Here is a 72,089-nt window from a genome sequence, read left to right on the forward strand (position 1 = left end):
TCAGCAGGGGTTTCACCTGGGATGGAGTCAAATGACAAGAAATGATGTCACTCTGTAAGCTATCCCAGCAGTACTATTTGAGATATTAATTTGAGATGTCTGTTAGAAAGACATAGCATTCTGTATTATCTATTGGACCTGACAACAGGAATTATTCACCACACATCTGCCTTGCTCTGATGAAGTAAGCTACTAGGGAATAGTATAATTTTCTTAGATATAGTCAGGAATATAGCAAAGCTTAGTTTAGATACCTTTCTTTATTCATTTGAGACTGTCCTGCAATGTTGTTTTAAATATTTCCTGTGATTTTGAACTCTGATGTCACTGTGATTATATACTGAGTATTTTCTTGCTCTTTTATTGTTTATTATTAAATATATTTAAACCTTTCATTGTGGCTGATCTGTCTGGAGATATTTAAGTTTTGAGAGTACTTGGATATTTATTTGGTGACACTGTGTGGGCCACTCCTAATAGCCTTTCTCTTGGGCAAACTACTATTTGTATTAGTATTAATATTACACGGTCAGATTGGATACCTTTCTTAAGGGCCTTAAAGTAGCTGATAAGGAGTTGGTTGGTAGCAGTGATAAATACCTTATAATTTGAGCAAAAGGGAGCATAGCTAATAAAGTGTGTGTGTGTGTGTGTGTGTGTGTGTGTGTGTGTGTGTGTGTGTGTGTGTGTGTGTGTGTGTGTGTGTGTGTGTCAGCTACATGGCAGGGACACAAAGCACTGGTTGGACAGAGAAGGTGCTGGAAGTCTTGGCTTGTCCACTCAGCTAATATCTCAACTCCATAGGTGTGCCAGTGGGGAATCTTATTTTGAATCTGAAGAAAGAGGGAGAAACCAGCCCAAGACTGACTGCGGTCTCTGTGTGCTCATAAGGGAAATTACACTTGATGCAGAGAGCTGCACTTGGAAATACTGTGTGCATACCTGTTATCATCTTAATGTACATCCCCCACTGTTGGCAGTGGTGAGGATTGAGGCTCCTTGATTACTGGACCAATGGTCGGTCATTACACTCATAAAAAAATAATTTAAAGTCATATTTAGATATACTACCAATACATCTAACTCTGTATGAATTGCAGAAGGAATCAGTTTCGGGCACATTATGGGTGCTGCAAAGACCACTTCTGGCTAACATCAAAGACTGCAACAATACTAATTTCATGAACAGTAGTCATACCCTTTCTTAAGAATGGGGTTCATTCCCATCATGGTATTATAAACCCAAATGATTTGGAGAAATGAAACTGAGTGATACCATCTTATTTGATCAAGAGTCATACAGATGATCTACCCACAGTTTATAAATCCTGGTTGGATAGCTTGCCTAGTTAAATCTGTCATTTGACTCTAAAATGTATATGACTTTGCTTTGTGGCATATCTAGAACTCATTAAGGGATAAAGTCCTTATCTGTGTGAAACCCTGTGTGAAACTCTTAGTTGCTTATACTAATTGTGCCAACCATGTTCTATAAATGTTTGTAACCTTACTGAAGACTGTATTTGTAAATGTTACTAATGTAAGCTGCTAACTTGGAGATTTTCTCCTCGGGTCTCCGCTGAAAATGGACATATATCCAGTTGGACCATCCTGGTAAACAAATGTAAAATAAATAAACAAATATAAAATAAATAATGTGGTGAGAGAGAACATGCAGGTGGTTGGCGTGACAGAGCAAGATCTAGAGGACAAAAAGAAATGGAAACAGCTGATCTGCTGTGGCGACCCCTAACAGGAGCAGCCGAAAGAACAAGAAAAAGAAGAAAATAAATAAATAAATAAATAAAATAAAAAATAAATAAATGGTTCGTTGTAGCAGTGCCATTGAAGGCATTTTACTAAAAACAATGCTCCAAAATCACCAAAAAAAGGGTAAGCACTATTTCCCTGAAAGGCGACAGTCTCATTTTTTTAACTATGAATATATAAGTGAAACAATGATCTGCATGGAAAATGCAGTAGACTTGCAGATCAGAGTAATAACTACTTCTTCTATCAGTGATGTTTTTTGACATCTAGAGTGGTGAATTGGGATATAAGAAATCATACCCGAATCTTATTGCAAGTTATCTTGCTGCATATCTAAAGATGGACTTTTACGGACCTCATATGTCACTGCTGGTGAAACTAAAGTGAAATAGATTACTGATTCAGCAATTACACTTTTCAAGCTCATGTCTTGGTGGTATGTTTAATCTGCACTGCTCTGTTCAGATCTGTGGCATACCCCACACTATTTCATTTATTGACATGAATATATATATATATATATATATATATATATATATATATATATATATAAAATATATGCATATATATATATAAAATATATGCATATATATATATATATATATATATATATATATATATATATATATATATATATATATATATATATATAGATAATTTCCATCTTCTGCATAACAGTTTCTTAGCTGTAATTTTAGATGATAATTTAAACTACTTGATTACTTAGCATATTTGTCTGCCAAATGCTATTTAAATAATGCTACATAAATTCATTATACGCAACAATGCTTATTTTAGCTGCTCCTTAAGCTTTCCAGTGACATCCTCTTAGAGCTAACTTGTTAGGAATTTTCATGCAGTTCATTTCTCAAAAAAAAATATGCCCTGATTCATGTCCGCTAGTGTGAAGTTAATAAGATCAGTTGTTTTCATTCATAAATGTTTTTCTAGTATCAGGGAAGGCTGTCTGCCCACTGTGTGAAAGACGTCATGAACAATTTTTCCCAAACAGCAGCAGCTTTCTTTCCTTATCTACAAACTTGATGAGAAAACACAGCCTCTTAGTGACTTCCTGCTATACAGTAATGCTTTCACAAAAACTGATAACCACTTATGGAAGCAGAAATGACATAAACAGGTCTACTTGGACTTAAAGGGGAAGGCTTCAAGCAGATATACACCAATCATGCACATGACAGAGTACTCCATGAGCAAATGATCAGAAACATAGAAACTTAGAGCTAGAGTTAATCTTGTAGCAATCAAAAATAAATAAAGAAATAACATACAAAAATTAGGTGATGCAGTGAGTGTTTCATTAAACATAAAGTGCAGTGACTGACATAAACTTATATAAACTATTTGAAATTAAATGAATAATAACCAAACCATGTAGATCAAAACTGCTTTTTTGTGTGTCTTCAGCCTGGTACACAACAAGCTTTTTAATACTTCTAATTAGTTACTCATACATGGATTGCAATATATTTTATAGAAAATACATTGTCTGGAGCTGAAATAAATTCAGGTTTGTATCATGTCTCTGAATTTTGTTGTGACAAAAGGCAACCACACAAAAAGTAAATAAAACTGCCCTACATCCATGCTTTATACCAGAAAAAAGTTCATCAGTTATGTACTGTATCTTTAAAATTATGAAGAATGACTAATGACAGAAAACAGACCACCATCACTATCACTTTAGGGGGCAGTCACTTAATTAGGCAAAATAATCTGTTTTATTTGAACTGCTGAGAGCATTGTGAAATGCTAAAGTCTAACATAATTTCATTCATAGGAATTAATGCAAATAGTTTCTTTTTTTTCAGAATGTGTACCTTCTGTCCTAAAGTGGGTCTGCTTTAATACAGTGTTTTTATTTTGAAAGTATGTTATTACACAGCTGTAACAGCTTTTACCAGATCATGAGATCCTCTACCCCTACTGGATCAGTGCACTAAAGGTTGTTCTATATGAGGATTTTTTCTCTTTTTTGGTCTCGAACCCAAGGGTTACTTTTTGGTTTTAGTTTTTACAGTAATAACACATGATAATTTGCCTTTCACTGCACTGCCAGTGAACATTATTCCTTCTTTATGCTCTGTAATATAATAGACTGACCAAGTTAAACAGTAGCTGTCATCTCTTAATTCAACCTGAATGCCTGCTTTTGATGACTGCCGTCTGCAAACATTTCTACCATTTTTGGAACAAGTTAAATACTTTTGGAATGTGGTTAAAAGGGAGGTAGATTTTTTACAGTGCAAACAAGTGTGCTTCTCCTTCAGAAGGGGGAGAAGCTTAAAAGATTTCTTAGTACACAAGTTTAAAATTCCAATAATAACAATTAATAAACAAATAGATAAGCAGGGAACTTTGATATGTGGAAGGTGCAGTGTGTGTAAATATGTAGTTAAGGAATTTGGAAGTATAAATGGAATAGTATTTCAAAGCAGTGGAACATTTAACTGCAGTACAGAAAGGGTTATATATGTTTTAAAATGCCCATGTGATAAATTTTATGTAGGAGAAACTAAAAGACAATTTTCTTGCAGGTTAAAAGAGCACATTAGAGATATAAAAAAAAAAAAAAAAACAGACAAGCCCTATAGCAGTGCATCTTAACAAGTGTCATAATGGTAACCCATTGGGGTTGCAAGCCACAGTGCTAGATAGGGTAGAGATTAATTTATATATGAATGAACAGCAAGTTAAATGTTTATTAAGAAAAAAAGAAACTACAATGATTTTAAAGTTTAAAACAATGAGCCCTTTGGGTTTAAATCAGGAATGTTATGTGGAAAAGTGTGCTGTGAAGCAGCAATGAATGTTTTAATGACTGATTGATTATTTTTTTAATTGTTTAATTATGTAGTTGGGTAGCAAATTTAGTATAAAATGGGGGAATGTAAGAACATGATTGTATACTCTGATAAAGGCGAATTCAGCCGAGGTGCTAGACATTGTAAAGACCTATTTTTGCCACAATCCAGACTGCTATAATAGCTGTAAGGCCAACACAAATATTAAGGCAAAGCACAGGAAAAATCAATTAGCATTATACATTTGAAAAACACATATAAAGGATGTGTACTCAGAAATATAAAACATTTTAAATAGTTATATCAGTTAAGTCCTTTTCTGCATTTCACACCATGTCGCTTTCACTATGCTGTTTACCACCAATGTATTAGACCATCATCTTCACATTGTTTGTTATTTAAATAGCACCCTTATCAGATCCATATTCCTTCTATTGCCTTCATTTTGTACTGCCATCAGATGATGCAGTTTCAAAGCTGTCCCACAGAAATGCTGTTATACCTTTTTATAATATCTGTTCATTTATTTCCTCTCTTCTTGCTTCTCAAACCAGTTGAAAGTATGTAGAAGTCTTCTCCATAAAAGGGGTCTGAATGGGTGGGTGGGAATTTCAATATGTTCAAAATCCTAACATAGATCCTTGTTTCCTCCATCATCCACTGGTCATCCGTTAACTAAGTCCTCTCTCTCTCCCTACCTACAGCACACTTTTGGTCCATATCCTTTTGCATATCAACATCCCCCAGATGTCCAAAACTCTGCCTGGCCAGGAGTGAACAAAGGCAGTCATCCAATCCTGCCACCACTATGATAGCTGCCCATTTATCCCTCCACCCCTGGATATAATCCATGCATTCTGATGTAACTACTCATCATTTGTACAAGTGAACCTGTCTTTACTATCTCCATTCTCACTACCGCCAATGAAGTAAAAAAAAACTGCAATATATAGTGTCTTTTTCCTCATATAGTATCAGAATCAGTCACAGCTAAAACGCATGCATATTGTTATTTCAGTGCCATTTTAGTCATCTTTAAAAAACTTGTTCATTTTCCCTCTGATGACACAGCAACCATATATCATTATTCATACATACATCCAGTTTGCTTTTAGCTCATTCACTACTAGGCATATTCAGTTTTCATATTACAGATTGATGTACAATGCTCCTGAAATGGAGGTGGAAGATACACTTGATCATTGATCTAAAAAGAAGAGTACATACAACTCAACTCATCATCCACTCAACCCCACCAAAGATGAACAATCTCTGTTACACAAACTTTGAGACAATCCTGATATAAGGATCAAGAAGCCAGATAAGGGTGGGAGTATAGAGGTCTTATCAGTTCGTCGAAAGACATTTCAATCAAACACCTCTCTGTTGACACAAATCCATGGAAATTTACTTTTGTGATTCATGGAATTTTTCCCATTGCAATGAAACATTTGTCCCATAGCACAACAGAACACACAATGCACTAAATCAAACCCACCCAAGTGCGGGGCTTCACCCCACATACACCTCCTAACTATATATACCAACTCCAATATCACACTACAGTGGGGAATAGGGGAAGGTTGTGGAGATGACCAACTACTTCCTCACCCTGGGAAAAATTCTGTGATTTGCAGAAGTGAATTTCAATGGTTTCCATGTCAATGGAGAGGTGTTCAATGGAGATGTCTTCGACGAACTAATATAGACTCAGGGTATAGTTATAGTTAACAAGTTGAACTATGTCAACCAGATTTCCAGTATGCTCTATGACACAAATAAATATACAAATGCATCTATTAACAAAATCAACATCCCGTATCATAAAATTGATTTATTGTTAGAAGATTCCCTTTTATAGGGTGTAATCTCTCTAGAACTGTTTAATTTCCTATATAATGTGCATCTCACTATTCCTTTGGTATTTGGAATTCCTGAAGTCCACAAGGACATTATTTCCCCTCCTTATAGGTTAATTGTTATCTGCACCGAATGCTAAGACACAAACATTGGCTGTGTTTGTGGACTGAATCCTTAGGGGGTTACTAAACAATGCTCCACACATCTTAATTGATCCTGGGATTTCCTTAGGAAAATTAAACCAAGTTTTTTTGACACTTATGTGAGCTTTTTGACTATAGACATGGTCCACTTATTCAATTGTATTCCTCACAAGTAAGGACTTGACCTTTTCCACACTGCTATTGTTGAACTCACTAGACTGAATGACAGTCTAATCAACTTTTAATTGATGTTATGGACTTGGTTTTATCCAACAATTTTGTTATTTTTGAAGGTGAGCTCTTCAGACAGACCAAAGGTGTCAGCATGGGGGCCAACCGTGCTCCTATCTATGCAAACTTGGTCATGTATAGACGGGAAAAGAAGCATGTTATGAATTCTAATTATTAGAATTATAGTCATATGTATTGTCCTTTTTTGAGATGACATTTTAATTCTTTGGAAAGATGCAAACTCCATCCCTGATGAATTTGTTACACACATCAACAATACCACAACCTTTTTGAAATTCACACACATGTATTCATCAGATAAGGTGGATTTTTTGGATGTCACCATTTCTAAGAATTTGGCAAAAGGCTGTTTTGACACTAAAATAGATAGGAAACCCTCTTTTTCAAACAGCTATTTGGACGTCCACAGCTACCACGCACATTTTTGTAAGAAAAATATTTTCACGGGTCAACTATTTAGGGCAGCCAGGATGTGTTCAGATTACAAATGCTTACTGGTAGACGTCAGTAATACATACAACATATTGCTGGATACGAACTTCCCACAGTCATTGCTAAATAATATTAAGACCTCTGTGGTAAAAGGTTGGGATGCCATGTGCAAACCCATTTTGGTTGCCGAACAACCATTGATTAATGTATTGGATACTCATGATATAGTTAATTATACAATTTTTTTTTTGTGTTGACTTTCAGTAATTGTTCGAATAAAATTAAGGATATAATCTTTAATAACTGGAACATTTTGAAAGTCAGTGATGAAATCTTTAAAACATTTAGTGGGAAACCTAATTTTGAATACAAAGCAGCCAAGAACTGTAAATACCTACTTGAACATCCTTTAACTGTTAAAAACAGTAACAACAAAGGTACTCGTAGATGTGGGATGTGTAAGCAGTGCCTTTTTATACTGAAATAATCTATTATTACCTTTACCTGTTTTCCGCACAAGGTACACTTGACATCCGGTAACTGTGCCACCAAGGGGGTGGTTTATATAGCTATATGTAAACTGTGTTCCAGATTCTACATAGGGAAAACAGAAAGGCAATTTAGGAAAAGAATATATGAATATGCATACACAATCTTGAAAAGTAACCAAAATAATGTCCTATACAAACATGCTTTACTTTGTGAAAATTCTAAATTTCATGTTTGCACTCTTGGAAATAATTTCCCCTGACATAAGGGGTGACTCATGGGAGACAAAGTTGGAGCATAGGGAGTCAATATGGCAATTGAAGCTAAGTACAACACATGGTCTGAAACTTAATGACAAGGTCTATATAGCTCCAATATTAAAACTGAGGGCCAGTGCCATTTAAAGTCTCTTCTAAACAAACTTTCTTATATTGATTTTAAAGTGACTATAACAACAAGATTGCTATTACTGATTTTGTATGTCTTGAAAAATGTTTTGATATTTTATAGTCATTACAACACCATCTTTATTTTAATCAATGAATTTTAATTAATGTTTTTAATTAATGGCTTTAGTTTTGTGATTGGATAAAGGTTAACGTAATTGTTTGAAAAGGATATTTTTTTGAAAATCTCTTTATTGTATTTTATTTTATTTTTCAGAACTTAAAACACACAATGATGTCAACATCACAATAGAAACAGCTATACAAAAAACATGAAAAAGTAGTAACATATATAGCATATAGCTATATACAGTGCCATTTGTCCATAGAAGAAAAGTATAATATGTACATTACTGTAAAATGTGGTCAAATAACATATCCTAAAATTCAATAAAGTGTGAATGCAGTTTTTGACTGTAGATTAAGTATTTATGAGCTAATAGGTATTTAACAGCTATCTGTTTAAAACCAGTCCATGAAAGTAGTGATCTATCTTTCCAGTTTGTGTAATACAGAACTTAATTAGGGTAAAGAGTATTATTAAAATATGTGTCTGTAGTTTTGATAACCTGAGAAGGGGAATGTACAGTAAAGTAAATTTCCAAGATAGGGTTGTTTTCTCATATCTCATGTTTTCAAGCTGAACTCTTACTGAACGCCAAACTTAATAGGAGCATTTGCAGCTTCAAAAGATATGTATGAGATCAACCTTTTGGTCATCACAATAAGGGCATAGTGGAGAGGTTGTAGGATATAATTTGTTTAGTAAGCTTGGGGTAAGGTATTTAGCAACATAAGTTGAGTATAGTTAAGTTTTTTAAAGAGGATAAATTTTGAAGTTATTTGGATAGAGTGGGTTATTTGATTGGTTGAGATTGATGGATCTAACTCTTTCCATTATTTCGAGAAGATCACATCATTTTGGGATTTGATTGATAAGATAAGTTTCTATGCATTTGAGGTAATTTTTTTCCTCAATAAAAATAAGTTCCAAATAGTTTTGCAAGTATCTATGTCTCTCGGCACTAAGGTGGGGTCTTTTAAGGTATTAAAACAAAGTTAAGCAAAACAAGAAGCCTTCAGATCACCAGACCGATACAACTATTTATTAAAACAACAGTAACACAGTATCACAAATTGAGCGCTTTCGGGTTGAAACCCTTCATTAGATAACTCACACACTGTTAAAATCACATTTAAAAGCAAAGGACAACCAATAATAATTCAGTACTGAACTCTCCACCATTTTAAGGCTGGTTTAAGAAGTACCACCCCATTTAAACCAGGGACTCTATCAGCCTCTAGTTAAATAATCCATTTGGTTTCATTAAATTCAGTAACGTTCACTATGTTACCACCCGTAGTTTTCAATCTCACAACTTGTAGTACCATAAAAACAAATGTATGCCCTACATTCCTTACTATATACTGATACAAAGCATAATGTACATTGCCTAAACGTATTGCTAAAAGATGTTTTAAAATTCTTTCTTTTAATCTACAATTAGTCTTGCCCATGTAAAATGAGCTACAATCCCTGCACTGGGCCAAATATATAGCATTCCTTGTTTTACAATCTGCATATTTATTTAAAGAATATCTCTTGCCAGTTATGGGATGAACAAATACGTTTTCTTTCATAATATAGGGACATGCCTTACAGTGACTACAGGCAAAAGTGTCTTTACGCTGAGATATAATTATATTTTTATCAGACATGTTATGTTCCTGGCAGAGTAAATCCTTCAATTTTTTGTTCTGCTTAAAACTAAAAGATGGTGCCTCCCCCACTATATTCTTATGCTTCTCATCAGTTAACACTGCTTTCCAATTTTGTCTTATTATATCGCATACACGCCTTACATCGTTGCTGTATCTTAAGACCAGATGCAGTTTGTCAGCACTAGCACCATCAATGTTGTTAAAACCCTGATGACTAATACTTTGTATTCCTAAATCAGAAAACCGGGTTTAGCTCTTTCCAACCTATCTTGTTCCCTGGTATCAATGGCATGTCCTATAATCTCTCTTTTATAACCCCTCTTTCTGAAATTCATCCCTAAATTTCTTACCTCCTTATCAAATTGTTCTTCTTCAGTGCAAAGCCTACAGGTGCTATGGATTTGCCTCTTAACTATGTTCTTGAATAAATGTCTAGGATGCATGCTGTTGAAAGCCAGAAGACTGCTCTTCCACCAACTTTTCTTATATAGGAAGGTTTGTATGCATCCCTGCTGTCCCTTGCTCAGACGTACATCTAAATAGTCAGTCATCGTCTCAGATCAAATTACACTAAATCTTAGAAAATCTGTGATAGATTCTAGATATGTTATGAAAGAATGTAACTCATCATGTTTACCTTTCCATATCAGGAGCACATCATCCACGGATCGCACATAATAATCAAGGTGTTTGTCCCATCTATACTTGGTATTAAAAATCATCTTATCTTCCCAGTAAGATAAGACCAGGTTCACATATGAGTTAGCACATGGCATTCTGTCATTCCTACTTACCGGAACCCCTATCTTTTCTTCCCCACCATTACTCTGTTGACATCTATATGCTACATTGCCCCACTGGTTACATTTAAAACATTTAACCCCTGATCCTGACCATGTACCTGAACTAGTGGCTTCCCCTGTTACTGGCTGACTCTACTAGAGTGGTGTAGGCTGACCACCATGGGATCCCTTAGACCCATGTGCAGCACTTGGTATCCCTTTCCTGTGCAGTGATGCCCTGCTTGTTAAGTGTAGGTCTCCTTTTTTTCCCCAACTCGTCTGCATTATTGCATTGCCTATCTGCTAACCAGATTCTCATGTCCTCAGGCAAAGTGCTAAGGGCTTGTTCCCTCACCAAAAGGTCTGCCAGCCCTTCAAAAGTGGTTACCTAATACCCACTCACCCGTCTAGAAAAATAAGTGCTTAACTCAGCAGTATATTCACATACATTGCCTTGCATCTATGCTCACAGAACTTTTTCCTTTAAGCTTCAGGTGTCAATTTAAAACACTCTAATAAACACTTTTGATAGTATTATAATTTAAGCAATCAGTATCAGACAATTTAGAAACAGCAGTTACAGCTTTACCATAGAGTAGGGGGATCAGGAATCATATCCAGAGCACTTGGTCAGCATTATACTGTTTACGAACCCATTCAAACATATGAATAAAACTATCAGTTATCATTCTCTGTAAATTGTGGAAGAAATTTACTGACCTTTATTGGTTCTGGGGTTTGGTTATTCCCTTTCCTATTAACTACATGAAGTCAGCATCTCCTTTTCATGTTGCCTCTGCCTGTCATTTTCTTCAGCTTCCAGACATCACAGTCTCTCTGCTGATTCTGCTTCAACCTCCAAGAACCGCAGTCACTTTGCTGATTCTAGTTCTAAATGTTTGGTCTCCAGTTCAAGTCTTGTTAACTCCAGACAGACTTTTAAGTCCTCTGAAGCAAAGTCAAACTGTCCATTTTCTGAGAGTTGTACATCCCCAAGTCTAGTTTGGTTGTCTTCCTGGTTGCTGGCCTGTGAGGCAGCTGTGACTAAGGCTACAATCATTTCCACTTTAGTCAGGTTGGCATGCACCAGTCCTTTGACTTGGCACATCTCAGCCAACTGGCTCCATGTTCACTTGCCATTATCCTCTGCTGACTCCTTGACTGCTCTCCCTGAATAACTAAGCTAACAAAAAATAAATAAAACTATTGTGATATGAAACTCTGAATGTACACTGTGTGGCTGCTTGAGAGTGCAAACACCTTCTTTAGTGATCACTGTTTACAGGCTACAGGAGTTCAATATCCACACCACTGGATCCCAATATGTGATGTGGAGATCCCACCACTGCCAGCCAATATGTGATGACCCACCACTGGAAGGATGACAGGTACACACAAAGTACTTCCAGAAGCAGCTCTAGGAATCAAGTGTAATTTCCCTTAAGAGCACACGTAGACCACAGTCAGTCTGGGGCTGGTTCCTCTACCTTTCTCCAAATCCCCAATAAGACTCCCCATTGGCACAGTTGAGACCTCAGATGAGTGACCAAGCCAAGACCTCCAGCAGTCTCTCTGTCCAACCAGTGCTTCATGTCCTTGCCCAAGTAGCTGACACACACACAACACACACACTCTTTGAGGTTTGAGTCATACACACAAACACACATGGAAAAGGTTGGCACAGGTTTACTAGCTATGCTCCCTTCTGCCTAGACTATAAGGTAGTTATTACTGCCACCAGTTGCTCCTTATCAGCTACTTTAAGGTCCTTAACAAAGGTTGTCTAGTATTACCATGTAATATTAATATTAACACAAATGGTAGTTTGACCAAGAGTAAGACTGTTAGGAGTGGCCCACACAATGTCACCAAAAAATATGCAAGTACTCTCAACATTTAATTATCTCTAAACAGATCAACCACAATGAAAGGTTTAAATATATTTAATAAAAAAATAATAAAAGAACAAGACAATACGAAACATATATTTACAGTGATACCAGAGATCAAAACAACAGGAAATATTTAAAATAAGAATGCAGGACAGTCTCAAATAAATAAAGAAAAATATCTAAACTAAGCTTCACTATATTCCTGACTATATCTAAGAGAATTACTATAACCTAAGAAGCTACTAGTAGAGCAAGGTAGATGTGATGGATAGATCTTCTAGTTGTCAGGTCCAGAATGCAGAATGCTCTGTCTCACTGAGAGACTTCTCAAATTAATATCTAAAATATTACATCTGTGATCACTGACTGCTAGCTCCCAGGCCAAACAACCATTGATGAAGCTGGCAGTATTTAGCATCTACCTGTAAAAATATACAGACAAGGCCTTCTCCTCAGATCTCTGGCAGATGCTTGAAGTCATAAAACAATTTAATTCCTTCATGCTTTCAAGACTAGTAGTTAATTCACCCTAAAGACAATACAGAATGTTTCCTAGTACAGACATCATGCCTCTTGCTGCATTGAAAACTGAAAGATACCATATTTTATGGTCTAGCCATAAAGTAATTTAATTTCAGTTGTTTTTCTAAAATTTACTAGACTGGGGTTAACCTCCTGTGTCCCAGTTTCCACTGTTAAAATATATACATTTAAAGAGTTACAATAGTGCATGTACATTTCTGTTTTTTTTTCCAATAGGGCACACTGTGGTTACATTTCAAACAGCACTTTACAAATACCTTTTTAACACACGAGTCTGTGCAAGCAGTTTGGTATACACATGACATACAGTTCTAATACATTTGTAACACAAGCATCTTTTATAAATCATTTTGATATTTATCAATGACATACAATTATTTACAAAATTCCAGCTAGCTGTGGTGGTAGTATATCCTTTCGTCACACTGAGTTATACACTAAGGCTTTATACAAGCACCTGTACAGCTCTGTTGTAGGCTTATAAGTGTCTCCGGGCCAGTAGCCTACTATTGTCCTATGAACCTATGACTCTGCTATACATGATAGAACCAAAGCAAGATCTTCATGGAAAAACAAACCTGCCTGGTGGACAACTGCCATTAATAGGTTATACAACAGGAGAAAGAAATTGCTGTCTAAAAGCAGAAAGGAATGATCTCAAAACTGAAAACACTCCCTCAAGTTAAAAACCAAATAATACTCATAGTGAAGTCCTACAAAGCTAACTATGAATCCAAATTAACTTCCCCAACTAAAGATAACCACAAGGCTTTTTTTAATTACATCTGTAACCTGAAAGGTAAGGCCCAGATTTGTGCTGAACTCATAGTTAATGGTACTGCATATATAGAAACTGTGGATATAGCAAACCTGTTGGCTGACAGGTTCAGTGAAAACTTCACTCCTCTGTTCCCACCACATATCCACCAAAGTATCCCAAACACCTGTCCCCCACCTAGTATCTCTGAGAAGCAGGTCTTAAATGCCCTCTTCAAGGCCAAAAACACAGCCTCTATAGGACCAGACAACATCCCAGGCTGTGTTCTACATGGGTTAAAACAGGAATTAGCATCACCATTAAGCATGCTTTTCAATCACAGCCTAAGCACTGGCTTTGTCCCAGTAGAATAGAAAGCAGCTACTGTCATCCCTTTGCACAAATGGGGTGCATCCATGGACCCTGGAAAGTATAGACCTGTTAGCCTGACCAGCCTTATCTGTAGGGTCTATATTACTAGAACGAACACTTAAATGTTCGAATCTGTAAAGGTCGACCTTTACAGATCGAACACTTAACCATTCGAAATACTAAAAAACTATGTAAAAAAACAAACAAACATGTAGAAAGGGTTTAGACAGGGGGGCAATCCCCCTGCACCCCCCCACGTGGGGGGTTGTGCATCCCACATCCACTGCTACTTAAATATAGCAACTCCGAGATCCCACTTCAGTGAACTACAGTGCAGAAATGGGAAATTTCCCATTCCCTACACTGTAGCACAATCTTGGAGCTGGTATATTAAAGTAGGGGGTGTGGGGGTGCAGTGGGCTTGCCCCCCTGCTAAAACCATTTAGTTTTTTTTTTCCATTGTGTATTTTGTTTTTTAATTTTTATAAAATTTCAATTGCTTAACTGTTCAATCTCTAAAGGTCGACCTTTAAAGATTCGAACATTTAAGTGGTTGAGCATCTAATATAGACCCTATCTGCAAGGCCATGGAATGAATCATAATGGACCTTATTAACAAAGATATAGGAAACCTCCAAATGCTCGCCCCATCCAGTTTGGCTTTGTCAAGGGGAGATCATGCCTGTTAAACTCAATGGACTTCTTCGAGACAGTCGCCAAAGCCCTAGATGAGGGCAAATCTGTGCATATGGCCTACCTAGACTTAGCCAAGGCCTATGACACAATCCCCCTCTTAGGTGTCATTGATAAACTCACCCAGCTGGTTATCAACCCATATATTTTCAGGTGGGTTGCAAACTGGCTCACTGATAAAACTCATATGGTCAAAATAGGGACTCCACCCCTCCAGCAGACATGTAACCAGTGGTATTCCACAGAGATCAGTTCTGGGACCCCTACTGTTTGGAATCTACTTCCCCAAAGTGCAGGCTAAAACTAAAGGATTGTAGCTGACAAAGTTTGCTGATGATTGTAAACTGGGAGCAATCACTGAAACCTCTAGTGATCTAAACATCCTGCAAGAAGATCTTACACAGACTAATGACTAGTGCCAAAGTCATAAACTTAATGCAAAAAATTCATTATCAGACCCATCAGCAAGGGTGATGTTCCTACAAACTGCCACATCAATAGCAATACCTTAGGCAAACAGTCAGTGATGAGAGATCTGGGCACACAGATTGACAGCAGCCTTAACTTCGATCGCCATGTCTCTACACTAGTAAGAAGGGCATTTTATATTGCTTTTCTCATAAGTAAGAGCATTGCCTCCAGAAAAAAAGTGGTTATAAACCCTCTGTAATATTCCCTCATCAGGCCAATAATAGTGTACAACACTCCCTTTGGTATGTTCCTTTCCAAGCACCTGCAGCAATTGGAGAGACCACAAAGGTTCCTTATGAATTAAATTCAGGGTCTTCGAGATCTGTCTTATGTGGACAGACTGAAATCATTGTCAGTTTACTCTGTGTCATACAGACTGCTCAGAGGTGACCTGTGCCTTGCATATAGAGCAATCTCTGATTCAGCTTTGATGGAAATGCTGCACATTCGCAAGTCAAATGACACATGGGGTCACTCACTCATAGGACCTTAACCTGGTATGTGACATCAACAGAACTTGCTGATGAGACAGATTTGTCTCACAGAGGTTTCCCTACCCACACTCTTGTTGGCCCTATTTAAGCGCAATTTGGAGAATTGGATGGGTGATCGGAAATTCACCCTGAGAGTTCCACCTGTGTCTCTCTTGGACAGGAGCAATAGGTGCTGATTTTAGTGTCTGCTTGAACAAGACACCCTTGGAAAGATGGGTTGAGCTTGGCTAAGCTTGTAAGGGCCCTGAGGCCATTAGTCTAGTAACCTCCTATGATTTTACGCTCCTACAATTAGTAAGGCATGCTAACAAAGTACTCAAGAGAATGGTGACTGCCAAATAAATTTTGGGGAAATAGACAACCTGATATCAGGCAACCAGAATGCAACTACCTGGGTATAAACTCATGACTTTCTACAAAGATACATTCAAACAGGTAGGATATTAGCAAGGCATGCTAACAGAGTACTCAAGACAGAAGTGATGCCAAACACATTTCAAGGGTATCAAAACCCTCCACTTGCGTAAGTCTTACCCCTGAGTAGAACTGCAAACCTCACATCTGTTGAGTAAACCAGTACAGCCTGCTACCAGTTGCATTTTCTTACACACTCAGAAACACAAATCCACAGAAAGAGGAGCCAGAACGTGGAGACGTTTCAAAACCTTTTAATCTCGTACAATGGTTGACACAGAATTAAATCAAGTGCTTTAAAGAGCTCCTTTGGCAGCTCAAGTTAGACGCTGGCAGTAGTCCAGGTTTGAATGATAACATCAATATAAGTAGTGTTTTGAAATTAAGGACGGCTAGATTATGAACAAGAAGTGTTCACAGTGTGCATATTATAGTTATGTGTTGATATAAACACCTGTTGAAATGTAATTTCCAAGGGTGTTATCATTGTTATTTTTCCACATATTGTTGTAAACATGTGCCAATTGGAATATATATTTTTTATATATTTTTTATTTTATATTTTTGACATATGAAAAGTTTTGATACAAAAGCAAATTGTTAGAAAAGTGAATGATTTTTTGCAATAAGTATTTTAACACAGTCTGTATAATATGTTATTTAGAAATATTTATATGTTCTAATTTCCACATACATTATTAAGGGTTATTATAACTAACATTTTAGTACAGTTTGGTCACAATGGAATAGTCAGTATTTTTTAATCTGGTTTTTAGACTGGATTTGGTTTTACGGCAGCAATATTTTCAAAGTGATTGTAGCTTTAAGATTTTATTATGTGTTAGGTCATATGACTGTTTGACAGCTGTATATAAATGGATTCAATTCATTTTATATTTTATCTTGACAAAGCCTGGTACTGAGCCAAGCGAAAGCACTTGATTTAATTCTGTGTCAACCATTGTACGAGATTAAAAGGTTTTGAAACGTCTCCACGTTCTGGCTCCTCTTTCCGTGGATTTGTGTTTCTAAGTATACTTGACTGTCCTGTTCGTTTCTTACACACTCATACTAAGTATATACTGCTGGATTGAAACACCTGTCTAGCAAACTCAGCATACTCTAGATGTGCATGCTAACTGCTGGTGTCACAGGAAATGTCATATAAGACTGGTTAGAATGCAGACAGTTAAAGGGAGCATGACTCATATGAAAGCAGGAGCAGTGTGTGCTTTGTGAAGCAGACATCGACAATGTGTGGATTAAAATGCACACCCTACTCTACTCATAATTTCAACATCACATTAGGAGTAAATTAAACCATCAAACCTGTAATAATAATAACTGTCTCCTCATAGGGATATCAGTATTGCTTTCTGTTGTGTAGTGGGGCTAAGTATATTAGTGGGAGAAACAGTGTATGAATGCAGCTGAAGGCAAATTCCGATCAGTTTTTTTTCCATGGGACGTGAAGTATCAGTTACCACATTCTAACTTTTGTTAGTGGAGCTGTTTGATACTAAGTATCTTGCACTGGGGACAGAAGTCATGTCCATGTCTGGGAAGTGATACATGTCATGCTTCACATTAATTGTCATGTTAGGGATTGACATATGTATGCAACACTGATGCTAAGTACACATGACTGAAATGGATGTATAACAGGTGAAGTCACAATGCAACTTGGACTGTTGTGTATCATACAAGTCTCAGGTGAAGTAAGTGGGCAAACTGGAAATCATAAAGGTGATGTTAGAGGGACTGAACAGGCTGGCATTGGATAATAGTGACAACTGTTACATAGTGAAGTGCAACCCATGCATTGTTAATATGCATATCACTGCATGATTCATTATTGCAAGAAAGTATTGCATTTGTGTGTGCATCACGTAAATCTCACTGTTAATTGTATACAATGTGCAGGATAATAACAAGGCATACAAACAACTAATATGTACAAATTCAGTGTATCAAGCTGTGACACTGGGAAGGAATAGGTGAGAAAATCCAACCCGCAGTCCCATATAGCAGTGCACAGAGTGTAGTGTAATGGACTACTCATGACAGGTATGCAATAAGCCATTAAAGTATGCACAAGTAACAGTGGCCTCTGACATTAGTGTCATCATTAGTGTCATTCTGTCACAATCGCTCTCCAAACAGCAATGTCGCCAGGCTTACTTGCATGACTGATGGCAAAGTTTTAGCACATGCTTAATTATGTTTTTGAGTTTTTGCCAAAGGACAAGAACTAGCAGTAAGTTTTGATATTCAATGCCAAGTGTTGTGCAAATGCTGAGAACAGACATAGATTTCTGTTTATAAGCCATTTATGGCCATGTGTATAATGTGCGCATCTATTTCTGACCAGATTAAAGGTATGAAATTGGGTTGATACACAGACATGAAAATGGAGAGAAAGCAGAGAGTAGGACAATACAATAGTAATTAAGAAATGAGCAGTGGAATTAGGACCATATCTGGCTAAGCTTTTATATGTACAACGAATTTGGCAAATTTTAATAATCACATCATAAATGACATGCTGCAACAACTTAATAATGTTGTGTGACCAGTTTGACTAAATTAGGTATGTAATACACACGTGTAATGTGGTGTAATTCTTTTTGTGGGACAAATGCCCCCTTTTTTAAAGAGATAGAAAAAGAAGAACATTGGGGAAGGTAATTAGGAACAATATGAGTGGGTAGGTAGGTAGCGGTGCATACTTAAATGAAATACATGACAAACAGGGATGGTAATGGACAAAACAGGGAGAGGAACACCATGATTGCTAACACATCGGGAATTTATTCCTCACCCTCAGAACTGTTATGACTGTCTCCTGTTGAAGAAAACTGAGGCAGTGCCAGATGGTGTAAACATTTTGCAATCTGCTCCATACAGCCAGTGTAGGCATGAAGGCCCTTTTACATGATCTCCCCACTAGCCCTGTCAACTCCTATTGGGTGACATAATCACCACCTCCATTGGCACTATTCCCAATGAGTACCAATGCAGTAGTACTCAAGGCAGAGCTACCTGGTGCAGGTGGTGAAGGCAATGCTGGTGCTGAGCAGGCAGCACTGCCAAGTTTTGACCCAGATGTGCTGGGTACTTCTGCTGCTAGGGGTGGTGCTGCTGTAGCCACCTATGGAGGGATGGTGGCCCAAGACACTGTGGCCAGTCTAGCTGCCTGTGCTAAAGGTCATGATGATGCAGTAATTAATGTTGCAATGCAGTGAAAGCTAAAAATAATTACAAATAAAAATTATAGCAAGAAAGAGGATATAGAGAGGGACATAACAAAAAAAATATTATAAATATTTCTTTAATGTTAATGTCATAGTCATTATATATTCCACATACATTTTTAAGATTATTTATATCCAGATAAAATGTCTGAGGCCACAAATTACTATTACAGTAATGTCATGATATCTCTCACTCTCATAATTAAAAAGGTTGTACAAAAAGTGTAATTATTTATACAAATGGTTTATAGATAAAAGTTAATTAACCGTATATTGGGTCTGACTACATGTGATTCTAAGGTATGACTATAGATGATCGATTTTGAAATGTAAAATACATATTACACATATGTTCTGCTGTTTGGAAGTGGACCCATATCCATCTGTACCTAGCTAACAATTGACTAGTTCAAACCTTCATAAACTAATTATACAGCTCAGGACAGTATGGAGATGCAGAATATGCATTCTCAAATAGTTGTCTGACAACTGCTTATGGCCTGACATTCACATAAATCATTGTTAGTCTGATGTTGCACTCAGTTATACCTAAATACATTCTTACGGTATGCCTCTCTGGGGCACTGTAGTCTCATCTAATGTGCCTCCCCTTTTCCTTCAGTCTCTACAGGGGCTACACATAAGAAAAGTCAGTAGGGAAGACTTGTGTGTTGCCATGTTATAATGCTGCATTGCATGTTTATGGGGATATATGCACAGTACCAAAGTGGCTAAGGAGGTCATTATTTTGCCTTTTTAGGTCACTGCAATGGTGACAGCACTGTTCTTCTATGAGTGAGATGCCGGTAGCACACACAACAGCCTTGGATAAACTATTCCAAACTTCATCTTTGCACTGAGACCTAGTATAGCCCCCCTCCAGTAGTCTCTGGCTGGTTTTACTTACAAGGAGGTGTACAAGTATGCATAACTCGTCCTCACAGCCAGTTCAAATAAGTTTAAGATGGCACCACTGCTCTAAAAGGAGCACTATCATCGCCTGCCATGTCTTCCCTTCACATACCTCAGGTAAGGGGCAGTTAATTGGTGCCCAAATCACCTCTCACATGTACCAGCATATGTGCAAAATTGGACACTGTTGAGAGCTGCATTTGTGCAAGAAATGGCACTGAAATGGCCTATAGTTAACTGTATTTATTATTTCTTCACTGTCCATTTTAGGTGGGAAACATAGCAAGTAACACTTGGCTATGGGTGGTGATCAGTATATATATATATATATATATACACATATATATGTGTGTGTGTATGTGTGTGTGTGTGTGTGTGTGTGTGTGTGTGTGTGTGTGTGTGTGTGTGTGTGTGTGTGTGTGTGTGTGTGTGTGTATATGTATATGGGTCTACTTTTAAAGCTCGAAGTTTCAAAACTTTGAATTTCTGATGATCAAGACCATAAGATTGAAATTTTGAAACTTTGAAACACCGAAAAACACCCCTGATAATTAAATATACCAAATCCAACATCACACTACAATGAGGAAAATGATAAATTTCCTGTTCCTTGCTGTAAGGTGATCTTAATTTAAACAGTTCAAAGTTTCCAAACTTTGTATGGTCTCAACCATAAGAAATTCAAAGTTTTCAATCTTCAAGGTTTAAAAGTAGATCCATGTGAGTATATATATATATATACATATATATATATATATATATATATATATATATATATATATATATACATATGAACTGCAGCGACTCCACCTCATGCTGGTTACTGGTGCTATCTCAGTTACATTTCAAGTGACATTTTTCCAGTTCTGTGTGCTTAAGGAAGTTTTACTATATTCATAAGGTTAACAGTCTTACCCACAAATATGTAATTACATGAGTGACTTTGTTGTGCCTCTGTACTATACTTATGTATGTTTGGCAATACTGCTACAGGATGCATTGCTGTGAAATAAAACATGTTTTGTGATTGATTGTATACCACATAGGAATTGAACCCATGGCAAAATAGGACATGAACATCTGAGCTTTATGTATTAGCTAGCAAGTCCATGGTGGAACTGACATTCAAAATGTGTAAGATGAGGACTACAAATGTATACATGACTGCAAATAAACATACATATCACAGCCAACATCTATGTGTGCATCAGAACAGATACATTATATTTTATAATAATGTGCATATGTCATTATGTCAACCATGCCTTCATATTTTACCTTCAAGGTTCTGTGATGCTATCATGTGCTAACATTCTACATCTGCAAACTGATGTAATAGTCAAATGAAGACTGTTCAGTGTATTACAACACATGAAATGTTTCACTATATGGTGCTCTTTCACTGCATTTATATTTTCAGGCACAAATGGATTTACATGGTATACATTCTCTTTGCATTAATTATGCTTACTTCTTGTGTTTATTCTCACTGATGCCAGGTTCAGGTGTGCAATGAAAAGTAAAGTATTAGTACTTTTTACAGTTATTTTTTTTTATTTTTTGCCATAGGACAAGAACTATCATTTTTATATGGTAAACACTGACCAGTGATGCTGCTCTATGCCAACCATCATGCAAAGAATGACCTCATAAATGGCAGTAGTAGTTAATAATACTATTGTAGATGTGCATGATGTTCTTGTGTATATCTGACATCATTTTTATTTTAGGGAAGTCTACATATATAGACCAGGGCCATACAGACAGCACATGAGGGATTGTGAGCTCAAGCACATCTGATGCATATTTACACATGACCATTATTCAGATATGCAACTGAATCAGTTAATATTTACATGTTTTCAGTGCTGTTCTGATATCCCTATATCATTGCTTTCTAGAAGCAGTTATGTGAGCTGCCATTAGGCTGGGTGAGTAAGAGTGGCACTGAACACCTGTACAAAGTCATGCTGTAGTTATATGATACATGCCCACTATGTGTAGACAGTGAGCCATGCAAGGGAGTCATTTTAATGGAAGGCAATTGCTTAGCTGTAGGGTACATTATGATATATGAATTAAAATGTTTCACACTTCTGATGCCACCAAACAGATTAGATCTAGAATATTCCTTATGTGGATTCAAACACTGCACCTATTACACTGTAGTTAAATTGACTGGCAACATCAATAACATAATGAGCCATTACGTGAATTAAAGGAAAGGTATTTTTCTGACTTCACTAATGTCCAATGCTGAGTGGAGTGCACCAACAGTATTTTTGTTTACATAACACTACATAATTATTTATTTTGACTTTTTCATATAGGATGGGAATTATGATTTCCTAAGGGGCATTGATGACCAGTACTGTTGCACAATGGTAAACATTGCACAACTTATGACGATGACATGGATAAAATAAATTGTAGGGATCTGTCATGTCTGGGGGTTTCCACTACTAAAATGAGTGCACATTACAACAGATTGAAGTGAAGAACATATTTACAGGATTTGAGCAGTGCACCATGGTCATTACAAGGGAATATTAACATCATGAATACATTGTGCTACATATATAAACCATAACAATTCAAATCTATGTTCAAGTCATTCTACTTATGCAATGGCCAATTAATCATCACTATGTGTATGCTGTCAGACTTTTGTTAATTTGTGTTACACAGTACAATTGTGACACTTTGAACATAGAACAGATACAAGGACAAAAAAGAAGTTAACAGTAACAACATTTTCTGAACGGTGGACTTATTGATAACATTTTATGTGAAGTATTAACTGTATTACTTTTGTTTATGGAATATCTTGAAAGCCTGGCATTAACATAAATCCATTGTTTTGAATGAGTGTCAATGCTTAATTTTAATCCACATTCACATTTTTGGAGAAGTCATTTTATTGTTAGGCATCTTCATTCCATGTCTGAGATGTGTACACTGCACCTCAAATAAGTTTAATATGACATGGCCAGAATGTTGACCAGGGTTTACTCATAATTCACAGTAAGTGTATCTTGAATGTATTTGTGATAGTTGCTTATCTGATACACCCTTTCAAAGTGTGATTTTGATGATGATGGAACCTTAACACATAATTGACTGGCTAGTACTACTAATGAGACACACCACAAAGGCATTAGTTTGCAACAGCCATAATCCTCATTCCTGTGCTGTACAGAAATGTGCACATTATTGTATTGAAACTAATAAAATGTTTACCTCCTTTGTTCATCATGCAAACTGAGTGCTTCAGAAAGGGTAATGACCTGAGAGGTAATGAGCAGTTAGCTAATTAGCATATTCAACATACCCAGAGAGGTGTCTCTACTCCTTTAAATAAATGCAACATGGGATATGAAGATTGATTTCTGCCTCAAGTGCTTTGAAACTTAACTTTTTCTCACATTTTTGCTATACAGCTAGAGAGGATAAACTGTCACAAAATACTATAAAGTATGTCTTCTTCCATACAATGGCTCATTTAGCCTATGGATCTATATATATCTGTCATAAAAGGAAATATTGCAAGCCTAGCTATCTGGAATTTTGTAAATAATTATATGTCATTTGTGAATATTAATGTGATTTATATAGAACTATAACAATAGATGATACTGCCAGCTAGGCTATCTGGAATTTTGTAAGTGGTTGTGTTTCATTTGTGAATAGCAACATGATTCATATACCTGTGTTACAAATGTATTAGAACTGCATGTCATATTGTATAGACGTGTGCTGAAGAGATATTTTTATACACTGTTTAACAGGGGAGACTGAAACATAGGATATTAACTTGCAAATCTTCAGAAGAATGGTTGAGGTTAAATTACTTTATAGCGCGGCTATAAACAAAATATGTTATCTCTCAGTTTTATTGCAGTAATAGACACAATGTCTAGAATTAGAAGTTTATTGTATTGTCTTTACATGTGGAAAAATGTAAATTATTTTACGACTGCCACCATTTGCCTTAGATCTAAGAGAAGCCCTTATTTATGTATTTTTACAGAGAGATGCTAAATACTGGCAGTTTCTAGCAATGGGGATTTTCACCTGGGATAGTCACATGACAAAAGTGATGTCATCCTGCAAGTGTCTCAGCAGCAATATTTGAGATATTAATTTAAGAACTCTCTGAGAGAGAGGCACTGCATTTTGTATTTTGTCTTTGACCTGGCAGCATCATGTGGGAAAACCCACTCATCATATCTGTCTTGCCTTGCTCTGTAAGTAAGTTAACTAGAGTGCAGTAATTTATTTTAGATTCAATAAGGAATATAGTAAAATTTAGTTTAGATGTTTTATGAACTTATTTGAGACTGTCCTGTAATGTTGTTTCAAATATTTCCTGTGATGTTGAACTCTGAAGTCACTGTGAATACATATTTAGTATTGTATTGTTCTTTTATTATTTATTATTAAATATATTTAAACCTATCATTGTAGCTGATATTTGTGAGTCATACATAAGCTCTCAGAGTACTTGCATATCTATTTGGTGAGACTGTGTAGGCCACTCCTAATAGCCTTGCTCTTGGTCAAACTACCATTTGGATTAATAGTAACATTACACAGTAGGATTGGACACCCTTTAGCTGATAAGGAGTGACTGGTGGCAGGGGAAACTACATTATAGTCTGGGTAGAAGGAGGCATAGCTAGTAAATTTTTGCCAGCCTTTCTCAGGTGTGTGTGTGTGCGTGTGTGTGTGTGTGTGTGTGTGTGTGTGTGTGTGTGTGTGTGTGTGTGTGTGTGTGTGTGTGTGTGTGTGTGTATACATAAAGAAAACCTCTAAGTGTGTGTGTGTCAACTACTTGGGTAGGGAAATGAAGCACTGGTTGGACAGAGAGGGTGCTGGAGATCTTGGTCACTCAGCTGAGATCTCAACTCTATAGATGTGCCAGTGGGGAGTCTTACTGGGGATCTGGAGAAAGAGGGAGAAACCAGCCCAAGACTGACTGTGGTCTCTGTGTGCTCTTAAGGGAAATTGCACTTTACAGTCTGTGTACTTGTCATGCTCCCAGTGTGTACATCCCTCAGTGTTGCCAGTGGTGAGGATTGAGGCTCTTTAATTGCTGGGCCAATGCTGGGGAGTCACATATTAATTAGTTGGCAGTGGGGGGATATCTACATCACATATTAATTGGTGGGCAGTGGTAGGATATCCGGGATATCCATATCACATATTAATTTGTCTGCAGTGGTGGGATATCTACATACTAAGATTCAGTGGTGTGGATATTGTAAATTATTGTAAATTATTTTACGACTCCCTACAAGAGTAACCTGTAAATAGTGGTCACTGAAGGTGTTTGTACTCTCAATCAGCCACACAATGAACATTCAGAGTTTCATATCACAATTGTTTTACTTTTTGTTAGCTTAGCTAGTTAGGGAGAGCAGGCAAGGATGTCAGCAGAGGAGTGTGGCAAACTGACAAGGAGCCAGTTGGATGAGATTTGCCAGGCTAAATGACTGGTGCATGCCAACCTGACTAAAGCAGAGATTATTGCAGCCGTAGTCACAGCTGCATCACAGACCAGCAACCAGGAGGATAATCAGACTGGCCATGGAGATGTACAACTCTCAGAAAATGGACAGTTCAACCTTTTCACAGAGGACTTAAAAATTCATCTGGAGTTAAAAAGACTTGAGCTGGAGGCCAAACAGTTAGAACTAGAATCAGGAGAAAGACTGTGGTGTTTGGAGGCTGAAGAAAAAGAGAAATAAATGGCACTAGAATCAGTGGAGAGACTGACTTGTCTGGAAGCTGAAGAGAATGAGGGGTAGAGACAACATGAGAGGGAGATGCTGACTCTTCGCCAGGGTCATGGAGGTAATGGGGAAGGGATAACCAAATCCCAGAAGCAACAAAGGTCAGTAAAATTTCTTCCACAATTTATAGAGGATGATAATTTTGATAGTTTCATTCATATGTTCGAAAGGGTATGTAAACAGTACATTGTTGATCAAGGGCTCCGGGTACAATTCCTGACCCCCTTACTTCATGGTAAAGCTGCAGCTGCTATTTCTAAATTGTCTGCTACTGATTACTTAAATCATAATACTGTTAAAAATTGTCTGTTAGAGGGTTTTAAGTTAACACCTGAAGCTTATACAAAAAGGCAGGTGAAAATGTATGTGAATATATTGCTGAACCAAGCACTTATTTTTCTAGATGAGTGAGTGGGTATCAGGTCACCACTTTTGAAGGGCTGGCAAACCTTTTGGTGAGGGAGCAAGCCCTTAGCACTTTGCCTGAGGACATGAGAATCTGGTTAGCAAATAGGCAATGCAATACTGCAGATGAGTTGTGAAATAAGGGAGATATATACCTAGCAAACAGAGCACCACTGCGCAGGAAAGAGATACCCAGTGCTGCTCATGGGTCTAAGGGAACCCATGGTGGGCAGCTGAGACAGCCCCAACAGAGTCTGCCAGTAGCAGGAGACGCCACTAATCCAGGTACACATCATGATCCAAGAGTTAAATGTTTTAAATGCAACCAGTGGGGTCATGTAGCATATAGATGTCCACAGAGGCAAGGTGGGGAACAAAAGGTGGGAGAGCCAGTAAGTGGGAATGACAGAATGCCAGCAGTAAATTGTCTAGAGACAACACGGGTACCAAACTACCACAAGAGGTTATATCTTATCTTAGTAAATGGGAAACAGGCCACTGCTAAGAGAGACACAGCCTCTGACCTGACCATTGTGAAGCCTGAAATGGTTAAAGAGGAGCACTACTTGCTTGGGTAGTTTACTCCAATCAGAGCTTTAGGACAGATCCTATTCCAAATACCTTTGGCTATGGTTCACCTTGACTAGGAGGGTATAAAAGGAAGCCAGCAAATAGGTGTGTTTGAGGATATTCCTGCAGATGTCCTGATAGAGAATGATTTTGATAATGCAGTACCTTGTGTGCATGCAGTGACATGCAGTCAAGCTTGGAGACAAGCATGTGGGTCTAGTAGCCTAGGGGAGACCTAGACAGACCACAGACTTGAAGCCAGGACTGGTGTGGTGATTACTTCAGAGAGGGAGCTACCCTGTAACAGTGAGACTGAAGGTGAACCACAGCTGCTTGTGAGTACTGTTGTTCCCTTGGAGAGAGTGACTGCAATGGCAGAGGTGAGTAGTAGTACCCAGGCTGACAGTGAGGCACCCCTGTCAGAGGACACCAGATGTCCTATGAAAGTTGAGCTGGGAAGGGTTACAATGAGAGAGCTGAAACAGACTTAGCTCTCAAAGCCTACATTACAAGCCCTGGGGGAGGTAGCCAGGGAGGTACCTGATTGTCAAGGGAAAGAAGAATCTGTATACTGAGGAAAAAGGGTTACTGAATAGAGAGTGGACCCTGAGGTAGGGCTAGAGGGTGAGACAATACAGCAGTTGGAAGTGCCCAGAGCCTACTATCTGGCACTTCTAGCCATAGCCCATGATATTCCCTTTGCAGGTCATATGGGCATAAAGCATACCAAGAGACATATTATGCAGAACTTTTATTGGCCTGGGATTTTGCAGAGATGTAACAGGGTACTGCAGGACCTGTGAGCAGTGCCAAAAGGTAGGAAAGACAGGAGACAAGGTCAAGGCTCTTTTGATGCCTCTGCCTCTGATTGAGGAGCCATTTCAGAGGGTAGCTGTGGATATTGTGGGGCCTCTGAGTACCCCATGTTCCACAGGGAAAAAGTATATCCTAGTGATAGTAAATTATGCAACCAGATACCCTGAAATGGCGGCCCTATCCTCCATTGATTCAGAAAATATGGCAAATGCTTTGTTAGATAATTTCAGCAGGGTAGGTTTCCCAAAGGAAACACTGACTGACAGATGTACTAATTTCATGTCATACCTGCTGGTTTGTCTGTGGAAGCACTGTGGGGTGAAGCACCTAAAGACCACCCTCTACCATCCCAAGACTAATGGTCTTGTTAAGAGGTTAAACTCTACACTCAAGAACATGCTACAGGCATTTGCAGACCAGTTCAAGAGGGAGTGGGACAAATATTTGCCCCATCTGTTGTTTGCTTACAGAGGTGCCCCAGGAATCCGCAGGTTTTTCACCATTCGAGTTGCTGTATGAGCATAGGGTGAGGGGACCTCTAGATTTGATTCGAGATGAGTAAGAGTGTAAAGCCCACAAGGAGTCTGTTGTGGCATATGTCTTAAACCTGAGGTAAGGTTCAGGGAACTCATGCGCTTGGCCCAGGAAAACCTGTCAGAAGCTCAACGGCAGAAAAAGGTCTAGTATTACAGGAATGCTCGAGCTTGAGAGTATGCTGTAAGGCAGCAGGAAATGGTTCCCATTCCTGTCAGACTCAACAGGCTGCAGCCAGCTTGGCAAGAACCCTTTAAAGTGGTAAGGTAGGTCAGTGCTGTTATCTACATGGTAGAACTCCAGGATAAAAGTGCAGTTTATTAACAGCTTAAAAAGTAAGTGCTTTTGTCCCAAATTACACTTAATTAAGGAACTTTATCAGACAACAATAACAGTTAACACACACATTAAATACTTAAAATTATGATGACACCACTTCCTTAAAACCATGTTAAAGGCATATCACATTCAAGTTTTTTAAAACTATTCAGCACCTATATATATATATATATATATATCTATATATATATATATATATATATATATATCTATCTATCTATATATATATATATATATATATATATATATATATATATATATATATATATATATATATATATCTATATATATATATATATATATATATATATATATATATATATATATATATATACATATATATATATATATATATATATATATATATATATATATGTATATGTATATACATATATATATATATATATATATATATATATATATATATAAATATATATGTATATCTATATATATCTATATATCTATAAATATATATATATATATATATATATATATATATATATATATATAGGGTCTATATTAGATGCACGACCGCTTAAATGTTCGAATCTCTAAAGGTTGACCTTTAGAGATCGAACAGTTAAGCGATTGAAATTTTATAAAAATTAAAAAAAAATACAAAATAGAAAAAAAAACTAAAGGGTTTAAGCAGGGGGGCAAGCCCCCCTGCACACCACACATGGGGGGTTGCGTCCCCCACAACCCTACTTTAATATACCAACTCCAAGATCATGCTACAATGTAGGGAATGGGAAATTTCCCATTTCCGTACTGTAGTTCACTAAAGTGCGATCTCGGAGTTGGTATATTTAAGTAGTGGGGGTTGTGGGGGGTACAGGGGGGCTTGCCTCCCTGCCTAAACCCTTTCTACATGTTTGTTTCTTTTTTTTATATAGTTTTTTACTATTTCGAACATTTAAGTGTTCGATCTGTAAAGGTCGACCTTTACAGATTCGAACATTTAAGCATTCATTTTAGTAATATAGACTATATATATATATATATATATATATATATATATATATATATATATATCTACACACACGTCACCCTCTCATAAATGGACACTCGATGCAAAATTAAATAGTAAAAATATTTATAAATGAATTAAAAAAAACTATGTTCAAAAAACATGTATATAACCCTATATATATATATATATATATATATATAAAAATGGGTAGATAAAAACATATTTTATCTTTTCAAAGCTTTTAGTTTCAAAAGACTAATTATAGATAAACTGTAATTTAAACCTGGCCAGTAAATTGAATTCAAGTGATCTGCCAACTAAGTTCTGCTTTTTCAAGTAAATATGGCGATGCACCCCCTCTTTCTGAGGGACGTATTACTTCCAAAATAACAAACATAAATTTATGTTCTATATGTTGAGAAATATGTTTAGCTAAAGCATTAAATTTATAGTGGTCCCTGATGTTTCTAAGATGCTCACTAATTCTGTTTTTAAGTTTATGCTCAGTTTTTTCAACGTAAAAACATGAGCAGACTTCACATAAGGCACAGTAAACCACTCTCTCTGTATTACAACAACATCTATCTGTTATTTTTATTTTAACTCCATTGATTACTACCTCACTTACTTCTAAAATATAAGGTCAGAATTTACAGGACCTACACTTTTACATGTATCCTGTATGTTGTACCCCACTCTAATTTCTCTATTACATTTTTAATATTGTGTCCTTTTCTAAAGACACAAATTGGTCTTTCTCCTATAGCCTCTCTTAAATCTCTTTCACCTATTAATAACTTCCAATTTTTCTCTAAAATGTTCTTGATATGAAATGAATCAGTTGAGAAAATAGTCAAAAAACAAGATTTAAAATTGTTCTCCACTCTATTATTGTGTGACCCCTCCTCAACTAGAGATGGATGTAAAGTGACATTCATATTGGATAGCATTGTGTTTGGTGGCATTACCACATCAGAATTATCATTAATAAATTCTGACAAGTCATTCTCTGTATTTACGACGGGCACAAAGTGTCCTGTCTGCCTTTTGTAAATGACCACATTCATAATATTTTCCACTAAATTTGTGGGATAGCCTCTTTTCAAAAACGTATCTCTCAACTTGTAGCATTCATTCAAAAAGCTTTCACAAAAATGGGGAGGGGGGTTAAAAGGACAATTTGTGAGAGTAAAATGGTTACTCTCAGGGAGAGCTTTTTGAATGAATGTTACAAGTTGACAGATATGTTTTTGAAAAGAGGACATCCCACTAAACTAGTGGAAATATTATGAATGAGGTCATTTACAAAAGGAAGACAGGACACTTTGTGCCCATTCTAAAAACAGAAAATGACTTGTTAGAATTTATTAATGATAATTCTGATGTGGTAATGCCACCAACCATAATGATATCCGATAAGAATGTCACTTTACATCCATCTATAGTTGAGGAGGGGTCACAAAATAATAGAGTGGAGAACAATTTTAAATCATGTTTTTTGACTACTTTCTAGACTGATTCATTACATATCAAGAACATTTTAGAGAAAATTGGAAGTTATTAGTAGATGTAAGAGATTTAAGAGAGGTTATAGGAGAAAGACCAATTTGTGTCATTAGAAAAGGACACAATATTAAACATTTATTAGAGAATCAGAGAGGGGTACAACATACAGGATACATGTATAATTGTGTGTCCTGTAAATGTTGCCCTTATATTTTGAAGTAAGTGAGGGAGTAATCAATGGAGTTAAAATAAAAATAAGGGATAGATGGTGTTGTAATACAGAATGGTTTACTGTGCCTTATGTGAAGTCTGTTCATGTTTTTACTTTGGAAAAACTGAACGTAAACTTAAAAACATAATTAGTGAGCATCTTAGAAACATCACTGACCAATATGAATTTAATGCTTTAGCTAAACATATTTCTCAACATATAGAACATAAATTTAACTTTATTATTTTGGAAGTAATACAACCCTCGGAAGGAGGGGGTGCACGGCCATATTTACTAGAAAAAGCAGAACTTAATTGGCAGATTCACTTGAATTCAGTTTACTGGACAGGTTTAAATGACAATTTATCTATAATTAGTCTTTTGAAACTTAAAGCTTTGAAAAGATAAAATATGTTTTTACCTACCCATTTTTTATATATATATAGAGTTATATACAAGTTTTTGGAACATAGTTTTTTTAATTTATTTATATTGTTTGTATTATTTAATTTTGCATCGAGTGTCCATTTATGAGAGGGTGAAGTTTATGTATATATATATATATATATATATATATATATATATATATATATATATATATATATATATATATATATATATATATATATATATAATGTATACAGGTGCTGAATATTTTTAAAAAAATTGAATGCGATGTGCCTTTAACAGAGTTTTAAGGAAGTGATGTCATCATACTTATAAGTATTTAATGTGTGTGTTAACTGTTATTTTTGTCTGATGAAGTTCCTTTATCAAGTGATTTAGGATCAAAGCACTTACGTTTTTAAGCCATTAATAAACTACACTTATATCCTGGAGTGAGCTTTGTGTGTAACTTTCTGGTTTGGGAATCATTTGTGGTTTTTGTTTTTTCTTCAATTACCGGATGGATTCCATGCAACTAACAACATACAACCTAACCCGAAGCAAGCCGAGAATGCGGAAGGACTAACTCAATCAGCTGGCTCGATGGGTGAGCTTACAGTCTTAATTCAGCACTTAGAGAGAATGGACCATTTAGAACAACTCTCCTTGTCGCAGCTCTCCATTCAACCTACTCCGAACACTCGGCCTTCACCTGTGGTTCAAGAATCGATTCCTGGGTCTAGTAGATCAACTGTGAATTACTTGTTATCCAACAGACCAGTATTCCGAACAACACAGATCAGTGGTAATGTGAACGTTAATGAGCACAGTAATGGCATTAATAGCAATTATAATTTGCTGAATTGTTTTAATGGTTCACTGTCAGACTGGCTTATCAACAGTTGCTCCCTTAATAACAGAATAGTGGAGACAAATGAAAAGCAGTTCTTTAATAATAGACTGTGTGAATTAGATCAAATTCTGTTAAAAATAAAGAAGTTACAGATGGACAACAGCTATTTCAGGGAATGCATTAGAATAAGGATTGTTCCAAAGGGTTTATGCATGTGGCGTTATCCCACTGGCCTAATAGCCAATTCTCTGTTTCACAAAGAACTCATACAATTATTTGATCAGTTTGGGTCCGAGTACATGGATATGGTTGTGAAATACAATGAGGCGCAGATTGAGTCTTTGGGGCAAGAAGTGAAGAATTTGGACAGTAAAATCACATAGGATTCTTTATTTTCCTCCAACAAGTTTGAGTACACATGTATTTTTCGCTCCATAGAGGAGCAAATGTAGATAATAAAGAACAAGAAAATGAAAAAGATACTAAGGGATGAAAAGGACTATAACATTAACTGTGCTTACCCCCCTCCTCTCCACTCCCAAGAATGGTCTTTTAATAAAAGACAGATTCATGAAAATGGGCTGGACAATAATATTGAGAACTAGAGATCCCATTAATAATGACTTGGATGAGTCGTTTTTAGGGGAAGAAGAATTCCCCACACTGAGACACTCGGAGTGTATTAGGAATCAACAAACGCAGAGGAACAACAATTATGGGAGACAACAGGTGTCTAATTACCAGTGAGGGTCCATCATCTCGAACAGAAGACAATACAAGGGAACTTGGAGGGGGAGGCATGGGAGAAATTGAGCCCCATTGCATTAAATGGTGAAGAACCTAATAATGCGATGCATGTGAATTAATTTTCATTACCACCAGTTTCCATTCACTTCAACAATGATGGTGATTTTAGAGTGTATAATTTTACTGATATTGATTTAAATGTGCATTTGTGTGACTTGCCTGCCAAAGGATTTACTTTTACTCCAAATAGACCAGCAAATTTGGTGCATACACTTATAAACTTAAAACAATACATAAGAAAACTGAACTTGAATTTATTGTTTCGGGGTGTAAAGATTATTATACCCCCTTTCAAGATTTCTAGTACATATAATCCCCCCATACATCCGAGCTTAGACATCTTTGAGAGAGTTTGGGAGTTAGATATTAGAGTTTACTGTGAACATAATAAAAGGCACAAAATAAAGAACAATTTGAATGAGGAAGACGTAATTGAATTCCAATATCTTTCTACTAATACCAGTTTAAGAATTATGAAACCAGATAAAGGGGGTGGTGTGGTCCTTAAGTAGAAAACGGATTATGTGAAGAAAATGGATGAAATCTTAGAAACATCAACATACACCCATTGTTCATTGAATGAAATGAATGGTGCATATAGGAGAATTAAAGGGTACCTACAAGACCTCGTTATAGATGGTCTTATAACTCTAGATGAACATCATTTTTTGTCTGTTGAGTTCCCAGTTACCCCTACCATTTTTGGAATACCAAAAATACATAAGGACATACACCAACCCCCTTTGCATCCGATTGTGGATGCTAGAGGTTCCATAACTTACCCATTAGCTAAGTGCCTTGACACAGATGTAAAAAAAAATCTTAGGAATGAACCTTTTTTGTGTACTGATTCATGGTATTTCCTTAAGAAAATTAATTTTGTCACTTTTGACAGTACTTGCACATTTATAACGGTAGATGTGAAAGATCGTTATACCGTTATTCCACATGATGTTGGGATTCAGTGGTTTTGTGACTATCTTTTCCTTAAAGGAATATCACAGGATAGAATCAATATGTTTGAACAAGTGTTCAAAATGGTACTAAAAAACAACTTTATACTATTTAAAAAGAAATATTATGTCCAAATGCAAAGTGTTGCAATGGGTGCAGCATGTGGGGGCTTATATGCCAACATTGTCACACTGGAATGGGAAAGAAGATTTTTAATAGAATCACCTTTCTTCCCATTCTGTCACAGGTACACCCATTTCCTGGATGATAGCTATATCTTATGGAATGAGACAAAACAGCAAATTGATTTGTTTTTAGAATATATCAATAATTCAACCTCATTTTTGAAATTTACACATACAGTTAACGTGATATAAATAGCTTACTTAGACATCTTACTTAAAAAAGAGGTTCAAAATAATAGATTTTTAGCTGAAATATATCGAAAAGAAACCTTTTTGAACAGCTTTCTACATTTCACAAGTTGTCACACTTTTTCACAAAAAGGGGGGTTTTAAAAGGACAATTTTTGAGAGCAGCTCGAATGGTTACTCTCAGGGAGAGCTTTTTGAATGAATGTTACAAGTTGAGAGAAATGTTTTTGAAAAGAGGCTATCCCACTAATTTAGTGGACAATATTATGAATGAGGTCATTTGCAAAAGGCAGACAGGACACTTTGTGCCCATCCTAAATACAGAGAATGACTTGTCAGAATTTCTTAATGATAATTCTGATGTGGTAATGCCACCAAACAATGCTATCTGATATGAATGTCACTTTACATCCATCTCTAGTTGAGGAGGGGTCACACAATAATAGAGTGGCGAACAATTTAAAATGCTATTTTTTGACTACTTTCTCAACTGCTTCATTTCATATCAAGAACATTTTAGAGAAAAATTGAAAGTTATTAGTAGGTGAAAGAGATTTAAGAGAGGTTATAGGAAAAAGACCAATTTGTGTCATTAGAAGAGGACACAATATTAAAAATGTATTAGAGAATCAGAGAGGGGTACAATATACAGGATACATGTATAAGTGTGGGTATTGTAAATTTTGCCCTTATATTTTAGAAGTAAGTGAGGGAGTAATCAATGGAGTTAAAATAAAAATAAGGGATAGATCCTGTTGTAATCCAGAGAGAGTTTTTTACTGTGTCTTATGCGAAGTCTGCTCATGTTTTTACGTTGAAAAAACTGAGCGTAAACTTAAAAACAGAATTAGTGAGCATCTTAGAAACATCAGCGACCACTATGAATTTAATGCTTTAGCTAAAAATATTTCTCAATATATAGAACATAAATGTAACTTTATTATTTTGGAAGTAATACATCCCTCAGAAAGAGAGGTGCATGGCCATATTTACTAGAAAAAGCAGAACATAGTTGGCAGATTCGCTTGAATTCAGTTTACTGGACAGTTGATCTATAATTAGTCTTTTGAAACTAAAAGCTTTGAAAAGATAAAATATGTTTTTAGCTACCCATTTTTTATATTTATAGGGTTATATACATGTTTTTTTAACATAGTTCTTTTGAATTTATTTATATTTTTTTTACTTTTAATTTTTGCATCATTGAGTGTCCGTTTATGAGAGGTTGAAGTTTATATATATATATATATATATATATATATATATATATATATATACAGGTGCTGAATATTTTTAAAAATTTTAATTTTATGCGCCTTTAACGGGGTTTTAAGGAAGTGATGTCATCATACTTATAAGTATTTAATGTCTGTGTTTACTGTTATTGCTGTCTGATGAAGTTCCTTTATCACGTGTAATTTGGAATGAAAGCGCTTACGCATTTTAATCCATTAATAAACTGTACTTTTATCCTGGAATGAGCTTTTTCTGCAACTTTCTGGTTTGGGATTTGTTTGTGGTACATGGTAGAACTGCTAGGCAGGAGGCATGGGCACAAACTATACCATGTTAATATGATGAAACCTTGCCATGATAGGGAGGCCCTGGTGCTACGTATTTGCAGTACAAAGTAGGAGGAGTCTGAGGGGATCTATGGCTACAGGGGGCTAGCCAGCTAAATCCCAAATTACTATGATGAAGCATACAGCTGCAGGCAAAAGGTAGGACAGTGCAGCATGGTACTGGGGTCAGCAATGGCAAGACAGCTGGAATCTCAATGCATGGCATGGGGTAATGCATTCCCAGATAGGATCACCCTCTCAATCAGTGTTTCTCAAGGTTCACTTGAAAAACGCTTGAGTCTTCGAGGGGGGATGTCGCAAAAGGAAATATTGCCAGTCTAGCTATCTGGAATTTTGTTAATAATTATATGTCATTTGTGAATATTAATATGATCTATATAGAAATGTAACAATAAGAGATACTGCCTGCCCAGCTATCTGGAATTTTATAAGTGATTGTGTCTCATTTGTGAATAGCAACATGATTCATGTGCCTGTGTTACAAATGTATTGAAACTGTATGTCATATTGTATAGATGTGTGTGCTGAAGAGATATTTTTATACACTATTTAACAGGGGAGACTGAAACACAGGATATTAACTTGCAAAGTTTTAGAAGAATAGTTGAGGTTAAGTTACTTTATAGCTGGGCTATAAACAAAAGATGTTGTCTCTCAGTTTTAGTGCAGTAACAGACACAATATCTAGAACTAGAAGTTTTTTGTATTCTCTTTACATGTGAAGAAATGTAAATTATTTTATGACTCCCACCATTTGCCTTAGATCTAAGAGAAGTCCTTATTTATGTATTTTCACAGAGATGCTAAATGCTGGCAGTTTTTAGCATGGGGATTTTCACCTGGGATGGTCAGATGACAAAAGTGATGTCACCCTGCAAGTATCCAAGCATGAATATTTGAAATATTAATTTAAAAAATCTCTGAGAGAGAGAAACACTGCATTTTGTATTTTGTTTTTGACCTGGCAGCATCAGCTGTGAAAACCCACTCATCACATCTGTCTTGCCTTGCTCTGTAAGTAAGTTAACTAGGGTACAGTAATTTCTTTTAGATTCAGTAAGGAATATAGTACAGATAAGTTTAGATATTTTTGTACTTATTTGAGACACTCCTGCAATGTTGTTTTAAATATTTCCTGTGATGTTGAACTCTGAAGTCACTGTGAATACATATTTAGTATTGCATTGTTCTTTTATTTATTATTAAATATATTTAAACCTATAATTATGGCTAATATTTGTGAGACATATTTAAGCTGTTAAAGTACTTGCATATCTATTTGCTAACATTGTGCTGGTCACTCCTAATAGCTTTGCTCTTGGTCAAACTACCATTTGGATGAATAGTAAAATCACACAATAGGACAGGACACCCTTTGTTAAGGGCCTTAAAGTAGCTGATAAGGAGTGACTGGTAGCAGGTGAAACTACCTTATAGTCTGTGCAGAAGGGAGCATAGCTAGTAAATCTATGCCAGTCTTTCCCAGGTGTGTGTGTGTGTGTGTGTGTGTGTGTGTGTGTGTGTGTGTGTGTGTGTGTGTAGAGAGGCTGCTGGAGGTCTTGGCTTGGTCACTCATCTGAGATCTCAACTCTATAGCTGTGCCAGTGGGGAGTCTTATTGGGCATCTGGAGAAAGAGGGAGAAACCAGCCTCAGACTGACTGTGGTCTCTGTGTGCTCTTAAGGGAAATTGCACTTTACTGTGTGTGTGTACTTGTCATCGTCCCAGTATGTATGTCCTCCACTGTTGCCATGGTGAGGATTGAGGCTCCTTGTTTACTGGGCCAGTGCTAGGGTGTCACAATATCTATATCTATATCTATATATGTTTATATATATATATATATAAATATATATATATATATATATATATATATATATATATATATATATATGTATAAGTTATGTAAAAGGAAAGCTACTCTAGTTGACATCTGAACAGCTGCGTAACACTGCTGACACTGTGAGCTATAGTTTTCATTACATTGACCATGTGGATATGCTTATGATGTTGTTATCTACTTCTTCTATGAACATTTCTCTTTCAGCGTTTTCCTTTTGCCTTATATATTTTTTCTTGGGTTGGGGAGGGGAATGCATCAGTCTATCACAGGACTGTTTTTATTCCAGTAGGTAATAGCTTATATTACATTGTTATGCTGGATAATTTGCATTGTTGTTTAGACTGCTGCTATTGTTGTTAGGGGTGCAGGTATGTTTCTATTACATCTGAATTTTCTGCTTATTGTCTGATGTATTGCTATAGTTTGTTCTGTAACACTAAAGTGTGTGTATTACCTTGTGGGTTAATTTGTGTTGTGATGTCTTTTTTCTATTTCATAACAACAAAGATGTGACTCCATAAAGTAGTAAGGGCCTATTCTCATGGAAGCCTCATTTCTTAAAGGCTGAGAATGAAGTGATACAGGACCTCTGTTGCCACACTGGATGGCTCCCTCATACACAAAGCTCTGACAAGCCCTTTCCATGTCCGTGACTGGTGGTAGGTGGTCAGAGATGTCAGTGTTGTTGGTAGCCAGGACCAGTGATGGCCTGTGATGTGGTTCACAAGGCCAAGCTCAGAACAGAAGCTATTGCACAGGAGTGGGGGGTTACTGGCTGTGGGTCATCTTCTGAACCATCATCTACCGATATATAGGAGATCCTGTTGTCAATCATGGATACAGGCAGCTCATCAGAGTTTCACAATGCAGTGCAGGACAAAGTTGGGATAGAGTTGGAGCAGCCTCATATGATTTCCATTAGTTATGCCCTAGGTATGCCATTCAAATGTTTTTACATCCACCTTTACAATTGTTAGTCACATATCTGCTTCTACTACCTCCCTTATTTATTGTGTCTAGGTACAACTTGTATTGAGGAGCAACAACCACCTGCACATGGTATGGGCATGCTTTATATGTATTTATTATGTTTAGTAGCCAGTGAAATCATAGCATTTGCATGTGGGGTTGAAGTATTTTGGCATAAGCATTATAGCTATTTTTTACTGGGTTTTTTTGGGGTGTATTCACAGGAAAAGCATTGTCTGGTGTCAGCACTGTGGACCTACGTCTGTCTGATGTTGGGATATCTTTATCCTCTGATGATGATGGTAGGTATGAACAGGCACAGTCAGGAGCTCCAGGGAGTATGTCAGATTCAAGGAGTACACTTCAACATGCCTTTTCCAGAATATGGACAGAGTCGGTATGCCTACACATAATCATGGCATGGAACCATATGAGAGTGGGCAGTTAGATGACAACAAGATTAACTGGAGTAGTATGGTAGTACCAGGTGAGGACATGAAGGATTCTCATCCTAGCCATTGTGGATGAAGGTAGGTGTCATTAAAGGTGTTCAAGATTATCAATTTAAATGTCAGGAACTGCTAGAGTGAATCAGAAAACACAGAGACTGAATGGCAGAAAAATGGATTTACATATACTATATCCAAGATGGCCATTTCATAGATTATTCCCATTTCTCCAAGGTATAGTGATCATGGAGTTGGTATATATAAGTTCAAGGAGGGTGCTGGAGGCCTTGCCCACTGCAAAAAAAAAAGAGAAGAGCAATCTTCAAGATTTGCTCTTTTTTTTTTTTTTTTGGTTTGTCGGCACTTGACATTTTGAGTGCTGACATTTCATTAAGGAGCCAGTGTTCACAGACGGTATGCTTACTACTCTCCACCTGAGCTTGATGCGTCAGTAGCTGCCACCCAATGTATTTACATGGTCATTGTGGAGGCACAAGCAAGTTCCAAAAAGGCCTCTGTAGATGTCATAAGACTACTGAATATTGTACATTCTGAAGTACAGGACTGCATGAACCATGTGTGTGACTCCTTAGACTGTATCTAAGACACATTGGCCCATGTTGTGTCTGTTCTGGAAAATCTTTTGAGAGATGAGCTGGGTGTGATGCTGGTCTGCTGGTACATCTTCAGATGTCAGCCAACATAGCCATGGATGTACCAAATCCTGCTCCTGTAGTGGTAGCACCTTCATTGCTACATCACTGATGGATGAGTCTTCACCTAGGCAAGGTCATCCACATGGTCATTGCCTTAAATGTGATCTTGATGGCAGCTCATTCAGCAGACGCTGCTTCGATTTCTGTACCATTCAAACTTTCATTTGAAGTCATGGAATTGACAGTGTAACTCTTAGCAGAGGCAGTTCTCATGGGCAGGGGCATAAACAACAAACTTGATCCTCTTCTATGCACAGCTCTGATATGTCCAGTATGCCAGGGTCTAGTGCTGGCACACATGCTGAGGCTGTGTCCCTGCAGACACACACACACACACACTACACCCTATGGTGGCCATGACACCACACACACACACACACACACACACACACACACACACACACACACACACACACACACACACACACACACACACACACACACACTTTCTCATGAACTTCCAGATACTGGACACACACACACTCTGTATCTAGATACAATGACCTTAAGTGTGCATAATTGCCATTACCTCAGCTCTCAAACTTACACAATTCACCTGTGAATGATGCATCCTCCTGTAGCCCACACAGATTCACACTATTCAGGTTATGACAATTGTACCTTGCTCTTTGCACAATCTGTGACTTAGAGTTGTCTATATCTGATGCACAGAGTGACCAGCTAAGGCATGAGTAGGCAAGGTCTGTTTTTTCTGTGTGTATCATTTAGAATGTGTTGGTGGTAGCTCAGGTGGATGTAAAAGATGCCATGGCACCTAGCAAAAAGTGTAGGGGTCCTTTGTTTATAGAAAAACATAACTCACATACAAAATGATTACAAATGTAAAAATATTTACAAGTGTGCAAATATATACAATTGTACAAAATTTTCATCCTTATTAGACCCCCCCTTTTTTCGATAACCACCATCTGATTTTACTTAATATTGTTGTTAAAATCCATTTACATTGAACATAATTTAATTTATTCTTTCATTCTATGTAACCCGTATAACATAAAATAACTCTTAATCTATCCTTTCAACATATTCTTTACTTCTAGTCTTATATCCATATTTAATCATATCTCTGTTTATTTTATCCACTTCTTTTATAATTCAAAAAAAAACTTCTTTACATAGTTTCCCCATAACTTTTTTACTTTTTTTACATTTCAAAACATGTTTTGTAATTTTCCTGACAAAATAAACATATTATATCACTTTTCTTCTTATATGGCATATTTTCTTTTACTGGCAGTTTATCTAGTACCAGTCTCCAGAAAAATCTTGACATTCCATTTTCTGATTACACTATTTGCTTCTTTTTTATAGCTTTCATTTTTTCATCTGTTAGCTTTTCCTATGTTTTGACATAGCAATATTACACTTATACCATACTTTTCTATCTTTTTCTATAGCACAGATTTTTATTTTCCAAAAACATATTTTTTTCTTGGAAATATTGTATTTCCTCAGTTATATACTATTTTTTCTCTTTTACTCTTTTTACCATATCCTAAAATTTATCATATAAATATTTATACAACTTTACTACTAATCCCTCATTTTTTTCATTTACCCGCTTTAACACTTTGTACAAATGTAATGAAGTAGCATATACCACTGGGTTAATTAACCATAAACCTTCTCTTTTATTTACATACAAAACTCCCCTTTTCACTGGGTTTAATCTAGAACCCCATGTAAATGAAAAGAAAATATCTACAATAATTCATTTTGAAATTGAAGGTACAGATTGTTGAATTCTTGCAATTTTTTGTTACATTGTATGTATACTTTTTCACTTTTGCTCAGAGTGAATGCAAGGTAGTTTGCAGATTACAGTGTTGGTCTTTTAAGAAAATGGATGTTTTAACTTGATTAGTCATGTGATTCAACCAAGTTATTTAAGGTTTCAATTTATACACAGGGCTGCGGTAACTTTTATTTTTATCTTGAATATTTAGTTTGTGTTTGAATTCATTTTGAAATACTGTTAGCAACATAAATACACTTTCTAGTGTATTTGCTATGCTAGTTTTCCCATCAGTACTAAATTTATCAAATAGGCCTTTTTTCTGAATGATAATGTATATGTCCTCCAGAAAAGACAGATTTATTTCTTCTGTTGTTTTATCCCCATTGAATTCTACTTGCATCTTTATTCCCAAATGTTATAGCTAACACAGAAATGTCTTTCACTGTAAAATATATGCCCTGTCTTTGCTACATCATCTAAACCTTTACTTTTCTCTTCATTTAAAGCCATCCCTCTCACCTCTAGACACTTATTTGTGCAAATTATTACTTATTTTTCAAACTTTTGTTTGTTTGCAATTATTATTTATTTATTTATTTATTTATTTGCAGTTGGTTTACCAGGATAGTCCATTGGGCCAAAAGAACCCGTTTTCAATGGAGTCCTGGGGAGAAAAGCTCCAATACAGATAAAAACAGGTACATGCAAAAATTACAATAATTCTTATACAGAATAAAAGATAAAAACATTTAGCATATTTAGGTTCAAAAATTCAAGAAGCATTCAAAACAATACAATCTGATGTGGATTAAATGTCAGGGGATAGAGTAAAGTTTGATGCATTCAAAGAAGTTGTATAGACTTGCATTACAGGGTAGGTATTCTGAGGGAACGTAAGCTTAGATAGGAAGAGTTATGTATCGTGTATGGGAGGAAGAATGGAAAGAAGAATGAGATAACATAGAATTATGAGGGGAGGGAGCAAGAACAATCCCATTGGGATCTTAGGTATAAATGAAGAGATTTTTTGAACATGTACAGGTTAGAGGAGGTACGAATGGATGGTAGAAGTGAGTTCCAGAGACGAGCAAGATTAAAAGATAGTAGGTGTTTACCTGGGGGATGAGATGGTTTATGTACTTGTAGTAAGTTTTGATTATTAGACCTTAAGACTCTGTTAGGTAGGTACATTTTGAAGGCGGAAGACAGGGAGGGACAGAGAGAAGGGCTAAGGATGAGCTTGTGTTTAAGGTCAGCTGTATATATATGAGTTGATTTGGTAATTCAAGCCAGTTTAGTTTATGGAGAGAGGAACAGTGATGAGTAGTGGACCTATGGCTATTGGCGAATTTGGCAATTTTGTTATAGCAGGAGGAAAGCTGTTTTTTTAGAGAAGTCTGAAGATTGGTCCATAATGGAGCCCCATAGAGAAGAGAGGGGATGAGAAAAGAGGAAGCAAGTGTGATTTTGGAGGAGCTTGTAAGGTATTGGTTCTGACGGTATAGCATACCTAGTTTTTGATGGGTTTTTTTAATGTTTTGTTGAAGATGTGAGTTGTAACTAAGCTGATTGTCAATCTGTACACCAAGTAGCTTAGTTTCGGACACTAGTTCAAGGGGTGAGTTATTTTGGCTGGTAATTGAGAATGAGTTCATGTCGAAGGAAGTGGATTTTGAGGGAGTAAATACCATAAGTTTTGTTTTGGAGGCATTGAGTGCTAAGTGATTTGATTTCATCCAATGTTCAGTAATTGAAAAGCCTCCTGAGTAAGTTTTTGGAGCAGAGAGGGGGAGGTGGCAGAGCAGATGATGGTAGAATCATCTGCATATTGGATGATGTTTGCAAATGGGATAGATTTGTGATAATCATTGATAAATATATTAAAGAGGAGGGGACCAAGAATAGAACCTTGAGGAACTCCAGTAGGGTACTAAGGAATGGGGAAGTGGCCTTTTTCCATATTACAGCTTGGTATCTATTTGATAGATAGCTGGAGAACCAGTTTATGGTAGAGGGAGAGAGGTTGAGTTCTGACAGTTTGGTTAAGAGCAAGTTATGTGAAATGGTGTCGAAGGCTTTGGAAAGATCAAGTAGTAAGGTGGAGACAATGTGACCTGAATCACGTGCTGTGTTAACAGTCTCCAGGAAGGATAACAGGGCTGTCATAGTGCTATGATTTGGCCTGAATCCATGTTGTGTAGGGGTTAGCAGGTTGTTGTTTAAGAGATGTGGCAGAAGTTGAAGGTGTATACACTTTTCTAGAAGTTTAGAAATGGGGACAGAATAGCAATGGGACGAAAGTTACTGATGTTGCAATTGTTGCCTCCTTTATGTAGGGGGATTATGAATGCTTGCTTCCACAATTGGGGTACAATGCATTCATGGATGGAACGATTGATTAAGATGCTAATAGGATAAGCAATTGCATCTGCTGCTATACGTAGGAAGTAGGAGGGAATATTGTCGGGGGCATTAGTACATGGCTTCAGTTTCTGAAGGAGTTTCTTTATAGTGGCAGTGGGTATAGGTTTTAGTGAAAATAGAGAAGGATGGAGAGAGGGAGAATTAGAGGGGGGTACAGGTGGAGGGGGAGTCTGAATATAATGTCATATGCATGTGTTAACAGAACTGAAATGCTTAACCCTTCAGGTATTATATACCCCTCCTACTTAATTTTGTAATTTATTTCATGTACTATCACATTCATAACTAATGCAAAGAGTATACAACTAATTCAACATCCCTGTCTTACTCAATTGTTCTTGTGTAACTCTTTGTTTAACCAGCCATTTACAAGTATTTTTACTTTATCATTACTATACACTGACCTACATAATTTCCTAACGTTCTCACTTATATTATGTTCTTTCATTATTACCCAAACAATTTCATGTCCAATTGTGTCAAATGCCTTATTAAGGTCTCCTATCATGATTTTTGCTACTTCTTTTCTGTTCATAATATCATCCACAATTTCTTTAACTATAATTAATAATTCTTGACAAATCTATGCTGTCTTCCATAATATTTCCATTTTAGTTTCAAATCTCTTTTGTTTTATTTTCATAAATATCTTATAATCATTGTTATTTAATACTATCGGTCTCCAGTTTTTTAATTGTCTTCTATCTTCCATATGAATTTAAGTGTTCCACTACAGAATTCTTTATACATAAAACCTCCATTAACCAATCACTCAAAATCTTTAAAAATATTTTTTGCCAAACCCTTACATTTTTATACATTTTGTACCCTATTCCATCTGGTCCTGCAGCTGAATTTATATTTGCTTGTCCGAACACTTATCTAACTCATTTAAAGAACTCTCATTTTCCAACTCTTTATTGTCTTTTTTCTGTTAACTTTTTTACTTTCCCTGTTTTTTTTTACTATTTTTTTCTTTAAACATTTCTTGTACATATTGTACATCCAAGTGATGCCTCCATGTGCATCTGCAGTTAACTCCTATTGAACCCTCTAGGCATCAAATATTGCTTTTTCATATTTGCATAAATACTTCCAAAGTCATGCTATATGCAAGGTATTAAAAGGTTTCATCTTAAAGCTTACACAGTGGCAAACACAACTGCATTAATATTTGACTTATGTCTAGTGCGGGGAAATATATATTAACTGTTATTTTTTTCTGATATTTATTTATACAGATGCAACTTTAACATTTTTTTAAATATCTCAACAACCAAGTAAGACAGACAGAACTCCTTGGCCTCATATGAAAGTCCTCAGCTAGATGAATAAAATGCTGCTGACAGTATGCATGTAACTTGAGTGGTTGGTAAGATTGCAAATTGTTTACAAAATATTACTAAAATAATATTTACTGTGTTTACTGTGACTTATAAAATTCAGTGTAAGAACTAGAACCTGAAAATTACTACCACTATAAAAATAGTTTGTGCTGAAGAGTTTGCCATTTATACTTTTTTGATAATCCCTACGGTCGCAGAAATATGAACATTTGTTTAAAATGTGAACACATAATTTAATTCTATCAAACGGCTTAAGTTCTGCCCATTGGAAGTTACAGTGCAAACCTCCTGAGATCCACTGGAGTGAATGAGTTAAGTAATTCAACATTTCCTCTCTGTTTCCTTGTAAAAAATATATTTGATTATTTCTCATATATTTTCTAAATCTTCCAAAGCACTGTTATATGTTCTTTTATATTTTTATTCCTCTACTTTTCTTACATCATATTGCCACTGTAAAATACAATTTTTTTATATTTTTCCTTAATTTTCATCCACCATTCAGAGCAGTTTTTATAAAATGTTTTTATACAAATATGATATTTCCATAACGGTATTAGTAATCCGTTTCCTTCTTCATTCCATACTTTCTTATTTATCATTGTTATTCCTTTGCCTATTTTTATAATTTCCTTGTTTTCCTGTTTTTCTAGTCATATTGCAAATTGATCATAAAATCCTGTTTCAACTACCTCCCCTTCTCCTGTAACTAAGCCTTCTGATACTATAAAATAATCTCTGTCAGTTCTATACATACCCCTGTGGTAAGTTCATGAATTTTTAGCCCAAAGTTTTAATTTACTACATCATACAACTTCTAACATTTTGTTATATCATTGCTTTCTTTTTATACTTGCCTCTTAAATCACAATTAAAGACTCCTGTTATTATATTGACATGCATCACTATATAGTCTAAAATCTGATGAAAGCTTTCTCTTTCTTTACGATTAGTATAAGCAAATAATGTGATACTTTTATATACTTGTTCTTTCCAGTTTAAATCTACAATGGTTGCTCTTCCCATTTTTGCTAAAGTTGCATCTAATATCTTTATTCTATTTCTACAGAATATGGTTATTCCAGAACATTTCTCATAGGTTCATAGGTTCATAGGTAGGTACTAGGCTATTGGCACTAGGGCCTATATAAGCCTAGCCAAAAAGGTACCCTGGCTTTCGCCACCCAAGAAAATTATTTTCCTGTGCCCCTGTCAAGCAGAGCCACAGAAGTGATCCCCTGGGTGAATTTCCTATTTCCCATCCAATCATCAAGATTTTTCTTGAAGATTGCTAATGCTGAGCTCTGTTTGACATAGGTAGTCTGTTCCAGAGTATGGGAAGTCTCTGGGACATGAATCTATCCCTCCAGCATGTTCTGTTTATTGTGATGACAAGGTTTAGGTCCTTATAGTGTGTAGCTCAGAGGGATTGGGATTTCTTTTAAGTAGAGTATGTCCAACAGCTCTGGGTTTGACATAGCTTTGTATGTTAGGCAGAGATCACTTCTAAGTAGGTGATATGCGACGGAGTAAAGCTGGAGTTTTTTTAGATGGTCTGCATATGGCATCTGTTTGAGGCCAGTAATCCTCTTTATGAGGTATTTCTACTGCCTTTCTAGTTGTTGTAGATGTCTTGTGAGGTACATACCAAAAGGGGCATTGTACTTTATAATGGGTCTAATGAGTGATGAGTAGAGGGGAACAATGACCTCTTTTTTGATGGATGAGGAACCTTTTGTGATGAGGTGTGCCATGTAGAAGGATTTCCTGACCACTGTGGTGATGTGATTATCAAAGGAGAGACTACTATCCACCTGTGTCCCAAGGTCTCTTATCATACTTTCAGTATTAAGTAGACTACCGCCTATGTGGAAGTTCATGGGTACAGAGTTTTTACCAAAGGGGATGACAATGCACTTTTTGGCATTGAGCTTGAGGTCATGGCTTTGACACTAGGCATCTGTCTCAGTGAGCCTCTTTTGTAGGATGTCCACATCGTTAGGAGTTTCGATTATGGCTCCTAGTTTGCAGTCATCTGCAAACTTAGTTAGCCAAAGACCTTCTGTGTTAGCCTGTATTTCATAGAAGTAGATACCAAACAGGAGAGGACCCAGGACTGAAACCTGTGGTACTCCCCTTGTCACTGGTCTGAAGTCAGATTTGGAGTCTGCTACTTTCACAGTGTGGGTTCTGTCAGTAAGCCAGCTGGCAACCCATCTTATGACATAGGGATGTATACCTAGTTTAGTGAGTTTATCTATAATTCCAGAGTGGTGGATGGTGTTGAAAGCCTTGGTGAGATCTAGATAGGCTGTGTGAACCACCTTACCCTCATCTATGGCTTTGGTGACTCCTTCAAAGAAGCCTATCAGGTTTAGGAGACATGATCTGCCTTTTACAAACCTGAACTGTGTGGGGTCCAGAGGTTGGAGATTACCAATGTCTTTGTTTATGCGTTCCATGATGGTACGTTCCATGGCCTGGCAGACCAGGCTCATCAGGCTAATGGGGCGGTAGTTCCCAGGGTCTGTCATGGCTCCCCCTTTGTGGAGTAGGATAACCAATGCAGTGCACCATTCAGCAGGCACAAGGCCTGAGGGGAGGCTATGATTAAACATGGTACTTAGGTGGGGTGCCAGTTCATTCTGTAGTTCATCTAGAATGCAGCCTGGGATGTTGTCAGGTCCCATGGATGCTGTGTTCTTGGCTTTGTAGAGTGAGGTTTTTACCTGTGCAGCTGTGATTACAGGAATTTTGCATTCTTCCGGTATAGAGATAGGCCCTTTAGGGGGTGAGAGAGGGGTAAAGTTAGCACTGAACCTATCTGCCAGCATGTTGGCAATATCAGTTGGTTCTGTATATTTAGTGCCATTGTGCTGTAACTCAGAGCATATCTGAGTGTTGCCATTGAGATTTTTGGCATAGCTATAGAATGCTTTGTGGTTATTTTTACAATCAGTGGCAATTTTGTTTTCATAACTAACTTTGCAGGATTTTATGAGGGATCTCGGCTTCTTACTGAGGCTGACCAGGGAGTTCCTCCAATCATGGGATTGTACTCTTTTTTGCAACAGTTTCTTTCTTCTGTTGTAGAGTTTGTTTATGGCAGAAGACCATCAGATTGGCTTACTATTTTTGGAGGATAGCATCTTGGTTCTGTTAGGGATTGCATGATTCATGCACTCGTGTAAGAGCTTATAAAGTGTATTTGTGTAGGATTTAGCAGTTGTACCTCTATTGTCCATCTGCATGGGTGTTGTGACGTTTGCCACTTCTGTCTTAAGAAGCATGAAGTTGGCTTTGGAAAATATTTTATGGTTGTTTCCCTCAAAGGGGGTGGGGGTGGGATGTGGATGTCTAGGGTGATTAGCTTGTGGTTGGATCTGACCAAAGAGGAATTGACCTCTGGTGTGGAACACTGGTCACCCATGTTGGTAATGACCAGGTCTAGGATATTGCTGCCCCTGGTGGGGGTGTGTATAAGTTGATCGAAGGCATTGGAATTTATGAATTCCATAAAACATTGAGCGTAAGAGTTGGTACATGAGTAGTTTTCCCAGTTAATGGTAGGGTAGTTGAAATCACCCATTATTAGGGTGTTGGGTTGTACCATAATATTTTCCAGTGTATCAAGAAAAGAGGAGTGGGAATCCTGAGGCATGGTGGGGGGCTACAGTTTGGATTGCGGTCTGGCCCATAGTTAGTTGCACTTGGATAATCTCGGATGCATTATGCTGAGCAGCTAGCTTGGAATTGTGGACATCCTTAATGAATATGGACATGCTTCTGCCTTTAGTGTTTCAGTCCGGGTTAGGTGGCCAAAAGGTGTGATATGAATTATAGCCTGGTAATTCAGAGGTGCTCTCTGGAGCTTTGAACCAGATCTCTGTCACTGCACAGATTTCGATGTTCTCCATTTTAAGGAGTGCCTCGAGTGAGTGCATTTTGAGCTTTAGATTTCTACCATTGAGTAGCATTACCCTCAGATTTTGCTTGCTTGTACCTGTTACAGTGGTGAATTTTTCATTTGAACCTTGCCTAAAAAAGGCACTATAGGGGTGGTAAGAGCCTTTGCCAGTATCCAGAATTCCAAGGGTGACAGGTGCAGGCCATCTCTGGCAAAGCATCATGGTCTGTCAGTCATGTCATCCCAGGCAGACAGATACTGGATTCCCTTAAAATGACACCAGATGCTTAGCCAATTGTTGAAGTCAATCATTTTGTCCTTGTACTGTGGTATCATTCTGCGTGATGGCAGGATGCTACTTAGGGCTACTTTCATACCTGCCTGGGCTACAAGTTCGGAGAGCTCCTCCATGTCTCTTTTCATGTAGTTCAGGGAGGTATGTCTCAGGTCATTCACACCAACATGAACAATGACAGAGTCATATTTGTACTTGTTGTGGAGTGACCTGAGTGCGTGCGTTATGTGGCGGATCCTGGCACCCGACAGGCAGCTGATAGTAACTTTCTCCTTGTTTAGCCTGATGAGTAGAACATCAGTGTGCCTGACTATAGAGTCACCTATGACTAGAGTGTTGTGTACATTATTTATTATGGGCTGTAGTTGAGTTGCACACTGAGTTTGTGGGCTATGTGTCATTTGGGTTGTGTTGGGGTGTGGAGGTTGCTTGCATTTCTGCTTTGGAGGTCTCGGTTGTTTGGGCAGATTTTTATTGAGAGCTTCCGCAAATGTAGGTGTTTGTTTTGTGCTTCTATGTGTGTGTTTTGGTGGTGTAGGTTTTGAGGGACTATGTGATAAGTGTGGTGAGGTGCAAGTGTTTACCTTCTCCTGTTGACTGAGTAGTCCAGTCTTCAGTGAAGAGAGCTTTGCTTCTAGTTTGGCTATATAAGTGCATCTCTCACATGTGGTAGTGTTGGGTGGTAGGAGGAGAGGGTTGTCTGTGTACATGAGGCAATTGCTGCATTTCCCCAAGATGCCCAGATTCATCAGATAGACAGGAGCAAACACCGGGAGCTGATCTTTAAACATGCCTGTATAGGTGCTTATTTATTAAGTACTAAAAACTGTTTTCCTCTAGACAAGTGAGGAAAGTTGAGTGCTGTAGTAATTTGTAGCTTATTTAGTGCTTACAATGGGTTCTGAACAAGTGCTGAGCTCAAAGAAACAGATTTGAGTGCTAAAACTAAAAAGCTGGCTAGTTGTAACGGAAATTTTGAAGAGCAGACATTATGGTGTTGGGAATAGTTTAATCTGAGTTAAGCAGGGAGGGGGGCTCAGGAGCTTACAAGCAGTCCTGGATACGGCAAATCTGTATCTGGACTAGACTTGTTACAGGAAAGGGGGTAAACAAGCTTAGTATTTTTTTTTCAGTAAAGTGGAAATGGAGAAAGCTGGAAGAGAAGTTAATTCAAGGTTAAGAATCTGAGTGGGTTGGCCCTCACAAATGTTCTCTCATAGGTTCATAGATTAGTACTAAGCTAACTGCTCTTGCAGGCCATTTTAAACCTAGCCAATTATCCTTTGTGAAACTCAAACTCTGCACCTTGTGTTTGTAAGGCAAACACCTTAACCATTAGGCCACCCTCTCTCTCTATTAGATTGAGTGAACTAATGGCACTAGACTGGGAGGAGTGTCCCAGATCAATTATACAGTATTGGCCAGCAACTGCAAAGTCACCAAGTATAAGAACACCACAACAATAGGGAGGGGGCATAGAAAACTAAAACTATTACAGCTACTAGCTGTAGTCACTAAATGAAAGTTTTAAACAGATCAAGGAGCAAGCAGACTCTAGAGAATGCTGCTTTTAACTGCAAACTGACTAGACTAGAACACAGAAACCTCAAAAAATCAAAAATGCACACAAAAGCATGGACAGAGCACTCACAAACAGAAAATACAACTCTCAGTATGAAAAAGCAGTTTACAGTTAAGTAATGCAGTAAACATGCAATTAGAGTAATGAAACAGTATCTAGCAATGAAAAATACAGTTAAAACAGTATAAAACAGTACATAAATGCAGTAAAACAGTAAAAAAGCTTTATAACAGTGCAAAATGTAGTAGATTAACTGTATAGCACAATTATAAGCATTACAGAAGTGCAATACAATGAAATAAGTGTAAGAAATAGCTTATCCTGCTCTTGAAATCTTAAGAAATTTCTGCTTAGTTTCAGTAATGAATTACCATCCACAGCCTGATAAATACAAGCACAACCTTTTCCAGACACAGGGTTTATATACCAGTAAGGATGGAAGAGTTAGAAGATCAAATTACTACTCAGTCCTATTAGCCTCTGCTATTACCCAATCACTCGTACTACAAAAGGTCAGAAAACCCTGTTACTCTCAATAATAATGAAGACAGACTATCAGCCGAAAATGGCTGCCAGAAACACAGGAAACTCAACAAACAAAACTACCAGGCCTGGACAACAGCAGGCCTCTATCAAGATTATGCCACCTGAGCAAATTCCAGATTATCTTTCTTCTCCATTGTTTTGCTGTTTGCAATATTTCTTCATTTGTTAAAAATCTTGTGTCTTGTAATATAACTAAATGATCATCACATGTATTACACCACTCCAAATTCCTGTTCTTTTTATGATATTCTTAATATTATTCACATTTACAGAAATATTCTAAATTTTGTATTTTACCTTATATCCATGGTTTCATAGGTTCATAGCTAATTACTAGGCTAACTTTCTTAACAGGCCATTCTAAGCCTAGCCAATTTCATTCCCAAAAGTGAGAATCAAACACTATAATCCTTTTCATCTATTTCCTTTTTTTTTCATTATACTTATCCATTTACATTTTCGTTTTCAGTCTTTTACCCTTTTACCAACAGAATTTTCTTCCCTTTACAACCTCCCAATTTATGTCTTCATCGCTTATTTCAGAACCTTCTTCTATATTGTCTTTATTATTTTTTTCTCATCTAAGTTTTCTTCTATTTCTGCTACTTCTATCATTTCTTCTCTTTGCTCACTTTCTTCTCTTTCTTTTTCTTCTTTTTTCTTATTTTCATTTTTCAATACATCCATAAATATCCAATTTTGTTACATTTATAACATTTCATTTCACATTTTTTTTTTGCATCATGCCCCATTTCCCCTCAAATATAACATTTAATTTTGTCACAGTTATTTAACAAATGTCCTTCTTTTCCACAAAAATATATTTTGCCTTTTTCCCAGAATTTCAGAGCACTAGTATTCCCCTCAATATTTGTCATGCTTGGTATATGCACATTTTTTTCTCTTTCTCTTTCTCTTTTTAACACAATATTACAATCCAGCCACCAGTAAATAAACCCCTTTTGTCATAGACTTTTGCAGTGTCCAGTCTGTCTTTACATACAGCTTTCAAATGTTCTTTCAAATCCCAGGATTCATGAAGCTTGGCGCAATGACGGCGTTAGCCTTGCACCGACCGTGCAGCATAGAGGTGGCGCAGCAGCACCACATACCTATTAATGAAGGCGCGCTGCCGTAATGGCCACATGCATAGGAAACGTGTACGAGTGCAGGGGGCATGTCCAAGCACTGTATGGAGGCATGATCATGTTGGCTGCATACGCGCAACCTAAAATGCTGACTAGTACAGCCTGCCTCCAATAGTAATCACTCCTGTCAGTGTCTGTGGATGCTGAAATGTTTGCAAAGCATACAAGACAACTTGTGAACACCACAATAAGAAGTAAGCACAAAGGCACATAGCTGAATATTGCGTCCTCATCCCTCGAACAAAGATATTTAAAACCCGTGCCCGTATTACATTGTAGTGTCACTAGTTATACCACGTGGGAGTGAAACGCATCCTGTTAGCGTGCCGCCAATTGCCAAGCCTAGCCCAATGGTATGGGTTACCACCTGTCCCACATTGTGAGGGGCAGTCCCCCTCAAGACAGGTGTGTCCATACCAAATTCCTAATAAATGTGAAATGTCCTGCGATAGTAGGACATAATTATGTCCCATATCTTATGAAATAATCCCATACAGTACGTATGTCCATATATAAAATACCTATATGTTACAAGAAACAGAATAAGCAAGTAAATGAAACAGAATAAGCAACTACACTGCCACAACAATACAAATTTATATGTAGGCATGAAACTAAAGTACTATCCTTTGTAATGACCATGGGTATGTGTTGGCCTGTAAACTCAAATGTGTGCCACAAAAATGTCCATTCCAGGTCATATGAAAAGGTGGCAACCCTACCAATGGTCAGAGCATTCGCCCAATATCTGCCCATTCGTGGTCCAAGATGTCCTTGCCAGGACGGCCCATAGATGAATGGGTATTACCCGGGTCTACCTACCATGTCATGAAAGATAAGTATTTGCGAGTACCTATGTGCATGACGTACACCATGTGGTTGATCTGAAATGTTAGTGTAGACCTCACAGCCATATTGGTCCAACAGATATGTAGTGTGCGCAATGTGTTCTGCTGACTGTGCCATGGGCCATCAACTAGAGAAGGGATGAATGTTGATAGTGGAATATGGGGGTGGGGGGTGACGGGTAATGTAATATATCACCAATGGGAGACTGGGTTGGATGCACAATAGGTGAACTGGAGGTCTACGAGAGAGCGGTGTGTGAATCAGGAAGATAACCAAAGAACAAATATACACATCCGCAATACAATCCCACAAATGGGTGAACATTAAAATGTGCAATACACATGTACAGAAATGTTACCGGCACATACCCACATAATTGTCTGGCCTGGACTGAGCCATCCAACCCCAACACACCTGGATACATAATTGAATACCCATGATCCCCTTCACAGCACACTACCCCCCCCTTACTGAACGTTCACCAAAACCAGCCATACTCGGGCTGCTAGATAAGTGCGGCCATATCTGCACATAACGACGCCTACCCATATCTAGTAGGCAGTCTAACCCTAGGCATTCTCAGGATTGCAAACTATGTATCCCTTGCATGTATAACCCTACTTTACAGCCGTAAAGCAAAGATGGTCATCATTCCCCACAATTGTTGGATATCCCTCATGGGATATATATCTGTTCTAAACATTAGACTTGGTGTCACAACACGATGTCCAGTCCTGTATACATCTGGACACAAGTTGTATGAGCAGTAGCTGTCCACAAGACTGCTCAGCCTCCAGCCGGTCCTGCAGAACCTATGACCTGGGATTAAACACCTGACCTTGATGCACGTCTTCCCACGTGCATTATCAGGAATAAACACCTTACACATTTGCATAGTGGCAGTTGGATATAGGGTGCTTAAGGTGCTGTAAAGCAGATGTAAGTAGGGTTACCACCTGCCCCACCTTGTGAGGGACAGTCCCTTTTTTGTTAGTTGTGTCCAGACCAAATATAATGCAATGGCAAATGTCCTGTGATAGTAGGAAATATGTCCCATATATCATGAAACAGTTGCATAAAACTGTTATCTATGTAAAATACTCAAAGTTACAAGAAACAGGTTAAGCAAACAAACCACTACAAGAATAAGCATTCATTTAGGGAAATAAGTAAAGTTCTAACCTTTGTACTGACTGTGGGTATGTGTCTGCCTGTAAAGTCTGATGTGTGTTCCGAAAATGCTCCGCTTTGGCCATATGAAAAGGTGGCAACCTGAGATATAAGTGGGTATGCAAGACGGCAGGTGGCAGTGATTCAACAGTATGGGAAATGTAAAAGAGCATGTAGGTGTATATGCATGTGTATGTACAGACCGATATACACACACACACACACACACACACACATATATATATATATATATATATATATATATATATATATATATATATATCAAGAATGAACATGTTCACAATATAGGAAATCCATGTAATAGTTAGTGTTGTTATATATCAAGATGGCCATCAGTGAGCACACCTCTGCATCCCCAACTACAGGTAAAATGCTAAAAGTGGAACGAATGATCTCCCCTTGCTAAGTTTGACTTTCAACTAGGTACAGGGCAGTTCTGGTCCCCAGTCAGACAAGCTTCAACCCAGAAAATCATTGGAACACCCTAACAATTGAACACACCAATGTGCCAGGACTATAGGCTGTAGAGGTCTGAATATCCATAGAGTGAGTCAAAATGCGGCACAAGTCCAGAGCAGTTGGAAATAGGGAATGACGCATGTATAGTAGTGTGTTTTTCCCAACAGGTAAATGGATGCCTGCTGTGTAAGTGAAGTGATGAGGCATTTGTTCAGGTAACTGTGCACCATGGGTATACATATAAATGAGGCAAAACACCAATAGTATCATGGTTAGAGCATACACCTAACGAAAAGGCATTCACGGTTCAAGGTCAACAATAGCACATATCGTTTTCCTTGTGGAATTAATGTTGCTCTGCTGTAAAGCTGACATTTAAACATGTAAAGGTGAATGTGTGTATTGCATGGGACTATTAACCAGTTCCTTTCAATCAAAGTGGTATTGTCATAATGTGTAAGGCACAAATAAGCATAAATATGCAACAGTAAACATATGTAATGCACAGTCAGCATAGGCGAGTGTGCCTGTGTGGGTGTAAGTGGCTCCTAGCATAGGAAATGTATATTTGTATGTACAGATGTAATATATATATATATATATATATATATATATATATATATATACACACACACGCACACACACACACGCACACACACACACACACACACACACACACACACATACACACACACACATATATGTGTGTATAGATATATTTCTACATACATGAGAAATATATATATAATGTAAATATATATATATATATATATATATATATATATATATATATATAAATAAATATATATATATATATATATATATATATATATATATATATATATATATATAAAGAATGGACATTGTAACTGTAAAGCATACACAAGGGATGTGAAGGGAATCAAGAGCAATGTTGTTATTGTAAAGTTCTTTCAGCGTATGTCATTAAAAAGCTGCCCAGGAGTGAGCAGAGCACTGCTACTCACACCACAGGCAGGGTATTACCACTGGGAGTAACATCGTTGAAATGCTATGTCTACTTTACACGCAGGTGGAATGTAGTCCCATGCAGGGACCTCCAAAAATTGGAAAGCGCATATGGCTGTATTCCATAACACCTGGAAAGGCACGTATGTGCAAATATACATGGCAGGAGACCCTGTGAATACACGAGGCAGGACAGAATGTGTGTAGGGCCCCAATAGCTCTGGAGAGGGAAATGTGTAAAGGTGTGTCATGGCTGCAATAACAAGTGGATAATGGATGTTACGCCTGTAAATGGGGTGGAGGAACTATGGGTATGCAATTATGGATCCAGGCGTGCCAGGATTGGATGGGCTGGTTCTAATGGACTTCCCCGTGGAGGTTAGCTAGGTCGTAATAGGTATATATGCATACTCACATGCAGACAACTATATATGTTGAAGTACAAATTCTGTAACACATGCATTCCATTTTTTGACATAAATAATAGGAATGTGCCCATACAAACATTGACAGTACATGGAATAATAGACTGTGAAGAAGAGGACGGGGTCGAATCACACTATCACATTCCATTTACCATCGGTAATCCCTACATGAACATATAGCGACATCTGTAGGCTGTATAACGTGATACATACCGATTACAAAATAACTAGAGTGTGTCGGTGTTATAATGAATAAGGCACTAGTATGCTGGTGAAGCTTATAAACACCATTACGCATGTGTAAGTGCGTATGAGCAGGGAATGTATTGACACACTGATGTACATATATACATATATATAATCATATATATATAATCATATATATATATATATATATATATATATATATACATATACATACACACACACACACACACACATATATATATATATATATATATATATATATATATATAAAACAGCAAGATATGAATATACATGTATGAATACATATGCAGATATGTCTGTATATATTAATATAAACAGATGTATATATATATATATATATATATATATATATATATATATATGTATATATATTGCAGTAAATATATATATATATACCTAGGTTATGTTACAGCAGTTATGGGTAACATGTTTAGACCGGGCATATGTTGGTGGGAGGTCCACTCAACAAACGTCTACTTATCACCCATCCCAGCTAGGCCGGTGAGACATACAGACATGCAATAAAGGTAAATACAACACTGGTTCCCAGACCACCGGCAGGAAACTACCAGTGGGAGAGATCTACAAGGTCTACACTTTAAACATGGACAACGACGTCCCTTACAAGACACCAAAAATTTGGTACCTTCAACCAATGGGGGAACACCATTATGACCAGGATGTAGCTGTACACGAAACATTAGGTTGTACAAGCCTGATAACACATGGGTTGACTCAATGTACGACATGTGTCCCGACATGGGGAGAATGGGCAGTGTGTAGGGGTGTGTTCATATCCCACCTGCGTCCACCTGCGCCCACAGTAAGCATGAGTGCTGTAGAGTAGTGGCAGGTGGGAGAACTATGGGTTATGCGATTATGGGACTAGGCATGCATGTGTTGGCTGGCAGACACATATTAGGACCACCCTGTGGGTGTATGTAATATTCCAATGTGGGTATAGCAGATGCCCATACCTACCAAACTACAAGAGCACATCTACTGGACAGTCCATAAACCATTGGGGGAATACATAGGGACCATATCATTGAACTGTCCCTGATTACCAGGGACGTCCGTGATTACAAAAAAGAATCCTAACACTGTCTCAACTAAACCATCCTAGAACTAGTGATATTAGGAGGAAAGGTGACGGAATACACGTAATGAATAATGACAACATGTAAGAGTCATAAACTGCATGCACCTCAGAAAATGTGTATGAATACATATGTGCTCTGTGTCCGTCAATGTGTCAGGTGATTAGCATCAACCTTCTAAATGTGTCCCTGAGGTCGTCATGCAGTGTCCCTGATTCAGAGTTTATTCTTCCCCATTTGTATGAGAGGTCTGATAGTGAGAGAAAGCGTATGTTCCGCCGACTACCTTAGAAGATTGATAGAATAAAAGGTTTGGGGTTACCACCTGTCCACCTTTGCGAGGGACACTCCCCTGTGGGCAGCTATGTCATGCATAATAACTGTAATTAAGGCAAATGTCCTGTGATTTAGGGCTAAGCCCACCTATATTGTCTGTAGTAGTAGCATAAAACAATTATGTTCCTCTGAAACACCTAAATGTTATAGGTAACAGAATAAGCAACTATAATGCTACAAGAATAACCTTTTATTTAGGCAAAACAGTGAAGTACACCCCTTTCTACTGGCTGTGGGTGTGTTGCCCTGCAAAGTCTGATGTCTGTACATACAGGTCCTATAGGGTTGCTCCCTTTCCAAATGGCCAGAGTGGGACATATTCTGTAGAAATGTCAGACATTCCAGGACTAAACATACCTACAGTCGTGCATAGTACAGGATTACACTTATTTGCCCAAATAAAAGCTTAATCTAGTTGCATTTGAATTGCTTATGCTACTTCACATAACATATAGAAGTGTCATATATAAAATAATTGTTGTATGCAATCATTAATGAAATGTAGAATATAATAATGTCCTGTAATCTGGACATGTGCTATGTCTTGATTATTTTCACACTGTCCCCTCGCAAAGTGGGATAGGTGGTAACCCTAAAGTCCTATTTTGGCCAATTGAGAAGGTGGCAAACCTATAATAGGTATGCGGTAGCATGACCCGTCTGACGGATGTGGCTACCACAACCCAACTACTCGTTTGTAATGCAGGGTCTCGGTTCCCATGTATCAGCCAGATGGGAGCAGAGTGTATGGGGAACACACAAATATGATTCACTGGACAGGCCACTGATTCCATACAGTCAAACACCATGCCACCGCCTAATGGGCAGCCATTCCCGATACTGTAGTCATGTAGTCCGATGTGATAGGCATTACAAGGTGGGAGCAGATTGTAAGATGAACACACAATTATGAATGATTCACTGGACAGGATGCTGATTCCATACATTCGAATGCCATGCGGTTGCCTAATGGGCAGCCATTCCCGATACTGCAGTCAGGAGTGGCCTTAGGTCAACTGGTGCCCTAGGCAGAGGGCACAATGGCACCCCCCACCACACCACCCAGTGCCCTCATCCTGGTCTACCTACACCAAATAAATACTGGTAAAGTGCACCCACTAAAGTGGTGCCCTAGGCGGCTGCTTAGTTAGCCTATGCATAAGGCCGGCTATGACTGTAGTCATCTAGTCTGATGTGATAGGCATCACAAGGTATGCCTAAGAGGAACACACAAATATGAAAGAATGAATCTCCAGACAGGCCGCTAATTCCATACAGATGAACACCATGCCATTGCCTAATAGGCAGCCATTTCCGATACTGTATTCATGTATTCCGATGTAATAGGCATCACAAGGTGGGAGCACATTGTATGAGGTACATACAAATTTGATTGTGTCACTTGACAGGCTGCAGATTCCGTACAGCTGGACGCGATGCTGTCGCTTAATGAGTGGCCAATCCTGATACTGGAGTCATGTAGTACGATGTAATAGGCATCACAACTATGTATAGGGCAGATGGTGTCCTAGGAGCCAAATGGCCTTATGTGTCCATAGGTGAGGGTCAGATGTTGGGGAAGGAGTGTAGGTATGGCCGTGGAGGATAGGTAGGAGCACAGAAATTATAGCATACAGGGTTGGTATATGACACGTGGGGGGAGGATACACCCTGGATGGGGATGGGTCTTCAGCATTCAAAAGCACATGGGAACAGTGGGACGGAGGTCTCCAGCCATGGACAACTGCCACTGCACCTACACAGCTGAAAAGGAGGCAGTGCTGGGGGCTGTCCAGGACAGGCAGCATCACCCTGTAAATGTGCGACTCCTCCCTTGAACTGGCATATCTGGCTTCCTAACCCCTTAGGGAGCCACTTACGAAACAAGTCTGGGACTGCACGACAGCAGATATGTACCTGTCTGGTCCCGCTCCCAAGGGGGACATGCTCCATCCTCAGTGGTGGAGCCACCAGAAGGTGGTGCATAGCCACCATAGGTTGATGTTAATGGCTGGACCCCAGATGTGCTAGTGCCCGGTGCCATGGTCAGCTGAAGTGGGACAGGAGGATCTGCAGGGACCTACCAACTGATTCGGCCTATGGTGTTGCATTTTAAACCCACATATGGCTTAGTGATAGACAACAGCATACAGGATTACCTACGACAGTATGCATAGATATCACCAGCAACCCAACAGATTGTATACATTTGCAGAGGGAGCACAACACATGCATATATACTGCATGGCAACTGTACAATATGTAGTAGATGTGTGACCGCAGCTATGAACAGTTGCCCATCATTGGCTTGTCACTGGGAATCCCACACAGTGTCAGTCATACCTCTGTCTCATGTGACACATGTCCAGTCAGGGATGCGATGGCAGTAACACATCCCTATCATCATGTACCATCTGCAATCCCCACACAATGCTTCTGCTGTGCACAGAAGTGTGTTCTGTGTGTAACACAGGAAACAAATGGTTCTACACACTGACCTGTTCACAGATGGCCCTACAGATGGTGTTCCCTCATGAACAGAGTACTGTCATGTCTGTATTCTAACATGCAGAATAGCCATTACCACACACGTTAAACAGGCAGTAGTCTCAATGCAGCATAACTACACTTACATGCTGTAGTTGTGTGGCACATCACCCTCCTGTCATTAGGCTATTTCCCAGTGTTGAAAATGATTGAGGTACATCCAGATATTATCTGCGATGCCATGTCAGAACACCACATCCAGGTACCACTCACAGCGACTATCATGGCCAGATAATAACATCTTTGCCTAGATAGTGTACTGTGTTTATCATGTGGATGGCTATGGGAACACCATCACAGCTGTACCACATGCAATCAGCTAGAGGAGGACTGCAGTAGGTGCAGAGGCCATCACCTGGCCATTTCCATCTGTTACAATACACATGCTGCTGCTGTGCAGGTGTACGCCTTCACATCCACCAGAGAGTGTGTGTGCAGGACAGGCAATGTACACCAGGGAAGGGCTTGGAGAATTCACCATAATCTGCCACATGCTGAATAGTACAGTGTCAAACCCCTGACTACTCATTACTATTACATGTGCATGACATTACTACATGTGCCACAGAGGCGGCATGTTGCAGCATTGTAAGAACATGTGTGTAGGTGAGTGAGTGCCATCTGCAACAGGTATAATAGACATACATTAGGTGTGGCACACATGCCAGTCCATGTGAACGGATGCCATTGTCACCACAACCACACTCTAATGGACATGCATTGACACCTTTGCCAGGGCGGCAAATACACAATGTAACTACTTAGTTTGCCACACTGCCGTAATGCACAGGACCACATGCACCACAGGGGATATCTGGAGGTTCAATGGGCTAGGCCATGAGAAAGTGCTTGACAACTGTTGGTATGCCAACGAGGTTTATACTGGGAGTGACTGTGGTTGGGAGCATCATAACCTACACACAGACACAGGGTGCCAGTACTCTCATGCAGGTATGCATTGCTCCATGGGTGTGTAGTGTCTGGCTGTGCAAGATGGATGTACAAGGCTGGGTGAGGGGTAATCCTTGCCATTGCGTAACCCAACAATGGTGTGCAGTGTAGGGGTGTAGTGTCTGCAATGTCCCACACAGATGGGTACTGCAATATCTGGCCTGACATCCTGGTTACCAATGTGTAGGGCCATAGCTTTGCAATGCATGCCATGTCTGTGTTTGATAGTCCTTCACATGGACATTGCCTGGGATGTGCATGTCTCATAATACTGTACAGTGACATGTACAGGTGTACCTGGTTTGGCAGACATATGTAGTGTACACAGCCTGTTATACCCCGATATGCCAGTACTAGCCTGGTGTGGCGAAACCTGCTTACAGTGAGCAGGTCGGCCCTGCACCTGCATGTATAGAATGGACAGGTATTCCATGGTGTCAGTGGCATGAGTCCATACAAGGCACATGTGTACAGCATTGTCTGGCCTTAGTGGATCACATATGATGGCACCACATATGTTGCAGCCATTCAGTGTGGAACATAGTGAAGGCACAATGTCCGCATATACGTGCCAATTGTACCTCTGTACAGGGTGCCATGTCCTCTGCAGGCCACTGCGGTCACACCATGCCTACTATCTGTCCTCAATGTGCATGTTACTAGCAACATAGTGGGATATCCTAGGCAAGGTTGTATGTGCATGGCACATGGGTGCGGGACATATACCAGGTACTAGTAGGGCTGCATACTTAGTTCACCAGCCCTTTTGCCAGATGTATGGGTATGGCTTGCCAAAAAGTGCCATGGCTGACTGACAGCTTTACTCCTCATGAGGTGGCCAATGTGTCATAAGACAGATACTATATAGGAAAACTACAAAACCCGCTCCCAAACATGTCCAATGGTAAGACAATCACGACCACCTCTACACAGGCTCTGACAGACAAACACACACTTGCCATGTCCTGTATACAAACCCCTGCCATATCACACTGCAGCAACATGCTTTTAGGGCACACGCTACAGCGAATACTACAAAGCACTGTACTTGTCTCATACAGGCAGACATGCACACACACACACACACACACACACACACACACACACACACACACACACACACTTGGCATGTCTGGGATTAGAACACCGACCTAACTACTTTACTACACTACAGCATTACGCAGTTACAGAACGCGCTACCAAGATTACTGGGACACAGCACTCCCAGAGGTGTATTTGTAGATGGGTGACATCATCGGCCTTGCTAACGGTGGGTATAAGAAATGTATGGAGTGTGAGCAGTATAAAGGCATTACTCAGTCCTCGGGGAGACACACACACACACACACACACACATGGCAAGTTTGGTACTAGAACACTGACCTAACTACTTTATTACACTACAGCATTACACAGTTACAGAATGAGCTACCAAGATTACTAGGACACAGCACTCTCAGAGGTGTAGTTGGGGATGGGTGACTATAGCATTATGCAGTTACCGAATGCGCTACCGAGATTACTGGGATACAGCACTCCCAGAGGTGTATTTGTGGATGGGTGACATCATCGGCCTTGCTAACGGTAGGTATAAGAAATGTATAAAGTGTGAGCAGTATAAAGGTATTATTCAGTCCTCAGGCAAATGGGGAGACACAGACACACACACACACACACACACACACACACACACACACACACACACACGGCAAGTGTGGGAGTAGAACACCGACCTAACTACTTTATTACACTACAGCATTACGCAGTTACAGAATGCGCTACCAAGATTACTGGGACACAGCCCTCCCAGAGGTGTATTTGTAGATGGGTGACATCACCGGCCCTGCTAACAGTGGGTATAAGAAATGTATGGAGTGTGACCAGTCTAAAAGCAATTTAGAGTCCACCGGTAAATGGGGACAGACATACACACACCAGTGTCGGGTACAGAACACCTGCCTATTTTCAGATTACTATTAAAATACTACATATATATGAATCGCGCTACACAGACTACACATGTCAAGGCTGTCATTATGACCGTCTGGGAATATGGACCTCAACAGGGATGCTGGCAGTTAAGATATACATACCTGTGAACCTGTTTGTTTAAAGGAAGAATCCATCCTGAACTGGAGAACGCCCATCTGTGGAATGGAAGACTACTACCACTATATAGGGTTACAATGGCCATGCCCAAACACAGAGGCACATAACCAACACAAGATGTCACTGGGCATGCTCACACACTTAGTAGCACAGGGCTGTTTGGAATGCACTGTGTCCATCTACACAAGGATATACTGGGCATGCTCATACACTTAGTAGCATAGGGCTGTTCGGAATGCACTATGTGTCCATCTACACAAGGATATACTGGGCAGGTTCATACACTTAGTAGCACAGGGGGCATGCTCACATACTTAGTAGCACAGGGCTGGTCGGAATACACTACCATGTGTCCATCTTCACAAGGATATACTGGGCATGCTCATACTCCTAGTAGCACAGGGCTGACTGGGATGCACTCTGATGCTAAACACAGAGGGCCACAGTGGCCATACTATTACAGGTAGACATAAAGAACACATTGTAATGGGCTCTGGAGTTGGTAGTTGTCATTGTTAGCGGGAACGCTGTCTACATATATTACAAATCAGCTGTCATTCTGGGATGACATGGCTGACAGTAAGCAGGCCTTTGTCACATATCACATGCATCCATGATACAAGGGAGTGTGGATATTACCCAAGTCACATCTGCCCACAAAGTGCCATTCCAAGGCAAATGTTCTAAACACAGGTTAACTCCCATACACCTACAGGACAACTGCATTATTTTCTTATGATAACCAGTGCTAGATGTGTAGTGTCCATATTCACAGCTGGCCAATGTAGATCCAACAATGGGGAGTACTGACATCTGTGCAGTGAGGAACACCTGGATGATGTCTCTGTAGTGCAGAATGGCACTACCACCATATACCTCAGAACCTAGCACTGCCACCATATACCTCAGAACCAGACATGTGGGCTATAACACAGGTACGGACTGCTCCAGGTGGTGTACCCACATACATAAAGGCCACTCACATGTACTGACCGGCACCCCCATGAAAGGCATCACAGATGAGCCATGTGCAGGACCCAGTGTCACATGTTGCATTCTAGGATGTAAACTGCAGACACCACCATGCCCTCAGACCACCACCACGCAACCATACATGTTGTATGACAGACGAGTATGCCACCATGTGACCCTTGATCTGTGTACTGTACTAAGCTCTACATCAACTGTAGACAGTACACATGTACTGAAACAGTTGCATCATGTGTTATGCAATGCAATGATACCACTGTCTGTGACCAGGTCAGCTGTACACATACCAAGGGCCCTCAGTACTGTCCACCATTAGCAGATGTCTGTTGCTGTACACCAGTACACACCCTCATGTATGGATATGGCATACATGTACCTGCCCTGGGTATGTACATGCCACACACACAACATACCTGTAAATAGCATAGCTGTTGTAGTCCTTTGTGCAAACAGGTGGCTACAGCCATTACACACATGCACATGGAATGTAGCTCCATGGCTGCTGAATGCTAACAGTAAATAAGGTCTGATGTCAATGTTGACAGAGGTAACATCCTCTCTGTACTGGTCATCCATCATATCATACAACAGTCCATGTGTCATGTATGTTATTACACATATCCACCAATTGCAATGCCAACAAACATGACCAAATGTCAGGATTGTAGGACCTACACACCTGTACTCATAGTGTTGTGCATTCAGATGACATGCATGTGCAGTTGCTGATGTATGCAGGTGGTGTGTATCCTAGTACATCATGCAGCTGCAATGCAGCCACAACATTGCCAACTGTATATGATGATATGCTGAATGTACAAAAAGATGTACCATGGGTATGGACAGATGTGTTGAAATAACTAAGTGGCGGGACATCTTTGCAGATGGATGTTTGCTGTGGACAGCTCACAGGTCTGTCACAAGCAATCCTACAATACCCTGGGTAACTGTTAAGCAATGGTTTTGTTAATTGAATGACATAACACACAACTTAGACAGCAGTCAGGGTGATAGCAAAGGTAAATCACTTGACACCTGTTAATAGATATGACGTCCCTAGTGCATATATCAGCACTGTTGGCACAGGAAGCATCAGTACAGCTTGTAACATGTGCAACACTGCTGTACGTCTGACATACATAACAGGAGCTAGGCAGGTCTGAGATTCACAGTACTGGCATGTGTGGTTGCATGTGTGTCCATATTTGTCACGTATTGTGGGGAATACATCTCAATTGTTACTCACTCTCCTGTACACTAGTGTACACATCTGTACAGATTGCAATGTATAAAGCAGGACATAGGCAGGGGCATGTATCTCACACATGTGAAGTATCTGTATGTGCATGACATAGATGTATTAATTACTGAATGCCACAGTGTGTGTATGTAGGGCTGACTGGTCCCTGGGATGAGGATGTATGTTACCATACTTAACTGATAGGACCCCTCCCACCATCCAGGCGATGCATTCAACTATTCGTATTGATGTCCCCGATCTTAGGCCGTACCGACTACCTGTACATGTGTAATCTCTGTGGCACGATATGTAGGTGCACAGTATTGTAATGATGATTTGCACATAGGCAGGGGTCCTCATCCCACCAGTAGCAACTGTGTGCGAGTGTGTGTTACTGAGTTGGTGAAGCCGTGAGTGTGTGTGTGTGTGTGTGTGTGTGTGTGTGTGTGTGTGTGTGTGTGTGTGTGTGTGTGTGTGTGTGTGTGTGTTTGTTACAGTGTCACTGAATACATGTGTGTCACTACCTGAGTGTGTGGGTGCAGTTGTGTGTTGGCATCCTGTCATGGGAACGTGCATTTCTGATTCCCATTGAGGCATCACACTTCCCACTGGCCTCTACCCTTGTAATCAGCTAGACCACTCTCTTACCTCACCACTCCATGTAACTGTACCTGTGATGTCACCCTTTATGGATATCACTTCTGTGGCCACAGTAGCTTAATACACAGCTATCATGCTCTTGGAAAGGTAGACATGTTTGTAACGTGGGACATTCTCACTGGTATGTGGCAGCTACACGGTGCATGCTGGTATATTCATACATACCTGTGAGTAGTCCAGATTGACATATGGGACACTTAACTGCAAACACTAACATCCACCGGCACCTGTAATTAGACCTAAAGAAGGACAGTAGAACAACATGACCAACATGCATTTACTGTTGTTACACAAGACACATACTGTTAACAGTATTGTACACCTGTACTACATGGTATATCTGCTCACTGGTAACAGTCGTCAACATTTGTAAACTACACATATCATCCTAGTCTGTTCACCCTGTGCATCAGACCATATGAGCATGTCCCTGCACTGATGGTGTGGATGTCAGGGATGAGGCACAGGCATCATCATATGCACAGGGTGTTAATGTTTGCCAGAGGCCTAGGCTGCACCATTGGATGACATCATATGTGTGGGTTTGGGCCTTTGATCTTATTGGGCTTGTGTGGATGTTATGCATGTGTGTGTTGCGGTGCCCTACATATGTGTCCAGTGTGTGCGTGTATGTCTGCACACAGTTCTTCCATGTGTCTGGCCTACACAGGGGTATTATTGAAAGTTGCAGACTGTACAGGCGAGGATTTACAGTTCACGGTGTCTGGCCACGGACATGTGACCTGTGCCTGCCAGGGGTTGCACGGGCACTACCAGACAGAGGTGCAGATTGGGTACTGTCTGATGTCACTTGTCCACTGGAACCGTGTCCCTGTTGGGACCGTCCCAGGCCATGTGCACGTGGCCTGCTGTGTCGTGGTGTGGACAGCACAGCACCAGATGCACTGCTGCTGCTACCGCCACTATGGGAGCGGGCATCTGAGGTAGCTTGTACACATAGACCTGACACAGGTGATGTAGCAGGCCTACGTCCACATGCCCGATGCTTCACTCCTACCAGATGTTCCAACACAGACAGCTCACACTCGCGGATTGTCATGCCATGGTCAAGGACTCCAACCATGTCACCCAACTGAATATCCAAAGCATCAGCAATCTGCTGTTGAGCATTTACCATTGCCTGGATGCTGTTGTTTAAAGACGTGCCTGTGCCTCCATTACAGCCTGAAACATGCGTCTGGTGACACCAGCTGCTGTGCTCTGTCATGCAGGAACATGTTGGCCAGAGGTCTTCCTACGAGCAGCACTGGCCACGTGCCTAAGTGGGGCACCACCAGTAGTTTGGCTGACACCATGGTGTGCAGGCACACCTTCCATAGCCCCCACACTTTCCTGTTCCTAGCTACCATGCACCAACTGTCCTTCCTCTATGGCCACTGGTGATGGGGTATGTGCAGGTATGGGATATGTGTGCGGGGATGAGGTGGATATAGATAGAATGGCAACCAATGGCACAGTTTCTGCCCCTGACAACTCTGCCTGTGACCCAGTCATATGTTCATCATCACTGCTAGAGTCTGTGGGGACACTAACAACTGATGTACTGCAGGAGGGCAATGCAGTTACATCACCTGTGAGGGCAGACAATAACTGTACATTACAATCTATACAATAGACACACACACACACATACACACACACACACACACACACACACACACACACACACGCATGTGATATGACATAAGGCATCCAACGTGCATGTGATACAGCTGATGGCATGCAGCGCAGACAATAATAGTGGTAGTTATCATACATCCCTAGGTTGCACACAACAGCATGCATGTGTGATAGCAGACGGCATGCAAATTACACAATCATAGTAGTGGTTAGCATACATCCCTGTGTTACACCATGTGAACCAGCACAGGTTAACAGTACACCTGCTTGATGTGTGGCATATGACCTTGATAATCACATGTAGTATGACATGTGATCTGCTGACATGTGCAATGACATGCATACATGTTTAACACAATGGTGTCCTGTCGAATATACAGTGGGGCAATGGTGTACCAATTCAGTGTTGTCTGTCCACCCTACAGATATACTGCAAATTTAGCTGATGTGCATGGCCATTGCAAGGAATCATGAGGAGTCTCTAGTGCTATACAGTGTGAGTTACAAACAGGGTTCATAGCCATGACTGTGTTCAGATACAATACATATATACTGTGGAATGTGACCCACGTCACTGAGGTGTATACACACTAAACCATGCTGTGGAAGTTGTGACACAGGTCACTGATGGGTATACGGATGACACCCCTGCACATCTGCAACCATATTGCTGCAGCCTGCCAACTATGGGCAGACATGGCGAACACATTGGTACACCATGTCACACATGACATCTGTGTACTACACACACACACGAGGAGCTAGTATGGCATTTATGTCCATCACCAGCAACGGAACTGTACTATATCTGTGGCCTGATGTGGATACTGTACAGGTTACTGCTGTCATGTTGCAACAGCCTCAAGATGTTCAACACATCCTATGTGGTGGATTGATGTTACGCCTACAAAAGATGTGCACAGGCCTGTAGGATGTCTAGTGTTCCACATCTACATTATCACCATTATACAAAGGCCATGGCCGAACCATGTGTAGCCATTGTATGACAGGGTGTACACACAAGCACAACACTTCTACTGTGTGTGTTGCTCCATGTCTCTGGCCATCCTCCATGGCATTGTGTGTACATGTGTTATCCAAATTATAGTGATGGGCATCAATTTCACATGTCTGTGTTGTCCCGTATGACATATATGCTCTACTGACAACAGGGTTATGCGGATAAGGGGTGGTATGTGGGATATGTTTTCAGGTTAGGTAGGCAGTGTAGCAGCCAGGCCAATAGATGTCATGGACATGTCAAGATAGCACATCACATTGTGTGACATTCATAGTAGGGCTATGATCCACACTGATGAAACCTGTGTGCTGGCCATACTCCAGCCCACTGTGTAGTACTGTTTGTATTCACCACATGTGCAGAACAGATCTGTTGTACGTTCCTAAAGTGAACAGCACCTCCACCATTGTATGCACAGCTGTCAACACATCTGGCAATAAAGTTTGTGAGGATTCATGTCGGTGAGATGATTCACATAGTTTGCAAGTGTGGCACATGGATAGTCATTGTGATGCATTGGAAGTCCGACCTGTATATTGTGACAAGACCATACATTATGTGTACATGTTGTGAATGGCCACATGGCAGATAGATTTGTGCATTACGGTTCCTGATAAATAATAACACTCTCACCTGCAATGGGCTGCTGTCACCGCAGAACACCAGAGGTACCTAAATAGGAGTAACACAGCAGTATGAGCATAATCCATCCCTGTATAAACGCTACAGGGAGCAATGTGCATAACACATACACCAGTACATTAGACTATACTATGGTGTGTGCATATGTGTGCATACACAGAGTAGCATACTATAGTATGCGGCATGTGTATATACATGCCTTATATATGATGTTACATTACATATTGTACAGTGACACATGCAGCTATATGGAATATAGTTGTTATAGGTGCAGTGCTGACTTACCAGGCAACTCCAGGCTCAGTGGTTGAGAGACACCCACTTCCACAATATTGGCTAAGGCTTGTGGATGTGGTTCTGCAGTTGTCCCCAGGTTGGCCAGTAGCTCCTCGGTACGTGTGAGTGGGGACTTGGTTGGTGGTCCACCACCTGTTGCACCTTGTTCCCTGGCGATTGCATTCTCACGCTGTTTCACCCATCTAATGAGGTCTGTACAGTGTCTGTGCACCTGCTGGTATGTGCAGTTGTGGCCACCCACATCATTAACCCTCCTGCGAAGTTCCATCCAGAGGACATCCCGCTGCTGTGCATCCTGTGGCACATGGCTGAACAGGATGTTGTGATTATCGAGTAGGTATGGGATGAGACCCTCATCCTCCAAGCGTATAAAAGGGGGAAGCCTTGCACGCGGCATACCTGGAAGACAACATAATGGAGACAGGTCACAGTACCTCAAAGACATACAGAGCTACAGCTGAACATACATGTGTATCGCATTAATTCAGTTTAAATAGTTGTATTTGCAAACCTACATGACACTAACGTGTTTGTGCACACACATGTGACACTCAGTGTTGAGTGGATATTATCACCATATATGTGTGTGTGTGTGTGTGTGTGTGTGTGTGTGTGTGTGTGTGTGTGTGTGTGTGTGTGTCACCTGACTACATTGCTCATACTCCATGTGGTTGCTGTCTTGATGAGGGCATGTCTGGTTGCCTGTACTGGTGTTCCTACCTATCAGCACATGGCTGGATGTGTCCACATTAATGCAGTTGGCCTTGATGCAGTGTATATGTCACATATAAGGACTTACACTGCCT

This window comes from Protopterus annectens, chromosome 2.part1 (genome assembly GCF_019279795.1).
Source record: "Protopterus annectens isolate FY-2018-M chromosome 2.part1, PAN1.0, whole genome shotgun sequence".
Classification (NCBI taxonomy): domain Eukaryota; kingdom Metazoa; phylum Chordata; order Ceratodontiformes; family Protopteridae; genus Protopterus; species Protopterus annectens.